Here is a 72,089-nt window from a genome sequence, read left to right as displayed (position 1 = left end):
TCAGTATTTAGACTATAAAGAGCATGAATTACAGCAAGCCACCGTAGACTATAGATATCCTGGCACTGCCCAGTAAAGCCAGGCTAATTATGTATTGCGGTGGGTTTGACATGCGTGGCGCACAAACAATCCACACTCCTAAATGCTCACCACCATCAACCACTCTCTCCTTCTTTTTTTTTAGTGAAGTGTTCCCCTGACAAATTAAAAGGATAATTAATTTTCATATCTGAGCAAGGATCTAAAAGGGCAGAAAAGCATTTAAACCACTGAGGGCCAAACATGCTCTCAAGATTATTTTAGACGGTTTAATTACATCCTGTAACCCTCATAGTGTTTTCCCATTCTCTTTCCACTTTAAAACATGTATTGAGCTAAAATACTGAGGTCATGGTCATCTGTCAAACATGAAAGTGTTTTAAATTAATTAGTGATTAACTTGAACTCAGTCACAGTAACACACAACCAACCACAAAGTTATGCATAGCTGTGAAATGGAAAAAGAAGGAAAAAAAATACAGGAGCGAGGTCTGTGAGAGTTTTTCTTAAAAATGAAATGAAGGTTATTTTAGAGAAGGCTCTGTCCGAAAGACACAGAGATGCTTCGAAAATTATAGTATGTTAAAAAGAGTGAGTGAGTCAGAGAGAAGCAAAAGGGAGAGGAGTGGAGTTTGGTCTCTGACAAAGGCTTCATTCATTGCATCTCAGGCTAATATTATACGTGTTTCACAAGGAAATGTCCACTTAGTCCTTCAGAGCACAGGCTCAGCACCACACCTCTGATTCTAGGCCTTGTCCAAATACTCGCCGGAAGATTTACAAGGATAACACTATCAGTGGTGAAAGTAAGTGTCGGGCCCCAAGGGGCCCACGTAAATAAACTCACAAGTCCAAGACAAATTGATTAAGGCAGGTTTCAGACAAGAAACACTGTTTGCTCTCCAAACTGCTGCTTATTTCTAAGCAAAATATTCACTAGTTAAATGGGTTTGTTTCTAAAATATAATAAAATGGAAAGACATTTCACTTACAGATTGGAACACTTTTTTGGGTGTATTTTAGAGATGTAGGCTAAATGAGATGTTGAGTCTGTAGATGGCGCTCTAGAGCAATATCATGATCACTACCGATTTTTTTATCAAATCCCAAGATAGTTTTCCTAATTTGGATTGATTGATTGATTGATTGATTTATCGACTTTTCATTTATTTAAGAAATAACACACACCCACATGAAAAAATACTATAGGCCTAGTAATTTATAATAAATACTATAGTGTTTTTGAACCATACTATAGTAAAGTACTTAAATTAATTTGTTGTGGTAATTCTACTGTTGCTGTGGTATAACCACTATAGTAATATAAACAAATTACCCAATACTACTAAGTTCTCTACAACTATAGGGTATATTATACTACAATACACTACAGTTTACTGTAGTAAAAACTAAAGTACACTACAGTATTTATAACAGTTTATCAGTTCACTACAGTTAATACTACAGTCTGCTGTAGCACTCATTACAAAGTGTTGTAAATACTATAATATATACAGTATAATACACTTTACTACAATGTGGTTCAAAAACACTATAGTATTTACTATAAATTACTATATTATTTTTTCAAGTTGGCAGTTACGAGTTTATGATGTCAATTCCTTCACTTCCTAAAGGAGTTGCTTGTTAATTTATCCTTTTTTCAAATTATTCATACAAATTAAGCCAAAAATGAAATATGTGGCACAAAACAAAGGCGTTAAAGCAATTTTACGTAATCAATGCAATGCTCCTTTAAAAACAATTAACAAAAATTGCTTAACAATAAACACTAAGCCTATATTTCAAGGAAAAGACGGTCTCTGAAATAACACCTTTCCAGAAGCTTAAACAACAGTAGAATTACAGTAGAATTAGTATTGTAGAATTAGAATTCTACAACAGTAGAATTACCACAACAGATTAATTCAAGTACTTTACTATAGTATGGTTCAAAAACAGTGGGGCAGTCGTGGCCTTATGGATAGAGAGACTTGTAACCCAAAGGTTGTGTGTGTGTGTGTGTGTGTGTGTGTGTGTGTGTGTGTGTGTGTGTTCGTCTTCACTACTCACTGCTGTGTGTGTGCACTTGGATGGGTTAAATGCAGAGCACAAATTCCGAGTATGGCTCACCATACTTGGCCACACATCATTTCTGTGCGAGCGTAAGGGATGCTCAAGGGTTCGGTTGGGTACTAGTAGAAATGGTGGTAGGAGTTTCCGGTTAGAGAAACGGAAGCAAGAGAAGGTCTCAGTTCCCGGATTTTATTGTGATTATCTTTACATGCATGAATGGTTACAGGCACTTGCCCATAGGAGGTGCATGTGGGCTTGTGTGTGGTTTTTAATCAATCACTCACAGAAGAAACAAACATGCAGTAGTCCTTTCTCTTGTACAATGAACAAGTCAATCGCTCCACCCATACATACACTGCCTCCTGACACTTGTCTGGACATGTCTGGACTTGTTCAGCTTTGTCCAAGCATTAAAGTTATAGACATAAAAATACCTCTGGGTGGCGTTGTTGGGCTTTCTTACATAGCCGCCCCCAAATGTCACTCTGGACATTTGAACATGTTAGTAAGCCCTACCTAAGTGGCAGGATTGGATCTCTCATCATCCTCAAGTTTGGGAAGTGGGATTAACCGCGCCACTGGTCTGACATAAGTTCGGTCCTGAACCCGAACTGCAACCGTCCTTACTCGTCCATCAGGTCCAGGGAAGGTACGAGTCACCTTACCCACTAGCCAAAGGGCTCGTGGAAGTTGAGGGTCCATGATAAGCACTACCTGGTCGACCCTGAGTTGGTCATTGTCCTTTTGCCACTTTTGTCTTTCTTGGAGACTTGGTAGGTAGTGATGAATAAATCTGGCCCAGAACTGGTCCGCAAGTACCTGACTATGTCTCCATCTCCTGGTTCCCAGAAGATTGCTGGCATCATACAACACTTGTGGGAGAGATGAGTCATGGCGTCCCATGAGCAGGATGCTAGGAGTGATAGGGTCTGGATCTGCGATATCGGATGATATATAGCCCAAAGGCTTGGCATTCATGATACCCTCCACTTCAATGAGAACAGTGCGGAGGACAGTTTCAGGGACTGTCTGTTCCTTTAGGATGACTTTCAAGGCTTGTTTCACTGATTTGACTTCCCTTTCCCAAATACCACCAAAATGTGGAGCACTGGGAGGAATAAATCTGAAAGAGACTTTCTGTTCAGCCAAGAGCTCTTTCAGTTGGGGTGCCATAGCTTCATATGCCTCTTTGATCTCTCTGTTCCCTCCAGTGAAATTGGTGCCATTATCCGAGAAGAGCTCAAAGGGCTTGCCTCTTCTAGCAACAAATCTCCGTAGAGACATCAAGAAGGCATCGGTGTCCAAACACTCGAGTAGGTCCAGATGGAGGCATCGGGTAGTCATACATTTGAAGACTATTCCCCATCTTTTTTCAGTTCGTCGTCCTATTTTTACTGTGAATGGCCCAAAACAGTCCATTCCAGTGGAATAGAAGGGGGGCTTGTAAAGCCTAAGACGAGCTGGTGGGAGATCTGCCATCATAGGGATCTTGGGTCGAGCCCGCCACTTTTGACAATCCATACATGCAAGTTGATGGGTTTTGATGGCTGCTCTTCCTCTCAAAATCCAATAGCGACGTCTGAGCTCTGCAAGGACTCGTTCTGGCCCAGGATGAAGGAGATTGGCATCGTATTCCTTAATAAGGAGTTTGGTTATTTGTTGATGGGGGTCAAGAACTATGGGATGTAGAGCATGAAGGTCAATGTGTTCAGCATGACGTAGTCTCCCTCCAACCCTAATTAGTCCAGCATCTTCATCATATTCCGGAGACAGGGACATTAACCTGCTATTAGATGGTAAGGGTCGGTTTGATGAGAGCGCCTTGACCTCCTCTGGAAAGGAATCCCTTTGGGCTTGTTGAAGGAGTAGCCGCTCTGCTTCAAAATAATGCTCGGCTTCATCTGTTTGGGTGGAAGGCTGAGCCGCCCCGTGTAGGGACGCTACTGTAGCCTTTACCAAGTCCTTCTATGTGTTGAACTGGTTTGCGCCTGGGAGTTGGACATCAAGACTAGTACACAGGTGTAGGCAGAGTGTGGATTTCTTTAATTCAGTATCCAGTTCAGGGTCAGCAGCCGGCATGGTAGGCCAGGAGACTTCTGATTGCTGCAAGAAGTCTGGTCCATTAGCCCAGCGGCCTGATTGTATCAACTCCTTTAAGGATTTTCCACGGGTTATGTCATCTGCCACGTTCTTTCCCGAATCCACATATCTCCAGGAGTTGATGTCTGTGAGGGACTGAATTTCAGCAACTCGAGTGCCTACGAAGACCTTATACCTGCAGGAGTCAGACAGCAGCCAGCGAAGGACTGTGGTGGAATCTGACCATAGGATGACTTGCCTGATGGTGACTGTGAGCTCCCTTTGGAGGACTTTTGCCATCTGCGCTCCAGTAAGTGCTGCACTCAATTCAAGTCTTGGTATGGACATTTGTTTCCTGGGTGCTACACGTGAACGCGCCAATACAAATGAAATGTGTATATGGCCATTATTGTCTTCTGTGCGTAGATATGATACTGAGCCATATGCCCTTTCAGATGCATCACAGAAGATGTGCAGGTCTCTGGTGGTCATTTCCTCATGCACTTGAAATGGAGTGTAGCATCTGGGAATCTCTAGCTGTTCCAAATTGGGCAGTTCCTGTACCCAAGTTTGCCATCTGTTTTGTAGGCTGTCAGACTCGATGAGGTCATCCCATCCCAGGTGAAGTTTCCATAGATCCTGAACGAGTATCTTGGCCTTTGTAGTGAACGGAATTAAATACCCGAGAGGGTCATACTGTGATGCTAATACCTTGTAAATATTTCTCAAAGTTGGCTTGAGACATTCCACTTGGCGAGGTCTGTATCCTAAGGAGTCATGGAGACAGTTCCACCGCAATCCAAGTGTGCCCTCCAAAAGATCTGGGCTTTTTTGGGATAACCATAGCTCACTGCTTTGTGACCTTGCTTCTGTCGGAAGGTGTTCAATTGCTTCAGGTCTGTTGCTGGCCCATTGACGAAGATTGAACCCTCCAGTCAACAGCAATTGCCGTAGGCCATCGACAAGAGATCTGGCCTTTTCGGTTGATTGTGCACTTTGAAGACAATTGTCTACGTAGAATGATTGTGTGACTGATTCGGCTAGAGTAGGATCAATTTCACCATTGTCATGGGCCACTCGTTGCAGAGCATATATAGCACAACAAGGACTGCATGTTGTGCCAAAGGGCAGGACCTGCCACTCATAGATCTTTGGCTGCTCAGTCCTTTGCATGTTTCTCCACAGGAAACGCAGGATTGCCTTGTCATCTGGCAGTAGGCGAACCTGGTGAAACATACCTTTCACATCTGCGCTCACCGCCACGGTGTGCTGCCTGAACCGAAGCAAAACTCCAAGCAAAGATGGACCAAGTATGGGACCAGGAATGAGGTGATCATTTAATGACTGACCCTGATACTGGAAAGAACAGTTAAACACAATTCTGTTTTTGCCATTGTGTCTCACCATATGGTGTGGAATGTACCAGGATTCAGCTGACTTCTCAGCTTCCTGAGGGGAGATTTCTGCCACATAACCAGCCTCCTCTAGTTTGGCCATCTCAGTGCAGTATGCTTCAGACAGGTTTGGGTCTTTGGCGAGTCTCCGTTCAGTGCTGCGAAGGGATGCCAGTACTGCCTCCTTTGGGGTTTTAAGGGTGACCATATTTGGTCGTTTGAGCAACGGAGTAGCGTATCGTAGAATGCCATCAACCTCTACCCTAGTAGTGCGAGTTTGGAGTAGTGTGAGAGCCTGTTGGTCCTGTTTAGAACGAGTGGCTGCTGTTTCGTTAATGTAGGGTAGGGTGTCAATCTGCCAAAGACGCTCAACGTTCTTGAGTAGTTCAGCATTCTGACCGTCTACAGTGATGTTCAGACATTGTTGGTCACAAGGGGTAGGTAGGCTGTACCCAGCAGGGCCTTGGAGAGTCCAACCGAGCCTGGTATGAACAGCTATAGGAGCATTAGGAGGTCCCATTCGTATGGGCTGGACTGGCACTAGTAAATGAGGCATGTCTGACCCAATGAGTAGCAAGGGTTGTGCTCGCTCAATCTGTGGCAATGGCAAAGACCGGATATGGGCATATTTGCGTTGGAGAGCAGCTATAGGATAAGAGTGTTCAGACAGTCTCAGATTCTCGGCTGTGAAGGCCTGATTAATCTCAAACTTCCTAGTTGGCCTGTTTAACGGGGACACAGAGAAGGAAACAGATGCTCCGTTTAAGTGAAGTACCTCCTGACGTATTGTACGTAGAGTGAGCGTTTCAGGCACTGCAGTAAGGTTTAACTGTTTCACAGCCTGTGGTAATACAATGCTACGCTCAGAGCCATCATCTAACACTGCATATGTCTCCATGGTTCTGTCTCTGTAGTGGAGTAGAACCTTGACTACCTTCAGCATCACCTTTGGAGATCGGTGAGGATGATCTAAGTAGACCTGGTTAGGGGGAACATTGACTAGAAGAACACTCTGTTGTGTTTGCTGGACTGCTTCATGGAGAATGGTAAGATGCAATTCTTTGCAAGTCTTGCATGCACGCTTCAGAGTACAGTTGTCTGCAGGATGTGCCCTTCCACATTTCCAACACCGTTTTCCTTCTGTTATCCACTTCAATATTTGCTCTGTAGTCAGAAGCTTGAATTTTGAGCAAGAGTTTAGGAAATGGTCCTTATTGTTGCAGTATGGACAGTATGGTTGGAACTTGGGAGTCTGAACTCTTGCTCGTCCTTGAACAGTTGAGGTACTGTTAGTTGAGTAAAGGATCGAAGTGGCTCTGTCCTTAAGCCGAGAAGGTGGGTGGGACTCCTTCTTGGCTGTCCTGGGTGCCTGACTTTGGTAGAGAGCTGCTGCCCTATTTGAAATACGCTTAGCCTGAGACTTCAGCTGTAGCCAGGCAGAGAAATCTGGCAGGGTGTAGGTACGGTCTGTGCCAGTCTGGAGAATGCCATGGCTAAAACAGTACTCAACAAAGCTGTCACGATACGACGGTGGCATTTTGCTCAAAAGGCGATCAACATGCGATCCACACCTTAACTCATAACCATTTGGACCTTCTAGAGTCCTGAGCATCCCTACTAATGAATGGATGGATAAGGCAAAGTCATCAAAAGCTTCAGCATCTCCAAACTTCACAGCAGGAGCATTCAACATGGCACCTAACTCACATTGGACTAGTTGGCGTGGCTGTCCATATTTATCTTGCAGCGCTTGTAGTGCAGCTGTGTACGGCCGGGGATCATGCATGTATGCCTTGGCGAGCTGGATAGCACTGGGAAGCTTTAAGTGCCCTAGAAGCACTTGATATTTGTATTGTTCACTTAAGTGCTGTTGATTGTTCATCAGATTGTCCAGTGCCATTTTAAGCAGTGCGAAGTCACTTTCACGACCACTTTCAAAGGATGGTATGACAGGTTTTGGAATACCATAAGCAGAAGCAGCTAACATCTCTAGCCCGGGTGGCTGAGCTTGAGGTACATAGATTGCTGCTTGAGCTGGGAGTGCATGATCTGGAACTGGATGATGGGCAGGGAATGCTACTTGATTGTGAGGATACGGTACTTGGCGTGGCTGAGGAAATACAGAAGCCCCTAAGGTTGCAGGATCGGCAGGTGAGGCCATTGAGGGAAGCACACTGACAGCAGGTGTCTGATGGTAAGTTACTGTTGTCACAGGAGAGGTTGGCTGCACTGTAACAGTTGCTGGGTAAATAGGTGATGGACCAGTGAAAACGGTTCTAAAGTCTGAAGTCAACTGAGCTGTTGCACGTGGAGGTGATGACCATGTCACTACATTGGGATGGCGAACATCAGGAGTAAAGTCCTGGGCACTGAACGTTTGTTGCGCCACCTGTGGGGCTGGAGGAGCCAATACTGATGCTTCAGAGGTAAGAAACACTTGTTGTGGTAAGGAACATCTGTGCATTTCCTGGGCATATGATGTTAAAATATCATTAGTAACAACTCTCTGTGGTGAGTTTACTCCAGTGTGTGCTTCAGCTAAATCACTGGCGATGCTAGACTGTGATCCAGATCTGCTGTTGTTGTCCTGTTTAAGGAACGAGGTAACTAGCTTGGCAACTTCAAGCTCATTTTGTGCTTTCTTGAGACGACGTCGTGTATCAATCTGTTTAGCCAAGGCCTCTCTGGCTTTGAGTGCCTCTCTGGCTTGGTCGTCAAGTCTTTGACATTCCTTGTCTGCTGTAGCGTCCTCTTCAACCTGACGTTGTAGTTCCTCTAGTTCAAGGGCCTTTAATCTCTCCTCCAGTACTGCTGCTTGGACGTCAGACAGAGCATGTCTTGGAGATCGACTTGAAGCACTGTGTCGTGATCTGGAGGTAGCTCTGGAGGCTGTCCCAGATGAGATGGATTTAGAGGAATGTCTAGAATGTCTCTGTGAAGAGGTGTCAGCTAGAGGTGGTGCCGATTGTAGGTGCGTAGGGAGCTGGACTTCGTAATCCTCTAGATGGGCCGGGAGATGTCGCTCTCTTTGTGTGCGGGGTCGAACCGCGGGATCTGCTGTGCCGGCAGGATCAGAATCCATTTCTACAGAAGTACATCCGGCTCGAAGGACCATGTGCGAGCGTAAGGGATGCTCAAGGGTTCGGTTGGGTACTAGTAGAAATGGTGGTAGGAGTTTCCGGTTAGAGAAACGGAAGCAAGAGAAGGTCTCAGTTCCCGGATTTTATTGTGATTATCTTTACATGCATGAATGGTTACAGGCACTTGCCCATAGGAGGTGCATGTGGGCTTGTGTGTGGTTTTTAATCAATCACTCACAGAAGAAACAAACATGCAGTAGTCCTTTCTCTTGTACAATGAACAAGTCAATCGCTCCACCCATACATACACTGCCTCCTGACACTTGTCTGGACATGTCTGGACTTGTTCAGCTTTGTCCAAGCATTAAAGTTATAGACATAAAAATACCTCTGGGTGGCGTTGTTGGGCTTTCTTACAATTTCCTTTCCATAAAATAAATTAAACAACAGGCTACTTCAAGTAACATCAAAGAACAGAACTCATGGGGCCATATGTTGAGCATAGTAGGCCTATTACAGCTCATTGCTGATACATTTGACCCAAGTTAACTTAAGAGCAGTTTTAGCGTTTCTCTTACTATGGTACTACGGCTTCATACCTTCCCCATTAATGTTACAATGCTGCCTCCTAGAGGTGCGATGTAACCAGAATCATAATACAACTGATTTCTCTGGTGTGTTTGAGGGTTTTTATAACAAGGTAAAATTACACTCTCAATATATTAGAGAAACAGTCACTGATAAGGTGATGCTTTATATAAAATGTGGGCTAAAATATTCAAAAAATTTAAATAAAATAGGCCTAATACAGACTGAACATAGCCTATAGGCCTTACTTTGAAAAGTTACTGATAAAATAATGTTTAATTATTATACACTCGTTAATTTAGGCCTACTTCATCTACTTGAGTATTCAATGTAAAGCCTAATGTAGCCTAATATTAAAATGGAATTTTACGTAAGTGTCTTGGTTAATCAATGATAATCTACGTTGTTTCAACATGCATTAGGCTACACATCAACATGGCTGTCATACTATAAAGTGGACTGTTTTAGATTAAGCATGCTATTGTGATTCTTAGTGTCACATTTACCAGTGTAAACTGTTTTACTCACATGTGGTAGTCAGTGTTTCGCAGTATATCCAGCACTGGGAGACAGGTTTAAGGGAAGTGCTGTCACAATGTAAACAGAAATACTGCATCAAATGTACTAATTACGCATTTTCAAATCGAAAGCGGGGCGGCCTCAGGTGGGGGAAAACGTCGGAAGTAAAAATTCTAAGTTATAGGATAAACAGCTTTAGGGTCAGCAAGTAAATGAGATGCAAGTAAAAGTGATTCCCTTCTTATTTTTTATAGCACTCTTTTTAAATGTGTTCTGTGCAACATTCACCCAATAGAAACCACTCAGGCTATTTACTTTGTTATTTATGTAATCACACACCAGATGGCACACACATTTAAGTGACTCCTGGAAATATTAGTTTGCTCATGGCATGTCAAAACAAAAACCTTTCAGTGTTTTATAAGTAGAAAGAAAAGATGGAAAGAATAACATCATTTTTGCGTGTGCTTTCTGAATGTGACTTTATTTTTTGAAGGTGGAATGATGAGAGATGGAACGAGAATGGATTTACAGTACTTCAGTTCCGAAGTCACTTGTTTTATTTAAAGAGTTTGCTTCAAGAGGGCTCCCTTTCTTAATAATCAGTATAAGAATAGATACACACAGCCCAAACCAATACTTTTTGTAAGGTCAAGTATTTGTTCAAGTAATGCACAAAGCTAAAGCTAAGCACAATGTGCTCACTCCTCATTAGACTGCTAAACAGCTCTCATTTGCACAAAGTAAAACATCCTCATATCATTTTGCCACAGGAAATCACATGTGCTAAGTTATTATGCATCCACCCTTCTCCTTGAAAGGGTTTTTGTCCTCAGGAACTCCTTTTATGAGAGGATCTTCTGCAGCTTGGGCCTCTACCCATTCACAAATCTCCTTTGCGGTTTTAGAAACCTGAGGAAAGAGGGAGTGTATGCCAAACTTTTGCCTCTTACCATCCTCAGAAAAAGCCAAATATTTAATGAACAAAAAATGCAAGGGTGGCAGGATGTAAAGAATTTGACAGATATTTATTTGGGCTGCCAATCTGCAGGCAGAGGAACTTACAGGCTCTCTAGTGTTCTTCACCTCCTTCTGAAGTTGTTCCAGCTCCATTTTAAGGATGTCCTTATCAGACATATCCCGTGCCATCTTGCCCTGAGTACAAAAAAAAAAAAGGCTACAGGATCACATTCATTTTAAATCTGTGACAGTCACACACTTTTTAAAGGTCACTTTTCTAAAAGAATGAAAAATAATGTTCATAATGAAAATATGTGTCCTTATTAAAGATCAAGACACATCAGTTTAAAAGCTGTATGATACATGGGACATGTTTCAATTAATCAAAAATGTTTATGTTGTGCGTCACTGGAAAAACTGATTTTATTGTTCAGAAGTTAAGCGAGCGGAACAGGTTTAATGCAAGAATTGTGTCATACTAAACCACTAATTATGAAAATAAAATAGTTGGAGCCACAGTTGTAAATTGACTGCTATGTTGATACTTTAAGACAACTAAATAGATGGGGGGGGGGGGGGGGAATAAATAAATAACATCACAAAACAATTTAAACTGGTCATGCAACAAGTTAGTCATTGTCTTAGTGGTGTCATTGTTTTGAGGTTTTTTAGGTGTAAATTTAAAAACTTAATCTTCTCTCTTTAAATTCTGATTTAGACACCAAATTCCTAATATTAATTCATATGTTATTATAATCAACAAGTGTATGTCATAAATGCTTGCAATCTCTATTCTACCATAACTACAGAATACTGTGAGGCCTAGCTATTTATGTATTTTATTATATCTACAAAATGTGGTTTCTATAGTTAATGTCACCTAAAATAATGATTTAATATCGTCAAGATCATTAGTATTATTTACCAGATAAGCATGAAGTAAACGTGTACTGTACATGGGCATATTTATAGAGAATCATGCTAACAAATATGATCAACAATTGTGATAACTCATCCTTTATGGTTGTGCCATTGGGGTAAGATGTTGTTCAACTGCTGCAATTCATTTTGAATGAGAAGATTACATTACAATATTCACAATTCCTCATAGCTTTTACTATAATCAAATGTTGACCTTTTTTCTGGATGTATAGTTATATGCATATTGTCATAACTATAATTAAACCTTAAAATATATTCATTATGAATATACAGATTTGTCACCTAGAGCGCTGGTTGTTTCACTTACCTATTGGTCAGTGGGGCAGCCGATGAAGGGAACGGGTCGCTCTCTGCACTTTAAGGGACCATGTACAGGGTCTGGGGTCTGGTGATGAACTGAGCGCTTCGGTCTGCTGCTGTCGCCTCTTCAGGATCACCTCCAGATGGTAAGAGGTAAGGGGGGTGGAGACTGATCCCCAACAAGCACACTTCCTTCATCCAGATTTCTGATCAGCTTAAGCCATCATGGTAATTAATGAGGTTAAATCACCCGGAATCAAGGCAGAGCGGTTTATATGTCAGTGCATGTGAGCTGTTTTTCTCACAAGATTTCATTTTAAAATGTGCCATGGGAAAAAAATGGAGTTTGTACAGAGGATCTATCTGTGCAGTTGATGTATTTAAGAAATTTTTGAGGTCAACATGTCACTGATCTTCTCTAGATTTCAGCACAAGTGAATTTGTTTTGTGTAAGAAGCAGATGGCCTGGATATGACAGACTGAATGTGTGAGCCATCTTATTACCAAGTCAATTATCCTGTTAACCCAAAACACTTCCAGAAGAACAAAGTGGTTGACTGCTATGGGGTTTTCAATGGCTTCCTACAGCATAGCAGTCAACCACTTTGTCCTTCTGGAAGGGTGGCTGACAATACACTGTGTACACACACAATTTTTATATATGCCTAATTCAATTGAATAAGATCAGCACAAATAAGATGTAAATAACATTTCTGAAGTGAAATGAATAACTGAATACTAATGAAAAAGTACTACACAATATTTGGATTATTTTTGATAACTATATCTATATACATCTAGATTATAACTTAAAATAAACATTAACTGAAATAAAAATATAAACTTTTTAGCTAGTTAAATATATAAAATATATAAACATACATACACACATATATCATTAAAATTTATTTTCCATCAACAAGTTAGTAGATTCAAAATGGCCAGTTAATCAGCCCAGCTGGTATATCAGCTCATCATCTATTATAAAATCAACAATAATAACGGAGATAACACCGGCATGGTGACATTAAAAATAAACCTAAATCTCTACAACTCATTTTAATCACATTTCCAAGGCAAGAAACATGAATACAGTAACCTCTCTTGACAGAGGTCCAGACAAGTAACATGTGACTGCTGATTTGGAGGTCTCCTTTGATTCAGTCCCGTACCACAATCTATCTGTAGGCAGGCAAATGACAATCAGTCCATTCTAGGCTGCAATACAATCAGAATGAACTGAAATGCACAATGACTGAGAAATGCAATCCTTGACCTTATATTTAGTCTTTTATCTTTGTGATGTCAACGCCAATTAAAGGCCTCATCTGAGTGATCTGTTATCCTGGAGTCAAGCCTCTTGCCTTAAGTGCGTCACTTTAGCTAATCCCATCACAAGGTCTTGACTGCCTTAATCCAAGAGATTAGACTCAGAGATGTCACTCTCCCTTTTGATTTTCACTGTGAAATATAGAGCATGGTTATTTATTTCCCCTTCCTGTTTACTCTGTTTTGTTTTTTGTTTTTGTGATAGCTTATATTAATAAATTTAAAAACAACAACAACACAGTACTGTCATTTTGTTTTAAATTAAATTAAATAAATTGTGTTTATTCAATGACATTGACTGTCCCATGAATTCTCTGGCATGAATGATGTGGATGTTGTTTACATGGACACTTAAAAATGGTTATGGAACTAAACAACAGTGTTGGGGAAAGTTATTTTTACAAGTAATGCATTACAATATTGCTTTACTCCCTAAAAAAAGTTACTTTTTATGGAAAGGAATGAGTTACGTTAATTTAGGGTTACCTTTTACATCTGGGCAGGGCTTACTTGTTTGTTAATAACAGTTCTTCTTTTACAAATGTAAACGCCTTTTCACACATACAAAAAAGAAAGAAATGAATACGCATCAGGCTGAAGGAAATGTAAATTTATGTTTGTACAGTAGAGGGCACCGCTCAAACAAATTGCATGAAGAATACGACACAGGAGAAGAAAGTTCAACACTATTCAGCAATAACAAAAATTATGTGCCATTGTTGCCTAGTATGGTTGAATTGGATCATCGAAGGTCAGTAGCAAAGACATTGGTCAATAGCTGTTTGCATGATCCATTAAGTGACGTGACAGGAAGAAGTTTTGTGATTAATCGATAATCAGATTCGACTGTTTTCAAAAAATAATGACTAAAGATTATTATAAATTGTTACAGGTGCTATGCTAGATAAGCACACGACGAAGGAAGAGTTCAAATATAAGTCTTTTTAATAATAATCCACAGCAGAAACAGATGAAATCCAGGAGCACGGGGTAGCATAATACAAACTATAGCGGACAAGGGAACAGGGGAGAACACAGGCTTTAAATACTAAACACAATCAAGGAGGAACAGAAAACAGGTGTGGAACCAATTCATCAAAAACCATGGAAACAAACTAGGCAGAATGACGAAGACATAACTAAACTAAAACAGATCATGACCGTGACATTAATCAGTATTTGATGTAGTTAAGATAATTTTTAAAAAAATGGTGAGCCAGTTTTTCCTCCTCTTCACGTTTTCCTTGATTCCTAAACAAATCATATTTGTACTGTGCCCGGTGTGTCTGGTGGCCAACAGAAAGACCTTTACAAGAGGCAACCATCAGCTTGCCAATTCCATCAATGAAAAACTCTGATGGTGGTGATGGTTCAAAGATGATACATGGAAATAAAGGAAAAAATGGATGGAGATGGAAGGACATGAAATGTGTTTGAAATCAATCAATGAAGATGTTTTATTTGGTACACTTACCGGTGTGACCGACTCTTTTGAGGAACGGATCAAAGCCAACTCTTCGTACAGCATCAGTTCTTGCCAAGAAATAATTAATAACGCCATCTACAAGAAAGCAGCCAGTATGATCTGCAAGTGGTTGATGAAAGCCTTTAATCCGTTTTAGGCATCCACCGTCCTGCTCATCTCCCTCTTCATACTCCAAAATGAAGTAGAACTGGTCTCCTGACACCTCACCCCCAAGCTAATAAGAGAAAAAGAGCTTTTACAATAAGTATATATTGCTAAAACACTTTTTGCTAGTTCATAAAAGAATATCTATTCTTACTTACAACATCAAGTTCTGGAACCGCTTCCATAATCTTCACAAAACTCTCGATCTTTGTCTCATTCAAGAACACAAAGTCGTCATCAACCCACAGGAAGTATTTAGTTGTGAGTTGAGATACAGCCAGATTTCTACCTGAAAACCACCCCTGAGAAGGGATTACCACCATAATCATTAGCAGTGATAAATTACCAAGTCACTTGATGTCAACAGGCCAATTTACACCGAACTGGCAAACGGCAACGGACATGTTGAGTGCTGACAATAGGCATTTATTTTCACCTATTAAACATGTTTAATCTGTGGCATTCGGTTATGGAATGTCTAAGAAGTGCCTGAACTGTTCTTGTCAGCTGTGTTGGTTTGCATATGTTGGCATGGTGTGAATTGGCCTTTACAGCATCAATTAAAGTGATGACGTGTTTACCTGTCCAGGAGGCATGACATAGTGCTCAATGTTGTTTCCAGACACACGTTCAGGCTTCAGGCTGTCATCCGCAACAATGATCTTGATCTTTGGGTAAAATTTCCTGATACTCTGGATGAGGACGTTCAGTTCCTTATACCTCAGAAAGGTCTTGGTTATGATGGTCACTTGTGAGTTAATGTCTGAGAGACAAAAAGTGTTTTACTTGTTTCACTTACATACCAGATTACATTTATGTGGTGGTCTTACCTTTTCCTGGGTCATACAAAACAGGAACTGATGGTCTTCTGATTATGATCGGAAATATGGCTTTGTGATCCTCAAAACTGAAATAAACTAAGAAAAGAAGATATTTTATGTCATTTAAGAGACTGTTTCTATCAATATGTAAAGCTTAATTTTCTTTTTACAGCTATAGGCTAAATATTGGATACAGATGGTTAGTTTTGATATGTATGATGGAAGTCTTACATATAATCATAAAGGCTCTTTCACATGAAGAAGGATAGGCTACTAAAAGGATACCTTGATGTCAACATATAATTATCAGCGCGCGTCTGCCGCTTTAAATGTTCAAGCTTTTCCAGTTCGTTGTGATTGGATGTCAGTGTTTTGATCTTTAATCAGTTGGAAAAATTGTTTAAGAATTAATCCTACTACGATATCGTTCCTCCATATTTGTGGCATTTATGATAAGGACTTCTCCATTCTCACAAAATTAAGAGTGATTGTTAAAACTAATAGTTATTGTTATCTGACCTTAAATATAAAGTAATTTAAATAAAGTTTGACATTATATGTTATCACTCCTCTCATCTGCGTTTATTAGCCTACAAACAGGCTGAATTAGTGATAGGGATTTTTCAGTGACTTTTCTTCACAAATTTATGCCAGTAGATGGCGACAGAGTATCGGTTTTTATCATTCACTCAATCGATTCGTTCAAAAATACAGATTCAGTCAGGAATGAATCACCACCACTAATTAAAGCTGCAGTCCGTAATTTTTTTTTGGTTAAAAATTATCCGAAACCAATATTTGAGAAAGTACATAACCAGCCAGAGTTCAAAACTATCACCTTATTCTAGCCCGACAGTTAGTTTATAATATGTTTTCTAATTTGAGTGGTACGGGTTTTCATGGGAAATTTGAGCATGGCACTGCATCATTACGTCAAGTCTGTAAACATAAAGAAGTTGTCCTTGCTAGCAGGCTATAGCATGTGAGGATCCTGCAGGTGGCGGATCATTTATAGTCTTTTCTCACAGCAGCTAGAATAATTAAATTTATCATTTTGATGGCGGATTGTAATCCAGAAAGTATTATGTGTTTATGAAACATATGAATTCAATTAAATTATATTCCAGTTTTAAAAGTGCTTCTTATTGCAGATAGCCTGAGTTTACAAAAGATTTGTATTTTAAAGAAAACTAGTTCGAAGGGAGCATAATTTTGGTTTTCGGTTAAAATAATTTCTTAATATGAAATTTGAATGGTTTGACAATTATACACTATACTCATAGTGACGCAATGCTGATGTTGTTAATTTGAGAATAAAGTATAACAATAATAATACTTTGCATGGTTTGATGTGATATGAGCTAACCGATCTTTAGATTAAAATCACCATTGGTAGCGCAATTTATGGTAATTTTTTTTTTTTTTTTCTCAGTTTGTCAAGTTGGACTGACTTGTAACTTACTTGTTCAGATGGCAATATACAGTGAAAATTCTTATTTGGGTCATATATTCCAAGACGTAGACTAATCGGTGATTGCGAAGTACGTAAATATCCGCACCGGTGCGGTGACTGACAGCAACACATTCACCTCAAAACAGATTCATCTGCGCTGGAGCACAGCCCCCGCAAGCAAGATAATTCTGCAAGTAACTGCAAATCTAGGTTTTCTAACATAGAAAAGAGCAAAACTTACGGACTGCAGCTTTAAATTGCTCGGAGAGGAGGTATGGTTCAATCTGCTGTGGTCAGAGGATCAAAAATAGACAAAGTAATGCATCAGTTTTTGTTTTTTGAACAGTTATAAAAGCAAAAATACACCAACAATCGCGTTGGTCTCTTGCTAGTTTGAGATTGCTAGTTGTACAAGATAGCCTATATAACTGAACTTTTAACTGAATTTTTTTCTTAATTGGCTAGCATGTATCTTGTAACTTGAGTGTTAATCCTGCCTTTTCACTGTGTACTTGAGCAACACATTTTAGTACATATTGTAGGTCTAAGTGCCTTTCCTCTTACCCAAGTCTGATGTTTTGATGTGGTAGATGGTGCTGGTGTAAGTCACTCTGAAGAGTAGATTGTTGAGTTGTGTGAGGTTTCTGGATGAGATGGTTAGATGACTTTGACCCTGTCCCTCCACCTGATCTCCGTCCAGAAGATCCTCCACTGAGAGTACTCCTTTATCCACACTCAAAGACACCTGCAGACATGATTGTGAATAATGCAAATTAAGTACTTTAAGTTCACATCTATAGAATCTGAATTCAAAAATTTAGCAACTTAAATATGATTTTATGGTAATTTTGAAGTAAATGCATTGTGAATGAATACCTCATACACTGAAAAACTCAGAAATGGCCAATTTCATAAATTATTACAGCATTTATGTAATACTGAATTAAACATGCAATTTTTAATTTGAAAAGTGAAACAATATTTTCTTGTAAAACATTTATTTACAACTTAAAAAAAAAAAATCTTACAGTGTACTAGGGCTTTTACCTACAATTGTCCTTAAATAATAATAATAATAAAAATAATAAACTAATATGGCATTGTTTGCTTAACCTTGTACACCTCCCTCTTGTTTGTTGTTATACACCTCCCTTGTATTTGAACAGCAAGGCCTGAAAAGATATAAAAAAAAATTAACTGAATAGATCAAAGGAAAATATACTTTTGTAACATTGTTTTTTATTATTCTAAACAGCATATAAGGTGAGGTTTCACTCAGTTAAACAATACTCCTAAATATGACTATATTTAGGGAATATATGTTTACCTGGTATCAAGCTTTTCTTCAGAGGAGCTACCTTGAAACCCGTCACTGGATACTGGAGAGGAGAGTTGGCTGGGGCAATAATAAGATCTCCATAAGTCCTCCTCCTGAAAAAAATGGCATGAAAAATACCCAAATATTAGAAAAACTGTATAAATGGCTCCTTCAATGTCTAATGAAAGAATGATCATTGGAATATGAGCATGCACCCTTGCTAATTATAATGGAGCAAGTCAATCCTCAATGAGAGATGTAACAATAAAGATAAGCAGACAGAGGTCAAAATGCTCTAAAATTATGATGACTGTCAAAAAATCTGGTATGAAATGTGCATTTAAAGTCACATTCATGACAAATGATAAATGACATCATGGTGTTGTGTTAACAGGACTTTGGGTGAGATGAAGAGAAATCCAGTTCTACCTGAGTTGGTGTTGCTTGTATTCATTCGCTCTGCGTTTTAGAATGTTGTCCATTTCATCTGGCGCAAATATCCTGGTGAGTTCAGCTCCTTGACAAGAAACATTTGGCCTGAGGAGAAACATATAAAGACTAGGCAGGCAGAGCATCTAAATTTGAACTACTTAAGATTAATTAAGAACATTTTAATGACACTTACCTTGAGATTTGATCTTGTTCGGGACTTGCACTGCTTAACAGAATAAAGTAAGCAGATGTAATCACATTGCTTGGTAAATAAAATCAGACAAATTAACATACAGACTAGTTGTAAATATAGAATGCAACACAAATTGAAGAAACTGAAAAGTTAAAACAATTTTGATGAGTGTTTCTTCAAATCTGACCACTTTCTTGCACCGGGTTTTAATCATTATTATTACTACTACTACTACTACTACTATTATTATTAAAAAAATAATTTTGTTGTTGTTGGTCACATCACAACTTTAAGTTTTCCCTGGTTGTAGACAGCTAACCTTACATCCATCATATAGACCATAAATTATGATACATTTAAAACCACAATAATCTAAACAAAAAGTAAAATATAACCATAATCTATTTTGATATTTATTGTGATGATTGTTTTTTCCACAAACTGTATTACATATTTTCTATGCTGTCATTCCCATCAAAGTATAATTTCCTGTACTGTATTGTTTTTACTGTAAATTTATCTGTGTGTGTGAAATATGCGGGGAAGGAAAATTAAGGTAAAACAAGGTCAGTATCAATTGTGAAAAAAATTTTCCCCCCTTTTTTCATTCTGCATTTATAGTTCTTAAATAAATAAATCACCGCTATAAATGCTGGCTATCTTTAAGTGCCCTGACAGATTTTTGAGCCTAGTGAATTTTGAATGCAGCTCCCAAAAAAACACAAAAATAACTTGATAATTAAAAAAAAAATTATATGATCACACCAGTGTGATTAGAACATTCAGTGCACGGCATATCATGTGTTATCCTCTGCGGCAGATGCGTTTTTACAGCACTGTGCATTGTAACCAATCACACACGATTATTCTGCTGAGCTTATCAATGCAGTGGCCAATCAGAGGCGTTCAGATGAGTCAGAGTTTTGCGCAATGCGTGTGCTCGCTGACTGAATTCTGCTCTCTGGTGAATTCACGCATCAGAAACAACAAAGTGCAGATGTACCTGCAATGTGAGTAAGATATTAATTTCACAGTGTAAACAGCTTCAGTGATTTTAAAGGGAGTTTTTGAGAGTGCTTGAACTCTGGCCAGACTGAAGTCAGTGTTAATGCTGTTTGATAATGAAAATGTATTTTACTCTCTTCCTGTACAATGAAAATACACATACAAAGTAAAAAGTGAAAAGACAGATTTATGCGTAGTTAATAGATTACACTAACATTAGGCTACTTTGCCCATTGTAGATCAACTAACATGATAAAGGTGCAAAATGCATTTACTTACACATATTTGAGAATCAAGATATTTCACAATAGAGGTAACACGTTTGGGAATATTTTGAGAGAGAAAAAAGAAAACTTAAAACATAAGCCAGTGCTATCGTTTCTGTGCTTCTGAATGTTTCTGTGTGCACGCAGTGATCAACGATCTCTATTTGCCAGTGGCGTGTAGGTGTTCGTCAATTAAAGCATATAGAAACTGAACAGTTTTAATGCACAATTGGCCTTGTCACACACATACAGTGGTGTTCAGTTGGATCATTATTCGAAGTCTAATCTAATCTAAACATTAAAATTAAACTTTTAGGATTTTGAAACATTAAAAAAGAAAATTATGAAAACAAAAATGCTTCAGACATATTTAAGATTCTGCAATATTTTAACCAGAAAAATTTAAAATGGCACTTAATGCCCAAATACCCCTGATTTAGATTGACCATTTGTGTTTAGTGCATTTATGTTCCTTCCTAGGACTTTTGTTTTGAAGTTTATTCTTTTCCTGTTGTGTCTGCGTTCTAGTTTTCTGTTTATGTCCTTGGTTTCTCATTTTTTACTGATTTAGTCCACTTGTGTGTATTTCCTTGTTCTAACCTGTGTATTTATAGCCCTCTGTTGTCAGTTTAGCTTGTCAGCTGTTGTCTTTGTGTGTATGTGAAGCTGTTGTGTTTGTGGTTCTTTGTGACTTGTCTTGAATTATCTTTCATATCAGTAAAAGTACAGTACAGACTAAGAGAAGTGATAATGAAAAAAAAGCCTATGCTTACCGTTGTGCAAGTGTGCTTTTCTTGACTTTCAACAAGCCATGTTGTATAAAGTAGATGCTCAGTGAAGTACCAAGAAAAATCAGGAAAAATATAAAGCGGATGTACCTCAAGTACTTCATTATGGGGGATGATCTGCAAGAACCGTAAAAACACACATCAATAGTAACACTGGAGCACTTGCATACAGAAACTTTGGAACTTTTTAATGAATACTAAACATGCAAAATGAATGTAATGCTTGTAAGATGAGTAAATGATTTACATTTTTAGGTGACCTAACCTAATTTTAGTGTTACAGGCTTTTAAACAACTGCAACATGTAAACAAGGCAGACACACACTTCTTTTGTCTTTAAAGGAATAATTTACCCCGAATTGAATTTTTTTTTTTTTTTTCACCAAAACAGATTAGTAGAAATTTAGCATGTAGCATGTAGCTCCGGTTGTTTGATGCATATATCTGTGCCAAATAAAAATGGCTGCCAAACACACAATTATTATGAATGCGCCAAAGACCAACGCATTACTGCGCCATGTTTGGGTGCCGCCCAAGAGCTTATATCCCGAACCCTTTTTTTAACATGCCTGGCAACCATCTGTACTAAAAATGAATAGACCTAAGTTAAGACAAAACCTTAGCATGAAAGGCAATAGTCACAGCATTCTGCTTAAGTGTAAACATCTCTTCGTCATCATTAAAAACAGTAGCCACAAAAGCCATCATCACCGCTTCTCTATCATCATTTACCGTAGATCCACCCTCTCTTGTACAAACTTACGAATGAGCAAAATGAGAACCACATATGGACACTCGACAAAAGTGAGATGTACTTACAAGTATGAAATGACAGTCTTTTTAAAACCTCCCAATCTTAGCTGCTTTCTCTTTCGAATATGTTTGAGATATGCGGCTCCTCGTTGTCCAGTGGCCGGATACAGCTGATCACTTTACACACTGCACTACCAAGCTATTAGATTTCTTGTACATAATGCATTTACAAATTGAAGGAGTGGAAAATCTGCAGAGAGTAATGAGCAAAGGGCAAACAGTTATGAGTAGAACCAACAAAACCCCCGACTGACTTATCATAAAAATCTTTCTTTAATCAGCTTCCTACATGAAACATGACAAAACTGTTAAACTGCAAATGTAACCACATTAAGCAAAACCACACTCCATCATTAGCATATTTAACTTCTCCCTTTGGTTGTCTGTTAAAGATCAGAAAGGGCAATAGTGAACGCACCTTTCTGTAGACATTTTTTTTTCATCTGTACATGCTACGTCCCTTGGTCTAGGTCAGAGAGAGGTGACATAAGGAATAAATGCTCTGAAAGAAACCCGTTGCAGATGTTTTTTCATTTTATTTGGTTGTCTTGTGTTTTCAATTCTTTTAGAGAAAGACAAATGAAGTAAAAATCTTCAGAGTTGGGCTAAGCTAAAATAATAAACAAAACAGCCACTAACTAAACCCAGTTTTGCAGCTACCTGTCCTGTGAAAGAAGCTGTTACCTTATCTTCCTGACTACCAAAAACAAAAAAAATGACACCCAACCCATACCGTGCTTCAATGGTACTGAAAGGTTTTATGTACATTATTATTATGTATAGGGACACCAAATACAACAATCATCCAGTATTTTATTTTTTTCGAAGAATGGCGAACGAAAAAGAAAAAGAACTATACACAGTTTACAGTTCGCCGATCACAAGTAAGCCACACCACTGCTCTCTCTCAACAGGCTGACACATCCAGGTCAGTATACATGCCACTTTCAAAGGATGCTCTTCTACAGTCAACCAATACAGAGTTGGGTCTCGAGGCATGTTCCATTAAAGCGGAGCCACCTGAGAGTGAACGACAGAGAGAAATACATGCATACACATCCCCACACACAGAGAAGGAAAAGAAATCAACACATCTTCAGACATAACTAATAATCTAACTAAACGCATTTCACACACAATACTATTAGATCATCATGTGAAAATCCTCAGGATCCTGACTCCACAAGTAAAAAAATAAGGCTGTAAAATATTATATAAAAAAGCAAAAAAAAAAAGCTCTCTTATCAATGTGAAATAAAGTGAAATATTACAAACAAGAAAATGTCACTTTCCACATAGGAAAACATTTCTGAGTATTCTTACATACTCAAAAAAACAGGCTCAGCTCATTGCATTCCTTGGCTAGGGTTCAAATACGAAACGGCTCATCCATTTTCAGTTTCTTTTCCACATGAATATCTGCGACCAAACCTCAAAGCAAAGTTCTTATTAAGTGTCACTCACATCAAGCATTGATTAAAATTGCATACAACCTTAGTTCCAGAAAAGCTGGGATGTTTTATAAAATGCAATAATCAAGAATCTGTGGTTTGTTAAATGTTTTTAACCTTCATTTAATTGCCAAGTTACAATTAAATGATTTCCAATGTTTTCACTGACCATCTTAAATGTATTTTGTAAATATAAACAGTTTTTTTCATTTTGATGGCTGCAGCACACTCAACAAAAGTTGGGACAGAGGCATAATAAAAGTGAAAAGGTTACAGAATGTCTGTTTTGAAACAGTCCACAAACAGATGAACTGGTATTAGGTGATCATGGGTATCATGGTTGGTTTTATACGGAGCATCCTGTCTTTGCAAAGCTTTTGGAAGTCGTGGCCTAATGGTTAGAAAGTCGGACTCGTAATCCAAAGGTTGCAGGTTCGAGTCTCCGGCCGGCAGGGATTGTAGGTGGGGGGAGTGAATGTCCAGCGCTCTCTCCACCCTCAATACCACGACTGAGGTGCCCTTGAGCAAGGCACCGAAACCCCAACTGCTCCCCGGGCGCCGCAGCATAAATGGCTGCCCACTGCTCCGGGTGTATGTTCACGTTGTGTGTGTGTTCACTGCTGTGTGTGTGCACGTTGGATGGGTTAAATGCAGAGCACGAATTCCGAGTATGGGTCACCATACTTGGCAGTATGTCACTTCACTTTTTAAAAGATTAATTCAAATGTCCACTTAATCCTTAATATTTGGCCATTTCTTTATGATAGAAATGCTGCAACAATCGTAAATCATTGAACGTGTACCATTTTTCTGAGTTTTTCATTACGTTCAGCGGTTTCACCATTATAATCTGTTCAGCTTTTCCCCTATAGGCGGCGCAATTAAACAAGGATTCATGATCAGCCTTTTCAACGAACACCTTCTCAGCATTAGCCCATTGGAGTGGCTGCTAGGAAAATTTCCGGGGTAAGAAATGCATTCTAATCGATCAATCAGCTCTGCATAACTCCCCGTTTCAAGCATAAACGGCTCGATTTCCTCTCGACGATTCTCTCACAATAGTAGGACATCGATCAGGCAATCCATTTGATAAAATCATTGGTCTCAGCGCCTGGCTGTCAAAAGTCGACATCACTTCCGCTTCCAAAGCCATGCCTATCCATCCAGATTCATGGCATTTATTTGGGCTACGCTAGCACAGGAAATCCTATTTTGTCAAATGCGTAACTTTCGAACGCAAGTAGCACCAATATTTTTGACGTGTTATCAGAAGTAGCTTATTGGATTTGTCTACATTTGCGCAAGTAATCCTCATAGTGTCTTCCTTTTTAGCCGACTCAAATTATCCTGAGTATTGAACTCTCCGTCTTCGAACGCGGCGACTGCCTCCGGTCAAGCAAACCTTCGCCTTTCCCGCCCGACTACCAGCGATGCTTATCTGTCCGATGTTGCGAGTATTGATCTCCCGTCAGATGCCGGCGAGAGCCTCCCGGCCGAGCAAACCTTGCCTTTTCCAGCCGACTACCAGCTAAGCTTCTCCGTCCGATGCCGCGAGTATTTAACTCCCATCGAACGTGGCAAGAACCTTCCGAATATGTTTGTTTTTCAACAACCGGTGATGCCTACCCGCTCGTGCCATGAGTATTGAACTCCCGTCAAACGCTACAACAGCCTCTCGGTCAAGCAACCTTGGCCCTTTAGTCAGTCTACCGGCGAGGCTCAACCATCTGAGGCAGTGAGTATTGATCTCCCGTCGGATGCCGCAAGAACCTCCCAGCCAGACAACCCTAACCTCTTCCATCCTACGGTCGGCGAGGCTTACTCGTACGACGCCGCGAGTCTTGATCTCCTGTCGAATGCCGGCGAGAGCCTCCCGGTCGAGCAACCTTGCTTCTCCGGCCGACTACCAGCTAATCTTATCTATCCGATGCCGCGAGTATTTAACTCCTGTCGAACGCATCAAGAATGTTCCGAAGATGGTTTTCTTTCAACTACCGGCGAGGCTTACCTATCCGACGCAGCGAGTATTGACCTCCCGTCAGATGCAATCTTAGCTTTTCAGTCAGCCTACGAGCGAGGCTTAACCATCCGATGCAGCGAGTATTGATCTCCCATCGGATGCCGCGAGAGCCTCCCGACCTCTCGGCTGGGCTCCTATACTCGACGCCCGCAAGCGAAGCTCATACATCCGATGCCGTGAGTCTTGATCTCCAGTCGGAGGCTTCATGGGCTCTCTCGGTCAGCTACCTGCCCTCTGTCCTCTGATTAGCAGGGGCTAACGGCCAACAGGGCCCGCACGCCGACTCCGTGAGCTGCTGCACTCAAGGCAACGCGGGCCCCCCTGGTCAGGGACACAATGACGCTGCTCCTCATCCATCGGCCGGTAGGGCTCACTCGTTCCAACCCAGTGAGCACACTGTCAAGCATTGGTTCGAGCCCTCCCGACCGAGCACCAACCATGCAATCCACCAGCGGCCAGTCGAGCCTACCCATCCTATACCAAACCGCTCCCACGGAGCACGCAAATTTGGCCTATCATACAAGTTATTCTCAAAACTAGCTCCCTCCAGACCTCAATTGCTTTTTGGGGGGGGTACTCTGGGTTCGGGCCATTCCTGAGCCCGGAGCCCTTCCCCAGGACAGCACGCCAACTACGCATTCCTATACACGCCAAATACGCATTACCTTACTCGTGCTAAATATATGCAAGTGTGAACTCGTGAAATTATGTTTTATTAACAAGGTTCGGGAGGAGCGCGTCAGATACTTAGCCTAATTAACACAGGAGGTTCCCACTCAAGTTAATCAATGTACGGCTATAAATACAGCTGACATACCTCTGTTCATACCTAATTTTATTTGAAAAATAAGTGATTAATAAATTCTCATTAATTTGTACTGTACACTTTCAAAAATGAAGGTTCTTTACTGGTCATGAAGAACTTTTAACATCCATGGAAACTTTTCAATGCACAAAAGGTTCTTTCTACTGTAAAACATTTCTTTAGATCATGAAATATTCTTCATACTCAGAAAAATATGGTTCTTTTTAGAACTGTTGGGGAATCTGTTATATGGAATCACTGCAAAAACCTTTTGGAATCTATTAGTGTTAGTTCACCCAAAAATGAAAATTCTGTCATTAATTACTCACCCTCATGTCGTTCCAAACCTGTACAACCTCTGTTCATCTTCAGAACACAAATTAAAGGGCTAGTCCCCCCCGAAATGAAAATTCTGTCATTAATTACTCACCCTCGTGTTGTTCCAGACCCGTAAGACCTTTGTTCATCTTCTGAACACAAATTAAGATATTTTTGATGAAATCTGAGAGCTATCTGTCCCTCCATAGACAGGAACACAACTGAAATGTTCCCAGGTCCAGAAACGTAGTAAATACATCGGTAAAACAGTCCATGTGACATCAGTGGCTCAACTTCAGTTTTGCGACGCTACGAGAATACTTTTTTTTTTATTATTTGCGCAAAGATAACAAAACTAACAATTTACTCAACCATTCTTCTCCCTGAGAACACGGCATCAGTTTACTGTCAGGGATTTGTTGTGTCGTGCCGCACCACATCCAGTGTAGACAACATCATATAATTATAGGTTCTATTGTATTTTGTTGCCCTGTCCAGTGTAGACATGGTGTTAGATCTCCTATTAAATATCGTTACATATGATGCATGTATGATGCCATCCATAAATGATAGAACGTTTCTATTTCAGAGACTGAAAATCATCAATAAACCATAAGGTAATTATAACTTATTTGAATAATAATAATAATAATAATAATAAGATTAACAAGAATAAATAAAAATGCATTCGGGACTTAATATTGCTTCTTATTTTTCAGTGGGTTGAAAGTTCTCATTAAACACATTGCTTTCTTCTCATCCTAGAGCATTTTCAGATGTTGTGCATATTTATGAATCATAATTTAATCATACTTCTTTCTCTTTTTTTTTTTTTAGTTTGGTTTAGCTCCAACCCCAATTAAGCAGATCTGAGCAGTTGCTCAAGTATCACCAGAAACTCTGCAGAATGTTGGTCCTCCATGCCCAGGACTGGACACCAGTGTTGTAAGTCATCAATCTAGAAGTCATCCTGCCTCTCTGAATTGTCATGTTCAGAATATATTGCAGGAGATCTCAACATTGTCTCTCAAGGTCCTACATACAGAGTTTTGCTCCAACCTAGTGCAGTGCACATGAACAAACTAATCAAGTTCTTCAGTTTTACTAACTATAAAGTCACAAACAGGTGAGCGTGATCAGGTGTGGACCTAAACTCTGGGTGTGAATCACTCAGGTCCCTTGCTCAGTAGTCAGTGGTTAAGGGCTGTCTCAATCTCAAAATTTAGTTTGCTCCCTAAAAAAGCTGTGAAAACCAGGACGCATCGATGCTCACTATGTTCCCTTATAGGAAGTTCTGAAGCTCAAAACTTAAGAGATAATTCACTACAAAATGACACGTGATAGATTTTAAAACACAGACCAATATATTTCAGCATAAACATACATCACTAGACAGGTAATGTCTAATCTAGCAAATATTTACTTATGACTGAAATCTTGCACATACATGTAACAAAGCATTTATCATAATGTGCTGAAAATAGCATAAAAAAAATCAGTTTTATTGTTGTGCATAAATGTCAGTAGTGATGTTATACAATGAGGACGGAAATAGTCACCAGTGTGTAGTGAGCCACGGTCCTTAATAGTGCCTGAGTTTGTGTGCACAATATATTCATTCACAACCTAGCGAACTATGAAGCTGATTGAGACGCACCCTCTGTATGACAGTGGACCTTGAGGGCCAGAGTTGAGAACCCCTGACATACTGATTAGTTAATAATCACTCATGAAGAATGAGTACACTTTAATTTGTTTAATTTAATTTTGAGATATGCAATATTTGACTGATATTCAGCGATGCTATTATCTTTTTCCCCCTTTTGTTTGGGTGTCAAATCACAGCTACATAAAACCAAAGGCCATTTAGCCACAGGTCACTGCATCTTTTGCTGTGTAAGTTGTCAAACACATTCTCAGTATTTAGATTTGGTTTGGTTTTTATAACCATTTTAGAGTCACTGTTTTGGTACGGTTCTTATGCACTATCCTTTTAACTTTTCAGCAGCTGACTTTTGTTTTAGTACTTGCAGAGTCATTTTAATTGTACCACATTTGCAATGCATATATAGCAGGGCTCCAGACTAACTTTTGAGAGCAGTGGCACCAGAAGCAGATTTGTTAGCGCTTGGGGTGGTGTGTGGACAGTATTAAAAATAAAGATAATTAAATCATAAAATTATTATAGTTTTGCATTAATAAGTGTAGTTACTAATAATATTACACATTTACTTCTTGGTAATGCACATCTGACAGTAAAGCACTGAGCTTGAGTTAGGAAGCACAACATTTTTTATACTTTTAAAATACTTTTATTAAGAACAGTAGCGTGCAAAATGTAAGTTTTATATAGATAATCAACATATTCTACTCTTATTAAATGTACCATTGTTCTTCTGTAGTATTATATGAAACTGACCAACAACTTCAGTGATTATAAAAGGAGCTCTCTTGCTTTGTGTGATTTATGGGATGGGTGGTGATGGCGCAGTGGATAAGACCCATGCCTTTGGTGTTAGAGACCCAGGTTCGAATCCACTGTGAGACACCAATGTGTCCCTGAGCAAGACACTTAACCCCTAGTTGCTCCAGAGGCGTGCGACCTCTGACATATATAGCAATTGTAAGTCACTTTGGATAAAAGCGTCAGCTAAATGAATAAATGTAGATGTAAATTCAGTCAGAGAAGTTTGTTTTTCAAGGCACTTTGTGACTTTTCTTACTTCATACACACACAAAAAAAAGAGCAAACGTTTACAAAATTTGTTTTCTTGATTATTTAAAATTTTATAATAGTGATTTTATTTCAAAATATAAAGTAAAAAGTCGAAATTAATGACTAATAAGCCTATACGTGTTCCTCTGCTGCCATCTACTGGTTATAGTGGTAATTTGATGCCCCCTTCTTTTTAATTTTACAAATGTGTGTTTACCACAAAGTATATTTTGGTCATCCCTTTAAAAATAACATTTTGATTGTATGATTTTTAGCGTTTTAAAGTGCTGTAAATAGTTGTGTGAAATACTTAAATGTGCTTGAATTTGTCTCTCAAAAGTTTGTACAAACCCTGAAATGCATGATGTAATGAAATTCAACTATTTCTGCCACAACACCATGGTTATAGTTAGCGTTACTTCTGGTTATATGTCAGCGCTTTTTGACCTGTTTATAACAGATTTCTGTGCAGAATTTGAATGCTTCTCACTAGAGCTCACGGCAACTTTATTCATTCTGCAGCGATTTCAAGTGCTTCCTCACAGTAACACGAAGTCAACACTGCTTCCTGAGTAAACCTGTTCTGAGCTTGGAGAAGTTTGTTTGTGCTGCGCTGATCCGAGCTGATAAATGGTCCTCGCTGCAAAGCTCAAACGAGTAGCGCGGTTTCACTAGCTTTTGTTTCACTTGCTGTTTGAGGTTTCTCATATACAACAGAAATAGCAGCGCTTATGAGCTGGGGCAATGTGGTGGTCGTGCTAGTGCTAGTGCTCACAAAATTTACTCGCACCGGCAGAAAAATCGGTCACAAAACAGTCTGGAGCCCTGTATAGGAAGTGACAAAAAATTGTTCTTATCCTGTAAGTCCCCACTCTTTTGTGCCCTGAGGTGGAAATGCCCTAACAGTAGGGAAAACACAAGTGTATACTTTACATTGTGGACAAACATTGTTTTTTTTTTTTATTATTATTTTTACATTTGGGTTGTTTTCTTTCTCACTTTAAAAGATGCTGGTGAAAAAAACGCCAGGCATTCAAAGTGGAAACTTCTCTCGTGGCTCAATAATCCAGGATTGGGATGGAGCAGAAAATCAGAGATCTGGCAGAAATCTACTGGTGCAGGGAACTATTCAATAGACTCGGCTCCTTTTTATCATCATCATCACATCATCTCCTGCTTCTGCTCTTTACTGGCTTTTCTCAGTCAACTTCTTGGATGATAGAAGACTGTTAAAAGCGTTTTGGATATTTTGGGTACCAGCCAAGACTTTCTGTTAACAGGTTTTGGGTATTACAGTATTGGGGACTACATTGCTGACTATAGTTGTTCTATTACCAGACAAAACAGATATTTTTTGACAGGATCGGGTGTCTGGGGCTGGCTCTTAATTACCTGGCATGATCTAACAACCTGTTGAGAGTGTATTGACAGTCTGTGTAGCTGGATGGTTGAGCACTGACAGTTACAGATTTTTCTTCGACAGCAGATTGAGTTGTGTGATGAAAGAAGTATAATAATATTATCATAAACTGATGACAGAAATCTGTGACATCTGAGATGTTACATTATATATTAGGGGTTCAAGAACGTTGTGCTGAAACCCTATAGTAATTGTTAGAATGGTCACGGATGAGCGATTGCCATGTAAAACTGATCATGCAGATCAAACCGTAAGTCGTAGAGACTTGAAACTTGGAGGGATGGTAGTACTCACACCGCCTACAACGTGACCAAGGCTCGCCCCAATCGGCCTGACGGGGGTGCTACAGCGGTCGAAAGTACGAAATCCCTCACAACTCCTAAACCGTCAGTCGCACACTCAAGTGTCTAATGTTGTTGGAATCCTTGGCTCATGCCGGACAAAAAGCATACATCAGATTCAATCATGAGCCTGGCAAAATTTTTTGGTAGTTCATATTTTTTGAAAAACGTACTTTTGCTAACTAGTCCTAGGTTTTTCGTCTGATCGGAACCAAACCAGTGCAGAAAGATACTCTGGAGAGTGAATATTACTAATTCTCAAAAAAAGTTGAACTTTCGACTCACTATCGCAAAGGGACTCCAAATCGGTCGAAGGGGGCAGGGCCATTTTTAGTAAAATGCCAATTACTCCTGAACGGAATGAGATATCTTCGCCAAACTTGGAACACCTATGTAAGAGCTCAAGCTGAGGTCACAAGAAAGAAATCGCGGAGATTGGCCACTTGGTGGCACTATAAGGGAAAAAACATAAAAATGTCCATAGGCAACCATTTGTCCTATCAACATGGAAATCGCTGTGCACAGTCTTGGTCCAAAGTGCCACAAGTGTCTAAGTGCCGACATTGGCCGACGAAGTTTGAGCACCTATTAGACAAGGTTAACAAAGGTCTGTGAGAAATTTGAAAGAAATCGGCCACTGGAGGGGCGGTATCGCATTTTTTGAGGGCGTTGTACATGGCACAGTTTTCTGCACATACGTGCGATATTCATATCGTATGATAGACCTCGTCGTTCCGAACAACTTTGCCTCTATAACCATTGCTGGCAATCAAACAATTTTTTAAATGATTGAGAAGATGTGAAAAAGATGATGTTGAGAAGATGTGAACTAGTCCTAGGTTTTTCGCTCAATCTGGAAAAAAAACCACCGCAGTGCAATTCTCTGGACTCTCTAGGTCAATAATTATCAAAAAGTTGAATAACGGGGTCCTTTAGGAAAGGGGCCTGTCCAAATATACCCAAAAGCCTATAAAGCCTAAACAAAAAACTCAAATCTTCACAACACCCGCTGAGCACATGCGACAGGGGATTCTAAAGAGCATGCAAAGTTTTAGGTTGATCGGACCACAGCTGGCGCTATAACAGTCATAAACATTACAAAAACATCATATTTCTATGGTAAATCTATGTGAGTATTTCTATAGTAAATCCATCTAAAAATGGTACATATTTGGTACATCTATCTAAATATGGTCTTTTTCCTTATGTGCTTAAATGCCTAAAGCGCTTGAACCCCGGTAATCGCTGCTTGCAGATATATTTATATTTTATATTTGCACTTTATATTTTCTGAAAAATACTTGTTCAATCTGTCATATAAAAACTTTCACATACAGTAACTGAAGGAAAAAGTTTTGCTAGTAGGCAGAAGATCTTCATTAATCTTCATTGCTGACTTCATATTAAATTATGAAGCAGGCAGCAGACCTGAATTAGATTTACTCCTCATTGGGTAAACCCCACTCAGTATCTGGTTATACTTATATTTATCATCATTTTATCCCAGTTAGTGTTAAAATTCTCTCATATTAGCATTGTTTACCACAACAGAATTCAACATCAATAATTCCATAATAATATAAAATAAATCAGAATGACTTAAAAGATAAACAAAACTGTTGGAATATAACCAAATAAATACAAAAGAGGTCCTACAATATAAAATGATGATCATTAATGGATTCTTCAAAATTTATAATTAGGCTGAAAAAAAAAAAAAAAAAAAAGTTTACGATAAACCGTATTCTAGACATTCTTGAATCTAAAAAACACTGCACGGAATCCCACATTTGTCTGAAGTAAACATAACAACTGTAAATCAGTCTCAAACCTGTTCAGCATTTAATGTTTTTTTTTTTTAAATAAAAGTCAAAGCAGCAGAAATTCCAAAACATGTATCTCATTTAGGCACAGGAAAAACCTTCGTGCAAAGTTTGGTAACATTTCACAACTTCTGAAAAAAAAGTTACCCTTCAAAAAATAAATATTTTACTATAGAAAATTAATAACCCCTATGAAAAGCAATTTGATAGAATTATCATGTTCAATTTAAGGTTGGTTCATGGCTTTTGTTGATGCTGATTCCACTGCCTGAATTGCTAACTTTTTAACAATTTCTGTATACTTTTCTTTATCAAAACACGTCTGAGGTGAATATTTGTTCATATACATTCATTTTAATGAGTTCCAGTTTTCAGTTTGGTCTCTGTGGGAGAATGGTCACCCTTCTGCTCAAAAGTCTCTCAGTACCTGATGCATTTCAAATAATTCTTGAAGTAATGATGGGCCAGTTTGTTTTTTCCATCTTTTCGTCCTGGAAACCTAAAGCGCCTGTAATTGCTTTGCTTGCGTTTCTTCTGATGGCCGACTGAAAGTCCTTTGCAAGAGGCAATCAGCAAATCTCCAAGACCATCTAGAAAAAACTCTGCAGGGGTTTAGGGTAGAGAGACAGAAAAAGAAGACTATTCATAAAAAGACACTCAAGAAGATAGTACGTTTTCGTAAGTCAGAATTTTTCCAAGGAAAAATATTTTCTCTTGATAAATATCCTTCGGGTAACACCGCTAATTTTTCACTACCTTTTTCACATAGCATTGTCATGAAATATGAAAATAGGGCATTTCACCGGCATTCAGTGTGCAAACCATAAACTAGGCGATCATCCTGATCACCCAAGATGCACCTACCAGTGTGAGCCACCCTCTTCAGAAATGGATCAAAGCCGACCCGTCGCACCGCATCTGTCCGTGCCAGGAAGTAGTTGACGACCCCATCTACAAAGATGCAGTTGTTAAGGCCTGGAACTAATTGCATCTTCCTCCTCTGGAAACGTCTGAGACAACCACCCTCCTCTTCATCCCCTTCATCGTACTGAAGGCGGAAAAAGAACTGATTTCTTTCCACTGCACCACCAACCTGAACCAGAGAGAGAGAGAGGGTAAGGAACTGCCTCTATAGCTGAAATTATCCACTTTTATTTACAGGTTAATAGCTAGAAAAGGCCACATCATCTTTCCCTCACCATCCAGTAAAAATTAACACTAATACAAAAAACAAAAAAACAAAAGAGGTGAGCAGAGAAAAGCAATGGGTCTAATTCACTAATCATTTCATGGATTATTTATATTTAATACACAGAAAAACATCATGAAAATTTGTAAGCATTTAAGAACATGACCTTATCTTAAAACATTTTCTTATCATCACACACAAATTTGAGCATGTTACATGTTTAATGAATGAGATCCATTTTTCTCCAGCATGAATTCTCTTTACTTACCACATCCAGTTCTGGAACTTTTTCCATTATCTCCACAAAGCTTTCAATCCGTGTATTGTTATTGAAAATGTAATCATCATCAACCCACAGGACGTATTTAGTGGTGACCTGAGAAATAGCCAGATTCCTGCCTGCAAACCAGCCCTGAGGAAACAGATGAAGGGATATTCCAGATTTTATTCTCCCGACAGCATTATGTTGATCGGTGTGGCCTTAAAAAAACATTTACCTGTGCAGGAGGCATAATGTAGTGCTCTAAGTTGTAGCCAGTCACGTTTTGCGGCTCCAGGCTGTCATCTGCAATGATGATCTTGATTTTGGGGTAAAACTGTCGGATGCTCTTGAGGAGGATGTTCAGCTCATCATATCTCAGAAAGGTCTTTGTTGTTATGGTCACCTGTGAGTTAACATCTACAGTAATACAGAGAGAAAGAAGGGTCACTGACCATACTTAATCTAAACAACATCAGACATGTGCAAGTTTTGTGGTCTTACCTGTCCCTGGGTCATACAGAACAGGAACTGATGGTCTCTTGATCGCAATGGGAAATATGGCCTCATAGTCCTCAAAAGAAAAATTAACTAGGGAAACAAGGAAAAGTGATTTACAGTATTTCAATTTAAAAATGAAGGTATATTGAATCTAAATCCAAAAGTAAAAAGTAAACTAGACTGCATAAAAACAATGAGCACAATAGCTAACACCCATTCTCTGAACATAATGGAAAAAGAGGGTGGTGCTGACATTACCCAGATCTTTAGTCTTGACGTGGTAGATGGTGCTGGTGTAGGTCACTCTGGAGAGCAGATCGTTGAGATGTGTGCGGCTGCTGGATGAGATGGTCAGATTACTCTGACCCTGTCCCTCCACCTGATCTCCGTCCAGAAGATCCTCCACTGAGAGTACTCCTTTATCCACACTCAAAGACACCTATTGGTAGATGAATGGATAATCGGTGTGACACGCATTAATAATCATGACTGGAGATCTTTCACAAAGAAAGCAACTAGCAGTCTTGAGTTTGCATTTGAAGAAAACAGAAAAGATTCATTTGGATCAGGGATGGGCAACTTCGGTCCTGGAGGGCCACTGTCCTGCAGAGTTTAGATCCAACCCTAATCAAACACACCTGCCTATAGCTTTCTACTGATCTTGAAGGCCTTGGGAAAATGGCGGTGGCCCACACAGACGCAGCAGCTCTGAGCTCTCTCGACTGGCATAGTGTTTTCATGGTGGTGGTGTTGTGCATTCTCTCACCAGAGCTGGGTAGATTACTTACAAATTGTAATCCGTTACTGATTCCAGATTACATTACAAAAATTGTAGTCAGTAACGTAATCTGTTACATTACACATTTTAGGTAATATAATCAGATTACTTTATCACATTGATTTAAATAGCATTATCTTGTACTATAATGATGTAAAAAATGCAAAGAGTAAGAAAACTTGTTCCATTCATTGTAATTTCAAGTGCATTAAACATTATATTACAGTTTCCCAAACTAGGGTTCGTAAAGGAACTGCAGGTGGGTTGTGAGTTTAATGAAAAGCTGACAATTAATTAAATCATAAAAAAATAAAATTAAAATGAATAATTTTAAAACAAACTCCCTTTTTTTATTTATTTTTTTTTTTTTATTTGAACTCCCTTTCGAGGAAAGTCTCTTCACTTGGTGGCCATATTTGCAACGCCTCCAGTCAGCTCATACAAGACAATCTTAATGAACAGGGGAATCCTGAAATCTCAAACTGCTCGCTGAACTCACATTGTCAAATCAGCAACAAAAATCTGAAATTAATTGCCCCATGAATGTTGTTTCTTATACTCAAATAGCGTTTAAAAAGCTTATTTTTCAGGCTAGACCAGGCAATGTGCATGCTGAACCATAACCTGCTTATACTGTGCATGTGGATTGGCAGGTCTAGTCAGGTTTCTATGGGAAATTCGGCCCTTTCATTTCGAAGGTGGGACTATTCCTCCATATTGCGTGTTGCAGTTTCTCCCATTCATAAGTATAGGAGTGAACAGTCTTTGTGTTTCTATAGTCTTTGTTTTAAATAAAACACTTACTAAAAAAGATTAAATATTTTTATTTACCTGCATTCCATGTGATCATTAAATCAACATCAAAGAAACCGTGAACATGCAAATGTTCTACTTAATTATTGAAATATTTATTTTAAAATCTCAGGGGTACTTAAAGCAAATATATTTGGTGAATAAGGTTTAGATGACAAAAAGTTTTGGAATGCCTGCATTACATGTATCTAAGAAATAACGTGAATATGTACATTTTAATTAGTTATAATTAATAATACATGGTTAAAAAACCTAAAGAGTAATAATTCAAATAAAAATGAATGTGTTCATCAGTAGTTGATGCAATGTTGAAGCCCTTCTTAAACCTGAAATGATTTTTGTAAATCCAGTGGTCAAATGCTGTCGCCACCTGACTAATGACTGATCTTTGTGTGAATGTCCGCAAGACTGGACTATTTATACATATATAATAAGTACATATTCGGTAGACTAATTTAGAAAGGAAAATTTAAAAAGATGAAAAAGAGAAATTAGGGGGAATCAATGATTTATGAATAATATGTAATCATGTTATCCATAAAAAAGCAACTGTAGTCTGATTATGAGTATTTTAAAATGTAATTTACTCTGATTACAAGTACTTAATTTTTGGAATCTGATTACGTAATCCAGATTACATGTAATCAGTTACTACCCAGCTCTGTCTCTCGCACATACATTTGGCTGAGGCACTTCAATACAGCTGTGCAGAACTCCTCGAACTCAACACCGGGGATACATATTGTTCAACACCGGTTTCTTTTATTCCCCTGGAGATCGTCAAATCACCTCTGTGGACACCCGCAGCAGCAAGACGGAGGAGGAGACGTTGCGAGCGGCGGCAGAAGAGAGGCAAGCGGGCTGGCGTGTTAGCTAGGCTAAAGGCTATCCCGTTTAAGCCCCTGCTTCCTACCATCTTCCTCTCCAATGCCAGATCAATCCGCAATAAGATGGACGAGATTTGGCTGCGACTGACAACACAAAGGAATATAGCCAACTGTTGCAGCATGATCTTCACGGAAACCTGGCTGGATTACACCACCCCAGACGCGGCTATAGAGCTAGCCGGCCTTACCACCCACCGAGCTGACTCGGGTAAGAAGATCGGTGGAGGCTTGTGTATTTACACCAACAACTCTTGGTGCACAAATGTCACTGTAGTTGGAAGACTCTTTTGCCCTGACGTGGAGTTCATGCTGCTTAAATGTAGACCGTTTTATCTCCCAATAGAATTTTCTGTTGTGTTTATCTGTGCTGTGTATATCCCCCCAGATGCTAATACTAAACTGGCTCTAGCACAGCTACACGAAAGCATTAACAACAGCCTGGCTGCACACCCTGACAGTATCTTTATAGCAGCGGGGGATTTTAATCATGCTGACAAAGACTTTATTTCACAAATTCCACCATAGTGTGAACTGTGTTACCAGAGGAGATAAAACACTGGACCAGGTGTATACCAATGTGACAAATGCTTACAAAGTCCAGGTATATCCTCATCTGGGTTTGCGTGATCATATCTCACTCATGCTCCATCCTCGGTATACACCTATTATTAAGACTGCCAGGCCTATCGTGAAGCCAGTTAGAATATGGCCTGAAAATGCTATCCCTGAGCTACAGGACTGCTTCCACCACACAAACTGGGATGTTTTCAGAGACCTGGAATTACTAGCACGCCAGGCCCTTGAGTACACCACCACAGTGATGGACTACATCAATTTCTGTGTAGATAGGGTTACATCCTGGAAGCTGATCCATGTCTTTCTTAACCAAAAACCACGGATAACACATGAGGTTCAGCTGCTGATTAAAGCCAGAGATGTAGCCTATAGGTCTGGGGACAGGGGGGCTTACAGCATAGCCAGGAGCGCTCTCCGAAGGGGCATCAAGTCTGCTAAACTGGATTACAAAAGGCAGATTGAAGCCCATTTTAACACCTCAACAAACTCCCGGCAGGTCTGGGAGGGTATTAGGGCAATATCGGACTGCAAGGGAACAACATCTGCCTCTGTGAGCAGTGCTTCCACTCTAGCAGAGGAATTAGACCTGTTTTATGCCCGTTTTGAGAGGGAGGACAAGGACACTTGGACAAGGCCACACCTGCCCTCCAACGACAACCTGTCCTAAGCCTTCATGAAGCGAGACTCTGCCTTAGCAACATCAACCCCAGGAAGGCATCTGGTCCAGATGGAGTGCTGGGCCGGGTGCTAAAGGACTGTGCGGCCGAGCTGGCAGAGGTCTTCACAACCATCTTCAACCTGTCGCTGTCCAAGTCATGGGTCCCAGCACGTTTTAAAGCAGCCACAATCATTCCTATCCCCAAACAAGCCATTGTCACATGCCTGAATGACTACAGGCCTGTGGCACTCACACTTATCCTTGCCAAGTGCCTGGAATGCCTGGTCATGAAACATAAAAAAGGCCTTACCACCTGCTCTCGGCCAGTACCAGTTTGCATACCAGGAGAACAGATCAGCGGAGGATGCCATTGCTATTGTGCTTCACATACTTCTGAAACATCTGGAGCACAAAAACACCTATGCTAGGCTGCTTTTCATTGACTTTAGTTCGGCTTTTAATACAATCCGGCCAAACACACTCCTGCTGAAATTGAGCAACCTTGGATTGAACAACGTATTATTTAACTAGATACTGGACTTTTTAACCAATCGCTCTCAATGTGTGAAAACGGGCAAGCACATTTCAAACACCATATACATAAACACTGGTGCCCCTCAGGGTTGTGTGCTCCGTCCACTACTCTACACACATGACTGTTCTGCCTCCTTCCCCACTAATCACATCGTTAAATTTGCAGACGATACAACTGTGCTTGGCCTCATAACAAACAACGAGATGGCATACAGGGAGGAGACTGAGCTACTGGCAGGGTGGTGTAAAAAGAATAACTTGGCTCTTAACATTAAAAAGACAAAAGAAATTATAGTGGACTTTCGTAAATTAAATCATCCTGGACATTCACCTCTCTACATTAATGGAGAGGCTGTGGAAAGGGTGAACCGTTTTAAATTCCTGGGTCTCACTGTGTCAGAGGATCTGTCCTGGGGCAATAACATCACCTTGGCTGTAGGGAAGGCCCAGCAGCGTCTCTTTTTCCTGAGGAAGCTTAAAAACCTTCACCTTTTGCCCTCTGGTAGGAGGTACAGGTCCCTTCAGGCCAGGACCACCAGAATGGCCAACAGCCTTTATCCCCAGGCAGTTAGACTGCTGAACAAACACTGTTCCCCTCTCCCCTTTCCACCCACTTAAATTTGGATGTATTATGTACCACTCTTCAACAATGGCATTAACTATGAACTGGACTTTGCATTGCTGCAGCACACACAACAATACACATCATTACTGGTTATTACTGTTTCCCCACCTCATACACTTATTCTTTGTCAATGTCGTATTGTCCTGTTTACATACTGGGCTATTGCTGATCATGTTGGACCTTATGTTTACATTCTATGTATCTGCACTTTAACTGCACTGTTGATTGAGGCACTAATGTAATCTCGTTTTATAACAATGACAATAAATTATTTAGTATTATTATTGATTAGCTGGTTCAAGTGTGCTTGATTAGGGTTGGAGTTAAACTCTGCAGGACAGTGGCCCTCCAGCACCGAAGTTGCCCATCCCTGATTTGGATCATGTAAGCCCTTGCAAAGTAAAGCGCAAAAGACCCTCCACCTTACTGACATCATCAAACCAGAAAATCCCACACATACAGGTCCTTTTCAAACAATTAGCATATTGTGATAAAGTTCATTATTTTCTGTAATGTACTGATAAACATTAGACTTTCATATATTTTAGATTCATTACAACACAACTGAAGTAGTTCAAGCCTTTTATTGTTTTAATATTGATGATTTTGGCATACAGCTCATGAAAACCCAAAATTCCTATCTCAAAAAATTAGCATATTTCATCCGACCAATAAAAGAAAAGTGTTTTTAATACCAAAAAAAAAAGTCAACCTTCAAATAATTATGTTCAGTTATGCACTCAATACTTGGTCGGGAATCCTTTTGCAGAAATGACTGCTTCAATGCGGCGTAGCATGGAGGCAATCAGCCTGTGGCACTGCTGAGGTGTTATGGAGGCCCAGGATGCTTCGATAACGGCCTTAAGCTCATCCAGAGTGTTGGGTCTTGTGTCTCTCAACTTTCTCTTCACAATATCCCACAGATTCTCTATGGGGTTCAGGTCAGGAGAGTTGGCAGGCCAATTGAGCACAGTAATACCATGGTCAGTAAACCATTTACCAGTGGTTTTGGCACTGTGAGCAGGTGCCAGGTCGTGCTGAAAAATGAAATCTTCATCTCCATAAAGCTTTTCAGCAGATGGAAGCATGAAGTGCTCCAAAATCTCCTGATAGCTAACTGCATTGACCCTGCCCTTGATAAAACACAGTGGACCAACACCAGCATCACTGACTGTGCGTACTTGACACTGGACTTCAGGCATTTTGGCATTCCCAGTCTTCCTCCAGACTCTGGCACCTTGATTTCCGAATGACATGCAAAATTTGCTTTCATCCGAAAAAAGTACTTTGGACCACTGAGCAACAGTCCAGTGCTGCTTCTCTGTAGCCCAGGTCAGGCGCTTCTGCCGCTGTTTCTGGTTCAAAAGTGGCTTGACCTGGGGAATGCGGCACCTGTAGCCCATTTCCTGCACACGCCTGTACACGGTGGCTCTGGATGTTTCTACTCCAGACTCAGTCCACTGCTTCCGCAGGTCCCCCAAGGTCTGGAATCGGTCCTTCTCCACAATCTTCCTCAGGGTCCGGTCACCTCTTCTCGTTGTGCTGCGTTTTCTGCCACACTTTTTCCTTCCCACAGACTTCCCACTGAGGTGCCTTGATACAGCACTCTGGGAACAGCCTATTCGTTCAGAAATTTCTTTCTGTGTCTTACCCTCTTGCTTGAGGGTGTCAATGATGGCCTTCTGGACAGCAGTCAGGTCGGCAGTCTTACCCATGATTGCGGTTTTGAGTAATGAACCAGGCTGGGAGTTTTTAAAAGCCTCAGGAATCTTTTGCAGGTGTTTAGAGTTAATTAGTTGATTCAGATGATTAGGTTAATAGCTCGTTTAGAGAACCTTTTCATGATATGCTAATTTTTTGAGATAGGAATTTTGGGTTTTCATGAGCTGTATGCCAAAATCATCAATATTAAAACAATAAAAGGCTTGAACTACTTCAGTTGTGTTGTAATGAATCTAAAATATATGAAAGTCTAATGTTTATCAGTACATTACAGAAAATAATGAACTTTATCACAATATGCTAATTTTTTGAAAAGGACCTGTATATGTGGGCCACACATATTTTAAAACAAACCTTATATAGTCTTCTTTCTTGTGCATGCAGAGCCAAACCTGTGAAAATGGGCAGTTTCACAATTCATCTCATTTTCATAAATAACCTTTTTTTCTAACCAAGATGTAAAATTCCATGAAAATACATTCTTACTTAAGCCTGGAATACACAACACGATACACTACAGCAATCTGGAGAAGTTAACGCTAGTTGCTGAAAGTCACTCTGCAGATGTGAGTTGACAGATTCCATCCAGTCGGAGGATATCAAACATGTTTGATATTTTCAGCCGATTTTAGAACACACATCGTTTTCATTTGTCATGCGTCTCCTAGCAACTATGCACACATTTCTGTGTGAGTCTTTTGTGATCGGAAGGAATTTAAAATCTAGTAGTGTGTGATCCTCGGTCGTGTAGTGTATGATGTCCAGTTTTCCTTTGTCACTATTTACAAAGTCGGTAAGTGTATAATGCCTAGTCATGTAATGTATTCCGGCCTTTAGTTAATAAACCTCAAATCTTTATTGTTTGAAGACACAGTTAATTACTATTTCTTTTTCGCAAAAAATAAACATGAACATCTGTAATGACTTCTGACATACAACCCGAATTCAGGAAATGTTGGGACGTTTTTTAAATTTGAATAAAATTAAAACTAAAAGAATTTCAAATCACATATTTTATTCACAATAGAACATAAATGTTTAAACTGCGAAATTTTAAAATTGTATGCACAAGATGAGCTCATTTCAAATTTGATGCCTGCTACAGGCCTCAAAATAGTTGGGACGGGGGCATGTTTACCATGGTGTAGCATCTCCTCTTCTTTTCAAAACAGTTTGAAGACGTCTGGGCATCTATGAGTTTCGGTGTTGGAATTTGGTCCCATTCTTGCCTGATATAGATTTCCAGCTGCTGAAGAGTTTGTGGTCGTCTTTGACGTAATTTTCATTTAAGGAATGCGACAAATGTTCTCTATAGGTGAAAGCAGTGGCGGCTAGTGGAAAATTTACTAGGTGGGGTGCCACATCAAAAAATTTTAGCATACATCCCAATATGATTTATGCCAGTATAACAAAAGGAAAAGTATTAAGACATGAAACATTTTAAATAAAGAAAATTGTTTTACCAAATTCAAGATTGAGGATGATTCTCACAAAATTATATTTTCTGCAAGCTTTTTTCAAGAAAAATGAAAACATTGTTTTTAATTTGAATAATAATTCCAAATTGATGTATACAGTGCAACAGCAAAATCTGTGAGAAAAATAAATAAAATGTTACATTTGTTTAGACCATTTTCTATACATATATAAATAACTACATGTCAAGCTGCAGTACAAAGCAGGACCACACGGAGATGCCAACAAACCACTATTCCAGTCGCCTTAAAGTTATATAAATATACACGGTTTGTTTATTTGCACACTAATAATAACGGACTTGTGCGCGTGTAATAATGTAAGTTACGATTCATGTATGTCACTGACTATAATCGTCTTTACCTCCATTACAATCGTCATCCATCAAAACTTCACTGATAAGATACTGGTTTGCTTTATTCAGCCCATACAGACTAGTCCTGACTTCATATTTCTTCTTATTAGCGGGATGTTTGTTCCGACCAATCGCTGCACAAGTTAAGGTTACGCATGATTACGAAAGCATGTTAGTGCTAGCCCTCCCGGAACCCATAGGGCCTGCATTGCAATGCCTGCACTTTGAAAAAAAAAAATCTTTGTATGGAAGTCTATGGGAACACTCGGGGCGATTCTCAGTCTGAGAGAAATCGCCCAAAAAGGGGCGGTACTACACAGAACGTGACTCAACGCTGATTGGACAATATTTCCAGAGGCAGAACAAACAGTATAGAAGAGTGAAAGCTAGCGTAACACTGACTGAATGTGAAATAAAAAAATTCCTCCCTTTCGCGCTTTGGTGGTGCGTTGCCCGATTGCCCTAATGGAGAAACCGCCCCTGGGTGAAAGATCTGGTCTATAAGCAGGCCAATTCAGCACCCAGACTCCTCTACTACGAAGCCATGCTGTTGTAATAGCTGCAGTATGTGGTTTGGCATTTTCCTGCTGAAATATATGTCATCTGGAGGGGAGCATATGTTGTTCTAAAACCTTTATATACACCTTTCAGCATTCATAGTGTCTTCCAAAACATGCAAGCTGCCCATACCGTATGCACTTATGCACCCCCATATCATCAGAGATGCTGGATTTTGAACTGAACGCTGATAACACGTTGGAAGATCTCCCTCCTCTTTAGCCCAGAGGACACGGCGTCTGTGATTTCCAACAAGAATGTCAAATTTGGACTCGTCTGACCATAGAAGACTTTTCCACTTTGAAACAGTCCATTTTAAATTAGCCTTGGCCCACAGGACACAACAGCGCTTCTGGACCATGTTTACATACGGCCATTTTACTTACATACAGAGATTTCTCCATCCAAAATTTCTCCAGTTTCTCTGAATCTTTTGATGGTGTTATGCACTGTAGATGATGAGATTTGCAAAGCCTTTGCAATTTGACGTTGAGGAATTTTTTTTATGCACCCTTTCACAGATTGGAGAGCCTCTGCCCCTCTTTACTTCTGAGAGACTCTGCCTCTATAAGACATCCCTTTTATAGCTAATCATGTTACAGACCTGATGTCAATTAACTTGGTTGCTAGATGTTCTCCCAACTGAATATTTTCAAAATTTCTTGCTTTTTCAGCCCTTTATTGCCCCTGTGCCAACTTTTTTGAGACCTGTAGCGGGCATCAAATTTTAAATGAGCTCATTTAGTGGATAAAAGTGTAAAATTTAATTAATGTTGTCTATGTTCTATTGTGAATAAAATATTGCCTCATGTGATTTTTCAAATTTAAAAAAAATTAAAATAAAAAAAAATGTCTCAACATCGGGTTGTATAAGACGCAACATCCCAGGCAGAAAGAGATATCTAAGCAAAGTCTTAAACGCATCCAAGATCAGAAACCTGTTCGAGCCCGGTCTCATGAAAATGCGTAAAAGTAGTATGCAAAATAAAACAAAAACTCGTGGTATTAATATGCAAAAATGGACTTTGGCGCACATATGATTGACGTGCACATAATATGCAGTTTTCGCATGCATATGATACTAAATTTGTCGGCGTGCACACGATACGCAGTTTTCACGTAGCATATATACGGCAAAGTTTTGCAGATCAATACCACAAGTTTTCATTTTTATTTGGCATACTATTTTTACGCACTTCCATGAGATCGGGTTGATCCAAATGTAGGAAAGAATTTTACCTGGTATCACACTTTTTGCAAGAGGTGCCACTACGAAACCCTGGATGGGATATTGGAGAGGTGAGTTGGGTTGGGCTAGTATAAGTGACTCCATTTTTGTCCCCATCCTAAGAAATTCATAATTAGAACTTTTAGGCAAACCAAATTTAAGAGTAACGAGAATGAAATGTAATGTTCTTTGACCTGAGCTGGTATTGACGGTACTCCTCAGACCGACGTTTCTGAAGGCCTTCAAGTTCATCCGCTGGCACATGTTGAGCATTTAGAATGCATCCTTTACAGGAACAAGATGAACGATTTTTACTGGGAAATGGCCCAATGTTGCGGTCATACAGTCTGCGAAAACACAAATAATAAGGTAAATATCACAGATAAGAGCAGGGACGGATTAACGCACGGGCCTACCCGGCACGTGCCCAGGGCACTGGACCAGAGGGGGGCCCAGCTACTCCCGGACCGTGATTTCCCCCTCAGATTTTGAATGCAGCTTCCAAAAGACAAAAAAAATAGCCGAATAATATTTTTTATATTTAATAAATGACCACACCGGTGAGATTAGATCATTCAGTGCAGCACATCATCAGCTGCTAAATTGTTCACTCATCTTCGCTGGCTGGCACGGAGCCAGAGACAGCTGCGTGTTTCTACAGCACTGTGCATTATAACCAATCACACATGATTCTGTTGAGTTTATGAGTACAATGGCGTCCAGATGAGTCATCGTACTTGAAAGTGCGTACAATGTAAGCAAGATATTAATTTCACAATGTAAGCAACTTCAGTAATTAATGGGAGTTTTTGAGAGTGTTTTAATTCTGCCAATGATAATGTTCTTTGATAAAGTAAATGGAGTGTCTATTTACACTTTTGGCAGAGACTATTTACACTAATTCCTCCCACCAAGGATCGTGAAGGATCATTGAATCATGAGTTCTAGTGGCGCAGATGGTAAAGTGTATGCTTTTTGACGCGATCGACCCGGGTTCGAGCCCATCTTTTGCCGAACTTTTTTTTCACATCGTAAAAGCATGTCGTCAATAAAAAAGAAAATAACCAAAAATAAAGTATCGGGTAAGGGTAGGTGTCGGGAAGGCTTTATTGTATCAATAAGGTGGCATCCATTTAATAATTTGAACTAAAATTACAAATTTACACAATACTATTATTGCATACTGTTTTATAATGTAATACAATTCTGAATGCAGATAATCACCACTATTTTGCGACAAGTAGTATAAATAGCAGAAATTCATAAGAAAAAATAAGATAAGAAATAAATAACAAAACATTTGCGCAATTTCAACTGAGGGGGGCCTTTAATCAGTCCGTGCCCAGGGCACCGGTGCGTCATAATCCGTCCCTGGATAAGAGGTCATGAAATGATACAGAAGTAATATCAAGTTACAGAGAATATTCTGAATAAATAAGCAGCCACTGACCTTTGCTTAGAAAATTGGAGGCGCCTGGTGCTGCAAAAAAGAAAAAGAACAAAAAAAAAAAAAAAAAGTCACCTATAAAACAAATTGCAAAACCACAGGACGGAAAGACAAAATGAATAAGACCAAGATGGAGTAGTAGGTTCATACCCTGATGGCAACAGTCTTGTGATATCTGTAACATCCAGAAATCCACTTTGTATACTATAAATACCCAGAGCAGTAAGACAGAGCCCAGTTATGAAAAACTTAAAGAGAAAGCTGTAGTTCATTTCTGGAGATTATCTGAAAGGAAGTAGAAAGCAATTAAGAAAGCAGTTAAATACCCAGCAAACATTGGTCCAACGGCAACATCGTGTCCCTGGCCAAAAATAGTCGCGGTAGGACGACATAAATATGTAACAGAACATTTGCTAAAAATGCATTCTGATACGTTTGTACATGTCTATAGTTGTCTGGGGTTGCATGTATAATTATTACTGTAGTACTGTTGACAGTGAATGAGAGAGACAGAGACAAGAGTTAGTGGTTGCCCAAGCGGTCCTCTTTTGTTGTCTGAGGATGCGCTGAAGTTGTCACAGTAACTCTACTCTCAACTGCCACCAGGAATTCAGAAAATGCAGCTGGACTGTCCAGTGCAAACTAATTATAACACATTAAAGTAATTAATATTAAACTTACATACACATGTAAATAGAAACATACATACATCAATACATAAAATACATACAAATAAGTTAAGATTTTTATGACAAACTCTACGCAGCAGGGTGGTCACACTCTCCCCGACAAAATAAAATGTTGTCCCGACATCAATACACTCAAAGTCTTAAACCAGTCCATATTGTTTCACTTCACACTTGTCAAGGTACCAGGTCACATGTTTTTCAATACTTATTCTCAATTTTCTTTGTTTTGTTTTTTTACATTCAGTACATACATTCAATAATCACTCATCATGTTCCTGTTTTACAAGACAGTCCTTGTTGGCTGATTATCAGCTTTTCTGAATTCAAGTTCAATGAGCTAGTGCCCCAAACAACAGTCCCAGAATCAAGGCACTAAGGAATGTTCATTAAAAATCAAGTCCACATAGGAAACGGTCAAGTTCAAGTGCAACAAATAATTCTAGCCGTTCTCCAAGGTGCTCCAAGGAAAGTTTCAGAACATTCAGTTAATTTAATTTGTCTAGGCCTTTAAACAGTCCGTGTTTTTTTTTTTTCGGCCCAACTACAGTTCATTCTATGAGTGTCACAGTCCCTTTGTTGGCAACAGATAAGTGCAATCAGTTAGGCAGTTAGTGTCCATATGATGGCAGTTTGTCAGTACAGTTCTGCAGTGCCACCTGAGACCTGGTCAAGTGAAGGTTCATTGGGTTCTTTAATTGCTGGATAATAGATAAGTGAGGGCTGAGAATAATGAATCTACATTGGTACCCAAGGATTCATATTTGGTGTCTATGTGTGTATAGGGTGTGGATTAAAGTCATTTCTTGCATTTTGTACAATGTAGCATGTAGGAGTTCCAAAATTTTCATATGTGAACCTCTTTAGTGGTCGTCGTTGTCGGATTCTAAATGGTTCCTCTGCAGGATTCCTCTGTGCAGGTAAGTGATGTTTTGGTAAATGTTGATCAGGTAATCGTCGTTCTTCAGCAGGTAAGTGTTGTAGGTAAGCAGTGTTCTCCAGCAGGTAAGTGTTGTTCAGATAAGCAGTGTCCCTCAGCAGGTAAGTGTTCTTTTCCAGCAGGTGTCAACATGTTCTATTAAATCTTATTCCCGTTCAGCTAGATGTGGCAACACTGTCAACTCAAGCATTTGTTCTGACTGAGCTGATGATTTCTCACTAGTATGCAACAGGTGTGATGTGGTTTCCTTTTCCATCCGATTATGACTATTCGGCTGTGTTCTGAACTGGTAGGGTTCAACTTGCACATAGTACTCGTCATCACTTTCACTGTCATTCTCTGGCTCATGTTCCTCCCTTCTCTCAGCAGGTAAAGCTGTGTTTTCCTTTTGGTGTTTTCACTTCAGTGTTGCATTTTGAGTCTGTGTGGTAACCTGAGGTAAGTGATCACAGGGGAGAAGATGATTACAACACTCTTGATCTGCCTTTGCCCTGCTCTGGTTTCACTTCATAGATTGGAGTATCTTCGGCAGCCTGGCGAATGACAATGTGGACTTCATCCTCGCAGAAATTTTGAAGTTTTCTTTCCTTTATGAGCCAGATTTTTCACCAGAACTCTGCTGCCAGGACATAAACTAGGACATCTTACTTTTTGGTCATAATTTCTTTTGTTTTTCTCAGTACACTTCTTTGCATGCTCACTGGCAATCTCAATAGCCTCTTGCATACCCTTTGTCCACCTCTCCACATATTCACTGTGGTCGATGGAACCTTTATCTGGATTGAGGCCAAACAACGCATTAACTGGAAGTCTTGACCAAACATGAGGTAGAAAGGTGAAAATCCAGTCACTTCGCTTTTAGTACAATTGTAGGCAAACACTAGCTTATTCAATTCCTCTTTCCAATTCAATTTCTGTTTTTCTGTGAGAGTTTTGAGCATCTGCAGAATGGTCCGATTGAATCTTTCTACTTGTCCATTTCCTTGTGGGTGGTACGGGGTCGTTCTAGAGGCAGTGATGTCACTGTATTTTTGGAGCTGATCGAAGAGTTGATTTTCGAATTCCCTGCCTTGGTCATGGTGAATTCACGAGGGAAACCCAAACCTTAGGCCAAAGTCATTGAACAAACGATCTGCTACATTTTTTCCAGATTACGAAGTCGTAGCATATGCTTGCACGAATCGAGTAAATGGTCGATGATCACCAGGATGTACTCGTAACCCCCCTTGCACTTGTCTAAGTGAAGGAAGTCAATGGATACCAACTCAAATGGATGTGTCGTCTTGATGCTCTTGAGGGGTGCCCTAATCTCTCTGCATGTTTTTTTCTGCTTTATGCATTAACAGGTTCTCAGCACATAGTGTTCAATATCCTTTTCATGTAGGGCCAGAAAAAGCCATCTCTCATGAGGCTGGTTGTGCGATCAAGACCTTGGTGACCCATCTCATCATGCAGTTCCCTCAAGACAATACTTTTAAACTGGGCAGGCAACACTAGCTGCATTTGTTGTGATGTTTTACGGTGCAGTATGCCACACTCGTCCAACACCAGCTTGTCCCACTCACGTATAAGACCTCTAACTATAGGATTGGCCGATCACCACTGCTTTGAAGAAGATCTACTTTCCAACTGTAGGTAGTCTATGACTTCTTTGACATTCGTGTCATCTCTTTGTGCTTGCTGGATCTCCTCTTTTGATAATGATTTGTGGGGTTCATTACCAATCTCTATGCATGCTGTCACACACTGACAGACTAAAGTGAGGGGTGGATCTGGGTACTGCTGAACCTCCACAGCTTGTATTGTGGCTCCCACACATTCTGATGAAAGCTCTTCTGTAAATTCTCTCATCTCGGTTTCTATTTCAACAGGCATTCTGGATAGTGAATCAGCATTCACATTCTCTGTACCTGGGCGATAGCAATTGCTGAAATGGAAGTCTGCAAGTTCAGCAACCCATCTGCATCCAGTGGCATTTAACTTTGCAGAGAACAAACATAAGTGAGGGAATGGTTATCTCTGTACATGGTGAAGGTAGGTGAATAATATAGGTAGTCTCGAAACTTTTCTGTTATAGTTATATTGAGGGCTAGAAACTCCAGCTTTCCACTGTGCAGGTGGTAGTTTCTCTCTGCATTGGTCAATGTTCTTGAACCATAGGCTATCACTCTTAGCTTTCCGTTCTGGTTCTGATACAAGACTGCTCCTAGACCTTGGTTGGATGCATCAGTGTGAAGTACAAATGCTTTTGAAGAGTCTGGAAATCCCAATATTGGAGGTTGAACGAGGCAATCAATCAGCTTTGACAATGTTTCTTGATGGTACTCTGTCCATTCAATCAGCTTACTGGATGGTACCACGTGACTTTTTCTGTTGGTTACTACTCTGCAGTTTCTTTTCTTTGTGCTCTCATTTTTCTCGTTGCTCTTCAGAAGGTCATAAAGGGGTTTAGCAATTTGTGAAGTCTTTGATGTACTGGCGGTAGTAACTCAGTAGACCTAAAATTTTCCGTAGCTCTCCCACAGTGCTTCGTCTTTTCTCTTTAAGTGTTGTTACAGCAACAGTGTCTGCAGGGTCCATTCTACTGCCCTCTGCGGAAACAATTCGGCCTAAGTAGCGAACATCTCACACTTTTGTGGTTTCAGCTTTACTCCATGGGCTTGTAAACGTTGCAACACTTTTCTCATCGCTTCAAGATGTCCATCAAATGTCTTGCTGAAAACCAGGATGTCATCCAAGTAGGGCACATAAATTTCATCTCCAAGTCCTTCCAAGTACTCTTCCATGAAATGCTTCAGGTGCATTCATGAGGCCAAAGGGAATACGAACCCACTCATAAGACCCATGGTGTACTGAATGCTGTCAATGGTCTGCTCTCTCGAGACATAAAACCTCGATGGTAAGCTTTGCCCTGATCTACTACAGAAAACCAGGCATTACCTCCTAAACTGTATAGAATGTCTTGTACTGGATAGGCTGGTGATCAGTTAGTGTCTTCCTATTGAGGTCTCTGTAGTCAGTGCTCAACCTAAGGCTGCCATCTTTCTTACGAACACAGAGTAGGGAGAATGGGTTTTCTCTATCCAGCCCTGGGCAATCAAGTCGAGGAGGTAGTCGATCATTTCCTGATACAGTGGCTTGGGGACTGAAGTGTACATGCAGACAACAGGTCAGTGAGAGAGATACTTAGCTGAAGATCTTTGATGCACCCAATATCGTCATCTGACCTTCAAAATGAATGGCAATCTTTTCGAAGTAGCTGTTGTACTTTATTTTCCTGGTGCAAAGGTAAGTGGCTAACATCAGCAGGTGGGTCCCACAATTCTTCACTGTTACTTTCTTTAGCAATGGTGGTTTTTTAACCCCACTGATAATGGCTGTTGTTGCACAATGTGATACTTAGGGATGCACCGATACCACTTTTTCCAGTACTCGCCCGATGCCGATACTTTTATTTTTGGTACTTGCTGATACAGAGTACAGATACTGATATTTTCATTGCATTTGTACATTTTTTAAATATTGGGTACAGAAACCAAAAGAGTATGTATAATGTTAATTGGTTAACTTAATTTATCAAATAAATAGTCAAACCAAAATTTATTCAAACACATTCAAAATTTCTCACATTATCACGGTTTATTCGCCATTGTTTAGAAAATGGTAATAAAATATGACAAGAACTCCGAGTAAAACTGTGTCAGAACAAATTCTGCTTGATAATGTACCTTTCTATCAAAGTTATCTGACAGAAAGGTACATAATGGATTACAATCAAAAATTATTCAGACATTAGCTGTTAGTATGACAATATTTACACAACTATCAATACTCTGTCGGGCCACCCTTAGCCTTAATGACAGCCTGTAGTCTCCTGGGCATGCTGTAAACCAGCTTCATACGAATCTGAACTTCAGTTTGTTTTTTTTTCCCAGACTCGGTCTGAATAAATTTTTGTCCCAAATTTGTATCAATATTACTGTTAGTCCACTGTATGAAGAGTTTTTGGTTATAATATGTCACAGTTTACTTTATTTTGATTTGAATGTATAATATCTTCGGTTATTTTCACACTTAATTATGCCCATTAAAATGTATTTTACAGGTTTTTGTTACTTTCACTGTTAATTTTTTTTGCTCTGTGGTACATCATCTTTAATTTAATAGCATTAGAGCTGCTCCATTGCAGAGGCTCAGTACTGTAATTACTCGTTTTGCTGTAATAATGCAGGGAACCACTCGTTATAAATCTCCTAACTGTGATATTTTCAGAAATAAAAGATGCTTTTTTTCATCTGAAACGTGCTGTAATTTATATTCCAAAGCCACTCCAATGCATAATCACTCACGAAGCAAGCAAAACACACACAACCTGCGCCCGTATTTGTACTGGTGCCGAATGAGAGGGACAAGTACAGAACATAGCGCATAGGCTGTCGTGTATGCTTAAGGTTGAAAATAAATGGTTTATAGTGAATACCCCTATAAATTGTCTTATATTTACGATTTAGTTTTAAGCCAAATGATGCGTGTGCCAAGTGAGCAAACATCAATAAAGATCACACAACAGAAGTGCGCGCACGCTCTCTCTCCCTCCCTCCCTACCGTTAAGTAACTCGTATATTGTTTTACTTGTTTTTGGCATATCCGACCGAACTACAAACTATCCAGTGATGTCTGTGAGAAAGGGATATTCACTCGACGAGCTCGCACATCTGCGCCGTCGTGCGCTCAATCCACTCAGCGTGCTTTGCTTAGCCCATCAGCTCGTGCACATCAGCTATACAGGCGTCAATATTGAATGTTTAACATTAATTTCATTGCATGCATATACTTCGTAGACATCCTTAATCTCTAATAACTCCATTCTGCGGTCTGTTGTTCGGTTGTCTGTATTTCTTTGTCTGAATATGGAACTTATCACATGCTGTGTGGTATCGGCGTATTTTAACGAGTACGAGTACAGGAGCTCAGTATCGGTGCATCCCTAGTGATACTGCAGTTGGTAGTAAAGATTTTATTGATTGCATTGTCCCAAACTCAGTTTTCTCTGCAAGGCTGATATCATGGTCTAATGTTCTGTATGCTGATCTTGACCACTGGACGACTTCCTTTCTGAAGAGTTACTAGGGTTTCCAGAGGTTCTAGACCATCTGTACACTGTGGGTTTACATGTGGTTCAAACAAGGAAAAAGTGTCTTGCTTTATATATGGCATTTTAAGTTGACACGGTATCTGCATAACTGTGCATTTTGGTATGTTCACAGGATCTTTCATTGCTTTCATCAAATATTCACCCGGATTCTCAGTAGTCACAAGAATAATGAAGGTCTGTATCTTATTTCTCTTCATGCCAGGGAAGGCATACATCTTGTGCAAACGTCCTTTACTCACTTCATTATCTTCACTTGCTTCACTCAGTCTCATCACTTGTTCAATCACATTGTAGCCGATGATTGGTTTGGATAACCTTTGATCTTTTAAGACGAGGACAGGAACGGCTTCTATAACAAGACTGTGATACATTTGACAAAGAATTGATTGGAAGAAACATTTAAAGCATGATTTTTCAAACTCATAGATACCAAACACACATAGGAATCCTTCAGCTATTCAATAATGATTAAAAAGACATGCATAATATTTGATTGAAACATGATAGTCTAATATGTGGGTTACAAACATAATATAGGGTTCTGCATAGAACTGTCCTTTTAGGATGATTTTGTGTGCATATGAAAAGGAAAGTCTTTGTATAGTTCTATGGAGAATGAAGGCATGTTCTTTAGACAAAGGAATTTTGGTTTGGTCTGTCTTCTATGTGGGGGAGAAGTCATTCTAAGGAAGCTCTTAATTCAATCGTGGAACCCGTCTTGATTATTTGCAACAAATTTGACAGTCTCCTTCCTCAATTGGAATTATCAATAAGTGTTCTTTTTTCTCAAGGTTGTAAGCTGTTTTGTGAAAGACTTGCTGGTTAGTTTGCTTGCTTCAGGCTAGTTGGAGCTAGGAATCTGATTTACGACGTTGTCCTGTTTCCTTGGGCCTCTCTGTGGGATTCCAGCTCCTCAGGTTTCAATGTTCTGATCGCATCTTAAATTTGTCTGATGTTTCCTTGGGCCTCTCTGTGGGATTCCAGCTCCTCAGGTTTCAATGTTCTGATCGCATCTTAAATTTGTCTGATTCAGTCTCTGATATTCTACATCTGTCTTCTTGTCATACTCGGTGACACAGCAGGACTTATATACACTCACCTAAAGGATTATTAGGAACACCTGTTCAATTTCTCATTAATGCAATTATCTAATCAACCAATCACATGGCAGTTGCTTCAATGCATTTAGGGGTGTGGTCCTGGTCAAGACAATCTCCTGAACTCCAAACTGAATGTCAGAATGGGAAAGAAAGGTGATTTAAGCAATTTTGAGCGTGGCATGGTTGTTGGTGCCAGACGGGCCGGTCTGAGTATTTCACAATCTGCTCAGTTACTGGGATTTTCACGCACAACCATTTCTAGGGTTTACAAAGAATGGTGTGAAAAGGGAAAAACATCCAGTATGCGGCAGTCCTGTGGGCGAAAATGCCTTGTTGATGCTAGAGGTCAGAGGAGAATGGGCCGACTGATTCAAGCTGATAGAAGAGCAACTTAGACTGAAATAAACACTCGTTACAACCGAGGTATGCAGCAAAGCATTTGTGAAGCCACAACACGCACAACCTTGAGGCGGATGGGCTACAACAGCAGAAGACCCCACCGGGTACCACTCATCTCCACTACAAATAGGAAAAAGAGGCTACAATTTGCACGAGCTCACCAAAATTGGACGGTTGAAGACTGGAAAAATGTTGCCTGGTCTGATGAGTCTCGATTTCTGTTGAGACATTCAGATGGTAGAGTCAGAATTTGGCGTAAACAGAATGAGAACATGGATCCATCATGCCTTGTTACCACTGTGCAGGCTGCTGGTGGTGGTGTAATGGTGTGGGGGATGTTTTCTTGGCACACTTTAGGCCCCTTAGTGCCAATTGGGCATCGTTTAAATGCCACGGTCTACCTGAGCATTGTTTCTGACCATGTCCATCCCTTTATGACCACCATGTACCCATCCTCTGATGGCTACTTCCAGCAGGATAATGCACCATGTCACAAAGCTCGAATCATTTCAAATTGGTTTCTTGAACATGACAATGAGTTCACTGTACTAAAATGGCCCCCACAGTCACCAGATCTCAACCCAATAGAGCATCTTTGGGATGTGGTGGGACGGGAGCTTCGTGCCCTGGATGTGCATCCCACAAATCTCCATCAACTGCAAGATGCTATCCTATCAATATGGGCCAACATTTCTAAAGAATGCTTTCAGCACCTTGTTGAATCAATGCCACGTAGAATTAAGGCAGTTCTGAAGGCGAAAGGGGGTCAAACACAGTATTAGTATGGTGTTCCTAATAATCCTTCAGGTGAGTGTACATGGCAATGCATCTGAATCATTGTCTGCCAAGTTGACCCTCTATGAAATCCTTGTGAAATATGCAAAAAGCAATTGTGCTTAGGGCCTATACCTTGGTTAATACTGCAAAAATTAATTTAAGTGCCCCAAGTAGTTTTTAAGAGGTTATGAATAGACGTCCACTGATGTCCTTTACACGTCTAGTCAAGCACCCATACAAAAAAAAAAAAAAAAAAAAAAAAAAAAAAAAAAAGCTCAGAAATCTTCATTTAAAAAAAACACGACCATTTGTATTTACATCTTGTTTAATGACAAATTATATTCATAAAGTGCCCTGTGGTTAGTAATAGTGAAACCACTGCATTTTAGTCATTATTCGACCCATTTTCCGTACATTACAATACATACATTTATATATACACACACATTTATAAAAGTATAAAACAGACTGAAAACAAGAAATCAAAACATCTTGGTTACGTAGGGAACAGAGACATAACGTCGATCTTGCCCGAGAGCCCAATCACCTTCGAGTGTTAACAAAACAAGCCAATGACAGTTGATGTGCGTGTTTCGCCACACGCACCCCACCCCGCAGCGTGGGTATAAAATGCACATCAGTTTTTCGCTGAAAAGCCGAGACTGTGTGATCCGGCCGTACAGCGGTGGGACAGCAACTGTGGCGACAGGACGTTACGTTTCCATTCCCTCCTTTGGGGAACAAGGGTTACATACGTAACAGAGACGTTCCCTTTCAGTCGGTCAAGTTCGACGTAATGTAGACTGTAATGACGAAAATGGGATCCCTATGAAAATGCCACTATTGCTGACCCCTCCAGTGCCCTGCAGAAGCCGGCAAGTCTCAACACAACTGCCTGAAAATTTATAGTATGCTTAGATTAGCTGTTTCAGGTGTGTTTGATAAGGGTTGGAGCTGAATTCTGCAGGACACCAGCCTTCCAGGACCTCTGTCCTAAAGAAACCATAGTACAATATAACCCTCCCAAGCAAGGCTGTGTAGCATATAAACACCTTCAGCTCTGTGTTTCTTTGTATGGCCATGCATGCATTTGTTTGCTGTTTACCTTAGGCCATATAATATAGGTGCAATATATGTCCCCCGGGGATGGGGAGATATAGACACTATTACAGGTGTTAAGCTGAGGACATTTTTAATAAAAATCCTTTAGTTCAGTTAGAGAGCAGACAATTAAAGATTGAAAAATTAAAGAAATTAAAAATTTGAAGTTTTTTTTTTTATTTGTTTCTAGGCTGGACAATGTGGCAAAAAAATAAAATAAATAAATAAATTGATTTATAGAATATTTGACCAATTCGCGATTTTGTACAATTTTAACTAGTCAACTTGCAAAAATAACTACAACATGAGGTTAACTAGGGTTTTTTTTATTAAACCTCTAGTTAAAAGAAAATTATATTCTAAGTGCACCACACATGAAGTTGTCATCATGATGTAAATGTTAAACGAATCACTAAATTCGTTTAACATTTGGGAAGTCGTGGCCTAATGGTTAGAGAGCTGGACTTGTAATCCAAAGGTTGCGGGTTCGAGTCCCCGACCGGCAGGGATTGTAGGTGGGGGGAGTGAATGTCCAGCGCTCTCTCCACCCTCAATACCACGACTGAGGTGCCCTTGAGCAAGGCACCGAACCCCCAACTGCTCCCCGGGCGCCGCAGCATAAATGGCTGCCCACTGCTCCGGGTGTGTGTTCACGGTGTGTGTGTGTTCACTGCTGTTCACGAATTCCGAGTATGGGTCACCATACTTGGCTGAATGTCACTTCACTTTCACTCACTCACTTTAAATATCTTTGCAGAAAAGATGCATGAACTACAACTACAAACTCTTATGCATATTATATGTTCAGAAATAATACGAGAAAAATGCTTTAAAAATTCTCAAGTAATTCAAATTCAAACTTACTGAAGGTATCACACCTAGAGTGCTATTATTGACTATAAATGCTCTGTAAAAACAATGAACAGTAGTTTTCAGCCGGTCACCCTGATGCAAACATGAAATATCAGACATACAGTAGTAGTTCTTCACAGGTTTTTTTTATTTGATTACTCTGCTTTTCTATTGTTTTTTCTGTGTAAACATGGACGCGTTTGACTGTTGCGGTGTTTCGTGCATGAAACGGCTTTCTAAAAACGCGGCGCTCTAGTTCTAAAGATGTTTAGCTCCAATCTTCTTGCATTTTTTCCTATTCCACTGCCCGCGTCGCATCTTTGTGAACACAAAAGCACATTCTGTGTGAATGGCATAGAGAGCATCACAAGAGAGGGGTTAATCATGTGCGTTGGATCGTTCTTCTCTCTTTACTGTTATTGCCAGTGTTTAATTCTAGCGTTTGGTAATATTTCTGTTCAAAATCGCGGTTCCTCGATTTATAAAAAATACATTTATGGCAAAACATTAAATTAGATCAAATTAATCCAGAAAATCTGGGGGAAAAAAAAATATACAAATAATAATTCGCCCAGCCATAGCCCCAGTGTTATTTTTACTTTATTTAAATTTTGTGTAACTTATTTTATATCAAGGTGTTTGATCCTCCAGGCTTTATTCATTTTGCTCTTATTCGTTCTGTTTCTTATTCATTTGGTTCCACAGCGTTTTCTGGGTTTTTTTTTTTACTTTTAAACATTTGTAAGTTTGTTATTTTATATTAGGCTTCTAGCATATGGTGTATTCGTTTTGTTAATAAAAGTCCCACGTTTACTGCAGAAAATTAGTTGTTGTAAGTTATCGATAAGCAATTGACGCGGAATTGCGCTATTGAAAGTGAAAGTAAATTGCTCACATTTATAAGCTATATAAAAGCAAAGGAAAGTCAGGTGGAAGAGAGGGAAAACTTCAACGAACTTTGTAAAACTAAACTGTATTATGCAACTCGCCGACATTGTGTCTGTGGCCAAAATAAAAATTAATTATGCCTCTGTGCAGGCGCACACTCAGAGCCAGGCTTATGATGTAGCAGTGCATTTACCAGGCGACCAATGGCAATGCCCGTTCTAGATGGATTGTAAATTAAACCAATTATCCGTTTTCCGAACAAGCGAGCCAGATTAATGGTTTTGTTTTGAGAAAAAAAAAAAAAAAAAAAAAAAAAAAAGCACATATAGCTCGGTCGAGACCAACTAAAACATTTTGCGAGTCCAATGACCAAGTCCGAGTCCAAATACCAATGAGTCCAAGGCAAGTCGGAGACGACAGAAAAACGTCTCGAGCCTGGACTCGAGTACTACAGCCCTATTAGATAGTGCTGAAGCGCCCAGATGAGGCATGTGCAGGGTAAGATTTGTGAAAGTGTATATAAGACTATAAGCGTAAATTAAATTTGCATGCGCAAGAGACACTTTGTAAAGGTGTAAATCGCGTTTCAAGCGCAAGAAAAAAAAAAAAAAAAAAAAAATATTTGTAGCATTTTACTGTTACTTGTAAGTGTAATTCATGTATTGTGAAACTGCAGCTTCATCCTAGCGCAAAATAAATATGATCTGCATTCTTATGACTTCCATTTTTCCACGCTTACACTTTTGGCACGGTTGTTTCGCCAAAATACGGTCAAAAGCACTGCAAGCCTGTGAACAGTGATTTGCAAGCGAAAACATCAGTTTAAAGAACTGCAAAACGGATTGACTGCGTAAAACCAATCTGTATGTGTAAAACAAAACAAAAAAAACTGACTGTCAAATGTCTAAATGACTTGTGTATGTAGGGCAAAAAGTTCCCGAAATAATCCGATATGTACCGCTCCGTCTTTCTTTTCTCTGCGCTAACTGAGATTTGCAAGCGTGAGGACGAGGGCGGGGCCACCTTGTAGCCAATCAAATGAGGCTCTCGCTGACTCTCCATTTATTCTAATCTGATTGGTTGAAAAACACATCATTCGCCAAGACATTTATCTTCATTTAGTTCGGGAACGTTCTACATACTTTTAATTTACACAGTCAAAATAAATAAATAAAATACCAACTTAATTAAAACATGATCTTTTAAAAGTTGTGTACCATTAGGCTGTGTGTTCGTACTGAATTTCGAGCTGTGTAGTATCCTTGTCCTCCTAAACAGGCTATATTTAGTTTATTGTAATATTATATTGTAATTTTGATAATTAAAGAAGGCCTAGTATCTGCACTAGCCTAATACATGCATAATTTCACTTGTCTAAGTAAAGTAAAGTAAAGAGAGTCTACTGATCAGGCATGGTTTCATTTTTTTTAACAAAAGTTAACAAGCAACAGTAATATTTTTTTTTTCTTTTACATGTTGTAATTTAAGGCGACTTTACAAAATATTGCTAAAATATTTATTATCTGTAATACCATCGTGTAACCACTAGATGACTGTTTAGGGAAAGGGAAGTGGTGTGTGGCCAAGTATGGTGACCCATACTCGGAATTAGTGTTCTGCATTTAACCCATTCAAGTGTACACTCAGTAGTGACCATACACCCTGAGCAGTGGAGCACGACTGCCCCTTTAGCTCTCTATATATAAACACATAAACATGGCTGTGTGGCTGGGAACTTTGGATTCCCACATAATTAGTTACTTGAATATATATTTAGACATGATTAAATGCATATTTATCAAAGTTTTTGCATTAGTCAAATCTGGACACAAAGAAAGCATTTTGTTACTCATTCTTGCTTCATATAATATCTTAATCAGTCACATGAAAGTAATCCGAATCAATACTGAAATTTCAATATATACAATTGAGTGTTAAAAACCATAAACAGAGATATGGTTTGACAAATTCAGATTTAAGTAGCTTTATTGGCATAGCAAAAAAAGGTTTTACAAAGTGTAGCACTCTGATACCATAGTATTGTCGCACAACATTTTAATTATAAAGTTTAACATCAGTGGTGTAAGCAGATTATGAAATTTCAATGTAAAGCAAAACCAAACCAAATAATGTTAACACCAGAATTCAGTATGAACACATGGGAGTCTAGCCTAAAGGAACACGACTTCTAAACCAACATGTTTTAATTAAGTTGGTATTTATTTATTTAGACTGTGTATAAATTAAAAGTATGGAGAACGTTCCCGAACTAAATGAAGATAAATGTCTTGGCAAATGACGTGTTTCTTTGAACCAATCAGATTAGAGTAAATGGAGAGTCAGCGAGAGCCTCATTTGATTGGCTACAAGGTGGCCCCGCCCTCGCGCTTGCAAATCTCAGTTAGTGAGAGAATCTGCCAAAACTGTGAGCGCAGAGAAAAGAAAGACGGAGCTGTACATATCGGATTATTTCGGGAACTTTTTGCCCTACATACACAAGTCATTTAGACATTTGACAGTCAGTTTTTTTACACACACAGATTGGTTTTACGCAGTCAATCCGTTTTGCAGTTCTTTAAACTGATGTTTTCGCTTGCAAATCACTGTTCACAGGCTTGCAGTGCTTTTGAACTGTATTTTGGCGAAAAAAACCGTGCCAAAAGTGTAAGCGTGGAAAAATGGAAGTCAGAAGAATGCAGATCATATTTATTTTGCGCTAGCATGAAGCTGCAGTTTCACAATACATGAATTACACTTACAAGTAACAGTAAAATGCTGCAAATCATTTTTTCTTGCGCTTGAAACGTACTTGCCGATACAGAGTACCGATACTGATATTTTCATTGCATTTGTACATTTTTTAAATATTGGGTACAGAAACCAAGAGTATGTATAATGTTAATTGGTTAACTCAATTTATCAAATAAATAGTCAAACTAAAATTTATTCAAACACCTTTAAAATCTCACATTATCACGGTTTATTCACTATGGTTTAGAAAATGGTAATAAAATATGACAAGAACTCAGAGTAAAAATGTGTCAGAACAAATTCTGCTTGATAATGTCAGATAACTTTGATAGAAAGGTACATAATGGATTAAAATCAAAATTTATTCAGACAGCTGTTAGTATGACAATATTTACACAACTATCAATACTCTGTCGGTCCACCCTTAATGACAGCCTGTAGTCTCCTGGGCATGCTGTAAACCAGCTTCATACGAGCCTGAACTTCAGTTTTTTTTCCCCCGACTCGGTCTGAATCAATTTTTGTCCCAAATTTTTATCAATTTTACTGGTAGCCCACTGTATGAAGAATTTTTGGTTATAATGTGTCAGTTTATTTTGATTTGACTGTATAATATCTTCGATTATTTTCACACTTAATTCTGCCCATTAAAATGTATTTTACAGGTTTTTGTTACTTTCACTGTGAGTGCTATTGGCAGTGGCGATGGCATCATCAGTCGAGCGGTTGGACCAGACTTGACGTGGTGCATGACTAGCCGTTCAAAGCACTTCATGAGAATAGGAGTGAGTGCTATTGGATTATTGCTATTGAAGCAGGATGGAGATGACTTCTTCGGGACTGGAATGATGGGGGTAGCTTTGAAGCATGTGGGGACAACGGCCTGATTTAGCGAGATGTTGAAGATGTCTGTGAAGACCCCCACGCAACACTGAATACTGACACTACGACAACCCCCCTCCCTAAAAACTGTGACCAGCACCTGTCACTTGTGCAGCATTGGACTGATCACTACCTCATCCAGCATTGTCTGCAAACTACCTCTTCGGATGGTCTGATAAAAAAAAAAATTTAAAAAAATAAATAAATAAAAAAATTAAAAAAAAAAAAAAAAGTGTTCTCCTGTCACTTTAACAGACTTATAAGCTCTCCTTGCACTACACTTATATCTGCACAGTTTGTTTAATTTAACTGGTTTGCACTATCTATTCTGCCTTGTGCCACTTTATTTATCTCTTTTTTTATTTTTCTACAAATGTCCTCAGACTGATAAGCTCCTCTTGCACATACATATACACACACTCTATACATATACACATAACTGCACAGTTTTGTTTTATTTAACTGGTTTGCCATATGCCACTATCTCCTTCATTTTTTTTTTTTTTTACAATGTCCTCATTTGTATATCTGTATAGTTGTATGTACATATGTTTAAACTGTACTTATCTGTATTTGAACGTCTACTGTCAGTGTTTAATGTTAACTGTATGCACCAAGGGTCTGAGAGTAACGCAATTTCAATTCTCTGTATATGTACATGTGGAAGAATTGACAAAGCAGACTTGACTTAATTTTTTTTTGCTCTGTGGTAAATCTTTAATTTAATAGCATTAGAGCTGCTCCATTGCAGAGGCTCAGTACTGTAATTACGCGTTTTGCTGTAATAATGCAGGGAACCACTCGTTATAAAATCTCCTAACTGTGATTTTTCAGAAATAAATGTTGCTTTTTTTCATCTGAAACGTGCTGCAATTTATATTCCAAAGCCACTTATAGACATATAATGCATAATCACTCACGAAGCAAGCAAAACACGCGCAACCTGCGCCCGTATTTGTACTGGTGCCGAAAGAGAGGGACAAGTACAGAACATAGCGCATAGGCTGTCGTGTATGCTTAAGGTTGAAAATAAATTATGGTTTATAGTGAATACCCCTATAAATTGTCTTATATTTACGATTTAGTTTTAAGCCAAATGATGCGTGTGCCAAGTGAGCAAACATCAATAAAGATCACACAACAGAAGTGCGCGCACGCTCTCTCTCTCTCTCTCCCTCCCTACCGTTAAGTAACTCGTATATTGTTTTACTTGTTTTTGGCATATCCGACCGAACTACAAACTATCCAGTGATGTCTGTGAGAAAGGGATATTCACTCGACAAGCTCGCACATCTGCGCCGCCGTGCGCTCAATCCACTCAGCGTGCTTTGCTTAGCCCATCAGCTCGTGCACATCAGCTATACAGGCGTCAATACTGAATGTTTAACATTAATTTCATTGCATGCATATACTTCGTAGACATCCTTGATCTCTAATAACTCCATTCTGCTGTCTGTTGTTCTGTTGTCTGTATTTTTGTCTGAATATGGCACTTATCACATGCTGTGTGGTATCGGCGTTTGGTATCGGGGCATTTTAACGAGTACAGGAGCTCAGTATCGTGCATCCCTAGTAATTACTGTAGTAGCTATGACAGGCAGCAGATAATGGCCCACCAGTATGTTTAATGATCCAGTAAAAATTATTACTGTCAGGTGTAACCTTTTCAGAGTTTATTTCAGAAAGTAAATTATACGGTGGCCGAGAGAGCTCAACGCGCTGCAACTTCAGAAAACACATGCAAATAGACAAAACACCAGCAAATCAAGAAAACATCATTTTGACAACACATGCGCTGCAAATGCTCACAACACGTGCAAATTGAGAAACGCTGCAAATGCTCACAACACGTGCAAATTGAGAAACGCTGCAAATGCTCACAGCACGTGCAAATTGAGAAACGCTGCAAATGCTCACAGCACGTGCAAATTGAGAAACGCTGCAAATGCTCACAGCACATGCAAATTGAGAAACGCTGCAAATGCTCACAGCACATGCAAATTTAGAAACACTGCAAATCTTCACAACACATGCAAATTGAGAAACGCTGCAAATCCTCACAAAGACGCGCTGCATGGACCACAATGGAAATGTTTCAAGGGGACCCAAAAAAAAGTGACGGATCAGCTGGGATTTGCTTATTGTGCAGTGGCTATTGGTTGAGTTGTTGGTGAACTGAAAGGTGAGTGTTTTTTTGTTGTTGTTGCTTATTTTAACACCCTGATTGCATGATTTCTTTGTCTTTTGGATATTATTAGATTAATAATGACAAATTACACGATTAACGTTATTAAGATGGCTAACTTATCCTCAACTAAATATAACTTCAAGGTTAATGAAAATAAATTCGCAATGCTTCATTAATTGTTAAAACCAGGTCAAAATAAAAATGTCAGTAAGAATAATATTTTAAAATTTATTCAGGCCCTTTTAGTAGGCTAATGAAAGAAAGTACATTTGCATGTGTTGTGAGGATTTGCAGCGTTTCTGAATTTGCATGTGTTGTGAGGATTTGCAGCGTTTCTGAATTCACATGTGTTGTGAGGATTTGCAGCGTTTCTTAATTTGCATGTTCTGGGAATTTGCAGCATATGTGCTGTCAAAATGATGAAGATGTTTTCTTGATTTGCTGGTGTTTTTTTCTATTTGCATGTGTTTTCTGAAGTTGCAGCGCGTTGAGCTCTCTCGGCCACCGTAAAATTACCTGAAAGGGACTGAAATGTTAAGTAAATGTAGGAAGAACTCAAGAATAATGTGCTGAAGTCTGTAAATGAATTTGAACATGGATGTTTTCCGTAACTGCTTTAAAAATATTTTGTAATTTTAGATTTGTTAAACATGTCCTCTGAGTATCAAAGGAAGTGGAGACGACGATGGGCAAGGGTGAATTAATTGTAGTTGTAATTATTATTACTTGTTGTAGTGTTTGTTGAACTCTGGGGATACATGCACTGTGTTGCCGTTTTATGTATCCCGTTTCTGAACCTGTTTTGTTTTGTCTTGTTGGCCTTTTTGTTTCGTTATTAAAGAGATCCTTACCTGCACTTGGCCCCTGACTTCGTCTTTTCACGGCGCTCTCAAAGTGTTCCGTGACATAATTCACCCACGCAGAATGGTGAGAGAGAGGTGAATATATAGTCTGTGGAAATGGGGAACAGCTGAGGGTGTAATAATGAGTGTCAGGTGAATGATATGCGGCAGGTGTGTGGGGTTTAGGGGAATGGAGTCCGGGAGGACAGGAGATGGTGACCTCTAGTGGAGAAAAGAAGAACTGCAGCCCGGACTCGTGACACCCTGCCAATATTGGTAGGCTATTAACCGACCCGGCTTGATAAAACAGTGTCTATCAGATCTACTGTAAATCACTCGAGCAAACATAGCCTATGTAAATCGGTATTTGTTTAAACTCGGAATTTTCCCCGGAAATGTTCCATTCATATCAGATCGGCGGATGCATGACACATCACCATTAAAAACGTCAAAGTGCTCGTTATGAATTCTGTTTAGCCTATATATGTAATAAGTTATACCTTAATCCCTGCACAATCTTATACAGTTATTCACTGTGTTTATGTAATGTTGTGCTGTAATGTTGTTTTTCGTACAGTGCAAACTGCAAATGTTCCGACAGGATTTCGTTAACAGCATGCATTCTTAAAGCGGCAAGGCGTAGGGCGTTGGTTAAATGAATAATTAATGCAATAAAATATGTAACAATTTACTTCAACTGAAACTGTAAGGTAGCAAAACGCCACAGAAGTCTTGAAGAGTCTGAAATGTTACTCAGTCAAGAAATACAATTCACGCACCACAACATAATTCAGAGAAATAACGCTGAACTGCCTTCTATTACCACCCATGCACAAAATAAAATGTCATTCATTTTGCCTTTCTACTTTTGAGTTGAAAATACGCTAATAACTTATTCTGCCTATTTTTAAAATATTTAGTCAATTCTTTTAGTCCCAAGTTACCCTCATGCAAAGGCGTGTTATAGACTGTAATGGTGCTCATAAAGGGCATGGACCCAGTATTTGTCCCGTCACGATTTATAGCCTACATTATGTAATTTAAAAACTAATTATTTTTGGTAACAATATAATTTAGGCTTCTCACATCCTATTTAATACACTTTAATTTAATATAAAATACACCTGTATTGTCGACCTCAGAAAATGTTATTTTAAAAATTGTATGATCATAACTCTGTGTAACAAAAAACGATGAACCGCGTATAAGTACAGCAACAGCGTATTATAAACGTGAATAGGCTACATACCTGTTAGTTTATCAGCAAAACGCATGCAACACTGCCATCAAATAGCCTACTCCTGACTAACAGAAAAACGATCAGTCACGTTATTTATACAGAGCCATTCAAAACTACACCTTAAGTAAATATAATTATCAATATAATAATCAAAGACTGCCTCCAGCTCCCGTTTAGTTTGTGACTGCGGTCAGGCCAGCCTCCACTTTGAAAAACACGGTCATTCTAGCCGCCTCGTTATTTTGTGGTGCGCGCATATACTAGGCGTTGCGGTAATAACCTGTAAAAACTCAGATCAAAGGAAAACCGATCTCTGGCATTCATTCAGCCAATGAATGAATGAATAAATAAATTAATAAATAAAAATAATAAGTTTAAAACGGTCTGATACAAATAAATAAATAGACCAATTAATATGAAAAAACAGTCCGATGAGAAATAACAAAATAAAAGCCTTTTACAACTTGCATTTAACCATTTTTCTTCTGTTTAAACACAGATATAAAAATAAAAACTAATTAACAGTATTCACTAATGTAATGTATAACGAGAATGAACATTCACAATATTGTTATCGTGGGCACTTAAAAATACTGTGAAAATTATTTCTTACAAATTATTCATATTTTTGGATTGAATTCATTCGATACTTATTTTTATTATGTTAGCACTGGCTGAACACCTGAAGCACGCTCCAGGAAGAGCTGGGGGTGGTGAATATAAAAATTGAGCCATAAACAACTTTCACAGACTCTAAAAATTTTTACATACGTTTTTACCATAATCCAGTATTTTGTTGTTTACTTGTTTGATTTATGGCTGTTTAACAGTAATGCAAGACAGTTAGGAAAAAAATGAGTAGGCTACTTCCATAGCTCTGACTTCCATGCATCAATGGTGGAACACATGAACCACACTCCTGGAAGAGCTGGTGGTCGTGGACCAAGAAAATGAGAGTAAACGTTTTGGAAAATAAAAACTGAAATAGTCTAAAAAAAAAATAGTTACATGCGTGTTAACTATGATCCTGTACTTTTGTTTTCTTGTTTAAATAATGGCTGCTTAACATTAATGTAAAACTGTTAAGAGAAAATGGCATTGCCACAGATTTAGAATGAACCACATTCTATTTTTATTTACTTGTTTTGAATAATAGCCGTTTAACAAATGGAAGACATTTTCCAAAAAATGTAGTAGGCTATTCACAATAAAATGTTGTGCTAAATTAGAATACTCTTTTTCTTGCTTATGTCCACGAATAATGTGATATTGTTTGTGATGTACATGTGATTAAACCGTTTTATAGATGTTCAGGTCGGACTGGACTGATTTTGGATCTTTTTACAACCTTTGTCAAGTTCAGATGTGTAAACCTGACATGATTTATTGCCTTACACAATGGGTGTATGATTATTTTATATGCAAGCTTATGTACACACTTAAATTATGCAACAGCACATCTTATAAACATCCAGAAGATGAGATATTTAGACGTCCAGAGACGTGCAGAAAAGATGTGGAAATCACGGCCAGAAGACGTCAAAGACGTCGGTTCAATTTTCATTTTGGATATATTTATCAAATATGACAGGACGTGTCGGAGGGACATCTTTTCAACGATCATTAAACATCCAAATGTTTGCTGGGTATAGCTTTGCTGTGGTTGTAGCCTTACATCCAGTGAATGAAAAATCAGACCAACAAAAGTTATTTAACAAATGAAAACACAAAAACATAGCATCGATCATATATAGGCTACTAAATATATGACCAAAATAAAATAAATACTAAATAAATCAATCAATCAATGTTTGGTGACACCTTTCTCCACACACTACACACTAGGGGAAGTCGTGGCCTAATGGTTAGAGAGTCGGACTAAATATATGACCAAAATATATGGCTACTAAATATATGACCAAAATAAAATAAATACTAAATAAATCAATCAATCCATGTTTGGTGACATTCTCCACACACTACACACTAGGGGAAGTCGTGGCCTAATGGTTAGAGAGTCGGACTCGTAATCCAAAGCTTGCGGGTTCGAGTCTCGGGCCGGCAGGGATTGTAGGTGGGGGGAGTGAATGTCCAGCGCTCTCTCCACCCTCAATACCCCTGGCTGCCCACTGCTCCGGGTGTATGTTCACTGCTGTGTGCGTGCGGTTTACAAATTTGTATAATGACGTGGGTATGACAGAGGTATTATAATATGAAGGTGGTTTATGAGGACACTGCCTGTGCCTGTAATTCAAAAGGCTAAAAAGTCTCACAAAGTCTCCTGTGAGGGTGTAGGGCAATAGCACACACAGTTTGTTCAGTATAAAAACCATTACCTATGGAGCGTAATATGTCAGTATGTGTCACGGTTAGTAGCATCCAGGCAGGCAAGGCGGCGCGGGGTTCACTCATAACCGGAGTTTTAATAATACAAATCAAAACACTAATACAAAAGGCACAGAATAACTAGACATAATCCACTCAACCTAACTTTAAGACACGACAATCTAGACAAGGGAACTCAAGACTTATAAAGACCAGGGAACACAAGAGCAAACGAGATAATTAACACAGAACAGGTGACAGGACTAAATGATGATTACTAATTAACTAAATCAGAACAGGAACTACCAAATAAGGTCAAAACAGAACTGAACAGGAACAGACATGTTACAGTATCGCCCCCTCCCGGAAGGTGCGTCCCGCACCGTAACAGTAACATCGGGGGGGGGGGGAGGGAGGGAGGGAGGGAGGGGGGGGGGGTGGGCGTCCTGGAGGCAGGAGCAGGACCAGGATACGACGGGGAAGCCTCCAGGACGGATCAGGAGACACGGGAGACCATGGTGGGACTGGAGACTCGGGAGGCCATGGCGGATCAGGAGACTCGGGAAGCCAAGGCGGAACTGGAGATTCGGGAAGCCATGGCGGATCAGGATCCTTGAGACACCATGGCAGAACAGGGAGATTGGACGGCCACGGCGGATCAGGAGACACGGGAGGCCATGTCGGATCGGGGTCCTTGGGCGGCCTTGGCGGATCGGGGAGCTCCGTGGCCTTAGCCCTTGGCCTGGCCACACAGGCTGAGACGATATGGCCCCCCCCCAAAATTTCTTTGGGAAAGTTCCCCTCTGGGGGCCACATTGGAGGAGAGGGCTCTTGGGGGCGCTCTGGAGGAGCGGGCACTTGGGGGCGCTCTGGAGGAGCGGACACCTGGGGGCGCACGGGAGGCGCGGAGCTGGACGGGACCAGCAGAGACACTTGAGGGCGCTCTTGCGGCGCGGACACTTGAGGGCGCTCTTGCGGTGCGGGCACTTGAGGGCGCTCTTGCGGCGCGGGCACTTGAGGGCGCTCTTGCGGCGCGGAGCAGGACGGAACCAGCGGAGACGAAGGTGGGCTGGACGAGACCAGCGGGAACTCAGGTGGGCTGGACGGGACCAGCGGGAACTCAGGTGGGCTGGACGGGACCAGCGGGAACTCAGGTGGGCTGGACGGGACCAGCGGGAACCCAGGTGGGCTGGACGGGACCAGCGGGAACCCAGGTGGGCTGGACGGGACCAGTGGGAACCCAGGTGGGCTGGACGGGACCAGCGGGAACCCAGGTGGGCTGGACGGAACCAGCGGGAACCCAGGTGGGCTGGACGGAACCAGCGGGAACTCAGGTGGGCTGGACGGAACCAGCGGGAACTCAGGTGGGCTGGACGGAACCAGCGGGAACTCAGGTGGGCGGGAACTCAGGTGGGCACTTGCGAGGTGCCGGAATTGGTGGGCGCAGGCGAGGAGCAGGCACTGGAAGGCACTGGCGAGGAGCTGGCACTGGAGGGCGCTTGCGAGGAGCAGGTACTGGATGGCACTGGCGAGGAGCAGGCACTGGATGGCACTGGCGAGGAGCAGGCACTGGATGGCACTGGCGAGGAGCAGGCACTGGATGGCACTGGCGAGGAGCAGGCACTGGAGGGAATGACATGCCCTCAAACTCAATTAAAATCCCCACTGGCACCTGAACTTCCTCCCTCGGCGGCTCGGGGTGATCCGTCATAGGCGGCGGAATCCTTCTCGTCGCGGACGGCGCAACGTTCATCGCCCCTTGCGGCAGAATCCTCCTCGCCGCGGGCGGAACATTCATCGCCGTGTACGGCGGGATCCTCTTCGTCGCGGACGGCGCAACGTTCATCGCCCCTTGCGGCGGAGACATCTTCGCCGCGGGCGGAATCCAAAAGCTCGCGGCGTACGGAGGAAGCGAGCTGAGGATCTCCGGAGCTCCCTTCCGGGGAACCAAAACTAACCTCCTCCTCTTCGGTACGGTCGTGTCTTCTGTCACGGTTAGTAGCATCCAGGCAGGCAAGAAGGCGCGGGGTTCACTCATAACCGGAGTTTTAATAATACAAATCAAAACACTAATACAAAAGGCACAGAATAACTAGACATAATCCACTCAACCTAACTTTAAAACACGACAATCTAGACAAGGGAACTCAAGACTTATAAAGACCAGGGAACACAAGAGCAAACGAGATAATTAACACAGAACAGGTGACAGGACTAAATGATGATTACTAATTAACTAAATCAGAACAGGAACTACCAAATAAGGTCAAAACAGAACTGAACAGGAACAGACATGTTACAGTATGTCACTTCACTTCACTTTGAGATGAAAAAGTTTCTCAACATTATCCCTTAACTTAGCAGGGTTGTTCAGTAGGTCCTAGACATCAGTTTTTATTAGCTATTTTGTGAGGTTCAAGGTCTATACCTAAGGTTTCAACTGATAAAAAAAAAAATCTGCACTGCTAGTAACAGTGCTTTCTTTTCTACTAAAAAGAAGCTACACCTGACATTCCCTGCCAATATTGGTAGGCTATTCACCGACCCGGCTTGATAAAACAGTTTCTATCAGATCTACTATATTTGATATATTTATCAAACATGACAGGACGTGTCGGAGGGACATCTTTTCAACGATCATTAAACGTCCAAATGTTTGCTGGGTATAGCTTTGCTGTGGTTGTAGCCTTACAACCAGTGAATGAAAAATCAGACCAACAAAAGTTATTTAACAAATGAAAACACAAAAACATAGCATCGATCATATATAGTCTACTAAATATATGACCAAAAATAAATAAATACTAAATAAATCAATCAATCTGGCTTACCCCTGGCTGCCCACTGCTCCGGGTGTATGTTCACTGCTGCGTGCCTGCGTGCGTGCGGTTTACAAATTTGTATAATGACGTGGGTATGACAGAGGTATTATAATATGAAGGTGGTTTATGAGGACACTGCCTGTGCCTGTAATTCAAAAGGCTAAAAACTCTCCTGTGAGGGTGTAGGGCAATAGCACACACAGTTTGTTCAGTATAAAAACCATTACCTATGGAGCGTAATATGTCAGTATGTCACTTCACTTCACTTTGAGATGAAAAAGTTTCTCAACATTATCCCTTAACTTAGCAGGGTTGTTCAGTAGGTCCTATACATCAGTTTTTATTAGCTATTTTGTGAGGTTCAAGGTCTATACCAAAGGTTTCAACTGATAAAAAAAAAAAAAAAAATCTGCACTGCTAGTAACAGTGCTTTCTTTTCTACTAAAAAGAAGCTACACCTGACATTCCCTGCCAATATTGGTAGGCTATTAACCGACCCGGCTTGATAAAACAGTGTCTATCAGATCTACTGTAAATCACTCGAGCAAACATAGCCTATGTAAATCGGTATTTGTTTAAACTCGGAATTTTCCCCGGAAATGTTCCATTCATATCA

General features: G+C 39.8%; 3 protein-coding genes across 5 annotated transcripts; all 3 read right to left on the bottom strand.

Annotated features, from left to right (window-relative positions):
• Nucleotides 1-10,235: 10,235 nt before the first annotated feature.
• LOC306847248 (guanine nucleotide-binding protein G(I)/G(S)/G(O) subunit gamma-T2-like) lies at nt 10,236-10,924 on the bottom strand (the record flags this gene model as incomplete). The annotated part of the gene is made up of 2 exons (XM_079381094.1): nt 10,236-10,687; nt 10,841-10,924. The coding sequence occupies 2 exons, from the start codon at nt 10,922-10,924 to the stop codon at nt 10,562-10,564; spliced, it is 210 nt and encodes a 69-aa protein (XP_079237220.1). The 3' UTR covers nt 10,236-10,561.
• Nucleotides 10,925-13,902: 2,978 nt separating this feature from the next.
• b4galnt2.1 (beta-1,4-N-acetyl-galactosaminyltransferase 2 (SID blood group), tandem duplication 1) lies at nt 13,903-19,483 on the bottom strand (the record flags this gene model as incomplete). Its single annotated transcript, XM_079399699.1, has 10 exons — nt 13,903-14,660; nt 14,781-15,006; nt 15,095-15,238; nt 15,518-15,699; nt 15,767-15,853; nt 17,775-17,990; nt 18,538-18,641; nt 18,958-19,065; nt 19,154-19,183; nt 19,473-19,483. 10 exons carry the CDS (start codon nt 19,481-19,483, stop codon nt 14,479-14,481), a joined length of 1,290 nt encoding a protein of 429 aa, XP_079255825.1. The 3' UTR covers nt 13,903-14,478.
• Nucleotides 19,484-32,916: 13,433 nt separating this feature from the next.
• Nucleotides 32,917-71,538, bottom strand: LOC306857583 (beta-1,4 N-acetylgalactosaminyltransferase 2-like). Of its 3 annotated transcripts, XM_079397590.1 has the most exons (13): nt 66,336-66,393; nt 53,546-53,666; nt 46,676-46,810; nt 46,529-46,558; nt 45,273-45,425; nt 45,090-45,196; nt 41,816-41,853; nt 35,127-35,307; nt 34,872-34,958; nt 34,606-34,787; nt 34,377-34,520; nt 33,784-34,012; nt 32,917-33,521 (listed from the first exon to the last, which is right to left on the bottom strand). In XM_079397590.1, the coding sequence occupies exons 3-13, from the start codon at nt 46,795-46,797 to the stop codon at nt 33,340-33,342; spliced, it is 1,455 nt and encodes a 484-aa protein (XP_079253716.1). In that variant the 5' UTR covers nt 46,798-46,810; nt 53,546-53,666; nt 66,336-66,393; the 3' UTR covers nt 32,917-33,339. The 3 variants fall into 3 exon arrangements, with proteins under 3 accessions (XP_079253716.1, XP_079253717.1, XP_079253715.1); XM_079397591.1 differs by lacking the exons at nt 53,546-53,666; nt 66,336-66,393 and adding an exon at nt 71,483-71,538; XM_079397589.1 differs by lacking the exon at nt 53,546-53,666 and having other exon boundaries at nt 66,336-66,542.
• Nucleotides 71,539-72,089: the final 551 nt, after the last annotated feature.

This window comes from Barbus barbus (genome assembly GCF_936440315.1).
Source record: "Barbus barbus genome assembly, chromosome: 3".
Taxonomy (NCBI): Eukaryota; Metazoa; Chordata; class Actinopteri; order Cypriniformes; family Cyprinidae; genus Barbus; species Barbus barbus.
This window is presented reverse-complemented; position numbering and strand designations above follow the sequence as displayed.

Excerpts from the sequence above, each read along its gene's own strand:
- LOC306857583 (XM_079397591.1), bottom strand. The coding sequence starts at position 46,797 with ATGAACTACAGCTTTCTCTTTAAGTTTTTCATAACTGGGCTCTGTCTT. Across the intron at positions 35,308-41,815 it reads AAGAAAGAAGACTATATAAG|GTGTCTTTGAGTGTGGATAA; the intron begins GTTTGTTTTAAA and ends ATCTACCAATAG. Across the intron at positions 34,788-34,871 it reads TCTGTATGACCCAGGGACAG|ATGTTAACTCACAGGTGACC; the intron begins GTAAGACCACAA and ends GTATTACTGTAG.